We start from the raw sequence: 52,456 nt of genomic DNA, 5'->3' as shown, positions 1-52,456 counted from the left end.
TTCTGGATTAACAAGCCTAGATATTCTTTTCGAAATCTTTTCCTCAAGTCCTCTCGTAATTTTTGTTGATACTGATATCGTTTGGAGATATTTACTTTATCCAAAGTATCCAAATCGGGAACTCCTACCTTTGTAGTCTCTTGAATGAACATTGAGGGAGTCAGTGGAATTAAATCATTCGGATCTTCCGATAGATAATTCAGAGGTCTAGAATTGATGTTGGCTTCTACGTCACAAAGAATGGTGAACATTTCTTCGTAATGAAGCGATGCCTTTCCTAAAACTCTTCTTAAAAGCTTCTTCACCATCTTAATCATGCTCTCAAAAAATCCGCCCCACCAAGCAGCTGTTGGGGGGTTAAATTTCCACTGAATTCTTAAGACGGAGGCGTCATTGACAATCTTGTCCCAATCAAGAGAACCCATCAAATTATTTGTTCCCGTAAAATTTGTTCCGTTATCGCTGTATATAGTCCTAGGTCGCCCTCGTCTTGCGACGAATCTTCTAAAACCTAGAAGGAATCCATTAGTTGAAAGACTCTGTATTAATTCCAAATGAATGGCCCTATATACAGCGCAAGTAAAAAGCAAGATCCAGGCCTTTTTCCCATCCTTTAAATGAAGCGGCCCTGCTAAATCCACTCCAGTGACTTCGAATATCAAGGCTTCCCGTACACGATCTTCCGGTAGTGGCGCAGGAATTGATTCAATTTTCTTGCTCGTATATCTTTTGCATCTTATACACCTTGAGAGCACTTTCTGGACAGTTTTTCGTCCCTGCAGAATCCAAAATTTTTGACGGATATCTGTTAGGACAACTTGAACTCCAGCATGGGAAGAGATCAAATGATGTTCGAAAATCAATCTCTCCACTAATGGGTGCTTACAAGGCAATACTAGAGGGTATCTAAAATTTTCTTCATCATCTCGTCTTGTAATTTTAGTTTTCAATCTAATTAGTCCATCAGAATCATTAAACACACAGAGTGATTTAAGTTTTGATCTTGCATCTTCGTTATTAAAGGTTTCTTGTTGCACGATTTGTATCACCTTTCTTTCGGCGGCATCTAGTTCTGCAACAGTTAAAAGATCTTTCATCTTGTTAATTGGACTTCGGCAATTTTGTACAAATCGTAGCATCCATGCTATCATTCGCACAATTTTGGAATATCTTGAGAACTTGTACAAATACCAGGATTTATTCAGATCTGTAGAGTTGACTAAAGTTACGACCCTCTTTTTCCTTTCCCGGAAAACCTCTTCAAAATTGTATTCAGAGTCTGTCGCTGGCCATTCTTCTTCTGGAAGTTTCAACCACTGTGGACCCTCCCACCATCTCTATTTCAAAAATCCTTGGATTGAGCAACCACGGGAAGGGAGATCAGCAGGATTGCAAGTGCCTGGGAGATGCTTCCAAGCATCCTTTGAAGAAAGACTTCTTATTTCTTCTACTCTGTTATTCACGAACGTACCCCAATGATCTTCTTTTTGAATCCAATGAAGAGCAACAGAAGAATCTGTCCAATAAAAAGTAGGTACGTCTCTCAAAGACATAGAATTTTTAATGTCTGAAGTTAACCTAGCTCCAATGCAGCATGCCAATAATTCTACACGAGGTATTGTAATAACCTTTAAAGGTGCTACTCTACTTTTTGCTTCTATAAAATATATTTTGACTTCCTCTCCCAAGGTATTTCTCAAAAATACGACAGAACTGTATGCAACTTTGCTGGCATCACAAAAGGTATGAAGACTTAGTCCTTCTGTGCAGCCATTGATCTTTACACATCTAGGGATCTTAACTTCAGACAGCAATTTCAAATCAACAATCAAAGTTTTGAATTTTTTCTGAATGTCATCTGGTAGAATTTCATCCCACTCTAAGTTTCTTTTCCAAATATTTTGCACTAAGAGTTTTAAACATATTGTCACAGGACATAAAAATCCAAGTGGATCAAATATCTTTTGAGACGTTGACAGAATATTTCTTTTACTGCAAACATCAAAATTAAATTCTGTATTTTGTAAATCACAGAAAAGGAAATCTTCATTTGTATTCCATAACAGTACTGAGGTTGGAACGGTTGGCTCGTCCCGACTTAGGTCCGTTGTATATTCCCAACCTTGAAGATCAAAACAAGCCTTGGAAAGCAACAGCTTTGCTTCTTGAATGAATCGGGTAAGATCATCTTCATTGCGCACGGATGTCACACAGTTATCTACATAAAAGGAATTCTTCAATATTTCGGAGGTTTCAGGAAAGCACTCTTTACTTTCCTCTAGATGATTCATCAAAACCGCTGCCAAGAGGAAAGGACTACAAGTGAGGCCAAAAACAAGACGGCGGTGACGAAGTATCTCAAATTTTCTTGTTTCGTAATCTTTCCATCAAAGAAATCGCAAAACATCTTGATCCTCTTTTGCAATTGAGATTTGAAGAAAGGCTTTTTTAATATCAGAAATTACTCCAATGTTATTTTGTCTGAATTTTTTTAAAATGGGTGGAATTTGCTCTATTAAATTTGGTCCCTTTTCCAGACAGTCATTTAAGGACGGAACTTTCTTAACTCGACAAGAAGCATCAAACACTGGACGTACTTTGGTTGATGAGTTTTCCTTAAAAACACCTCGGTGCGGCAAATAATAACTTGGATTTCCTTCCTCTATTTTGGGCACTTTCTCTATTATATTTTCCTCAAGCCATTCTTCAAAAACAGCTTCATATTCTGCATATTTCTTTTCACCTTTTAACTTTTGTGAAGTACGGATACAACGTTGTTCAGCTGTTGATGTATTGTCTTGTAGAATTTCTTTTGCTTCTATCCAAGGTAGCTTAACTATGTATCTGCCATTTTCATCTCTATCCACTGTTTTCATAAAATGATCCATTGCGTTTCTTTTCATTTCTTCTTTAGATTTAGTTTCAACTGGATCCATAATACCTAAAGTTTCTAATTTCCAAAGATCAGCGATAGAGCTATTTTGTATTAGCATTGAAGTCACCAGTTGAGCGGAAGTATTTTCCTCTTTTCCTCCAAAAACTTTACCCATGATCAGCCAGCCTAATTTTGTTTCATATGCTACTAATCCACATTTCAGAGCATATATATTTCCTGAGAATAGCTGTCCGCAAAAGTCAGCCCCTATCAGCAATTCAATGTCCGGACAATCTTTGCCTTGATCAGAGAATATTATATTCTTTTTCTTCAACTCCTTTTGCCAATTTTCTTTGTGGATCCGAGGTATTTTTCCGCAAATATTTGGCTGATCGAGGACTTGCATATCGTAAGTGAATCCCGTATTCAAATTCTGAAGGGTTATTTCATATAGTCCATGATCTTGTTTTTCTAACGTAGATCCACCAAATACCGAATGTATGATATTTTTAACTTCAATGGGCCTCAGATTCATTTCTTTAATTGTTTTCTTTAATAAATATGATCGCTGCGAACCACTGTCAATAAGAGCTCGTACTCTGCGTGTTTTGCCTTCTGCTTTAATATTAACTTGCAATGTTTGAAGGAGAACTTCTTCAGCAGCACACTGATTGGATAAATTGACATTTAGATTCTCTTTCACCTCAGGTGTTTTGACTTTTGGCTTGTTTGTTGGCAGTTCTGGACACATCAAAGTCCAATGCCTCTTATTACAAAGCAGGCACTGTAGATTTGACTTGCAAATTCTTGATCTATGGCCAGGCTTTAAACAAGTGAAGCAGCATTTTTTATTTTTCAAAATCTTTTGTTTCTTTTCAAAATCAAATTTTTTGGCATAGTAACATTCTTTGCTTTCGTGAGGTTTTTCACAAAAAACGCAGATGGTATTATGTTTTCTTTTTTCTGTACCTCCTGAAAACAAATCTGTAGCAGTAGCCACAGAATCAGAATTCCTCTCATTACGCACCTTAGGTGCAAATCCTGATTTCGCTAAGCGAATTCTTTCCTCACCTTCTATTTCTGTTTTCAGAAAGAGTAATAAGTTTTTCAGTTTTTCTGAATAAGCATTGCTTTCCGGGTCATGATTTGCTATTATAATTGGATTACGCAGCCATACCCTGAAAATATCTTCAGGTATGCAGGATTCCACCAGGGGGAAAAGCATTGCTGAATACTTGTCTGATGTTAAACCAATTGATTCTAGAGCTCTTAAGTAAGTTTCTAATTTATCATAAATTTGCGACGTGCTTAATTTCCTTTTAGCTTCTGAAGCATTTATTATAACTAATTTTAGTAGCTCACGAACGTAGTATTCAATAAGCAACTCATTCTTTCCGAAACGCGATTTTAAACTTTCTATTGCCTTGCAATAATTCGCATTTGTTGGAGGATAACTGTCTATAATTTCCCGAGCTCTAGTTCCTTCACTTACACATTGGATCAAATATTGAAATTTGTCTTCATTTTCTAATTTATCTTCATCATGAATACGCTTAAATTGACTCCAGAAAGCCAGCCAATTCTTAATTTCACCGTTAAATTTAACGAGTTCTATTTTAGGTAACTTAAGTTTTCGTTTAATTCTAGGAGAAACAGAACCAACGCTTTCCTTTTCAGCGTAAGAAAGTTTAGTCAAATATATGTCCACATTTACTTTCGCATCAATCATTTTTGTGCTGTATTCTTCGATTTTCATATACTCATCTTCATACTTTTCGGTATCCGAATTTTTCAGAAGAAAACTACATATTTCATTATCTAATTTGGCCATATCCGAATAAATTCGTTCCAAATTGCCGAAAAGTGATTTAATTTCTTTTTCCTTAGGTTCATCGACTTTTAATTTTTCAATTAGCACATTATACGTTTTCGTAAAGTTAGATCTAATAGGTGATCGCTTCTTAACGGACATCTCCATTTTTATTTCACTACTTAATTCTTATTGCAAATAAAAACAGACGTACCGTATTTTTAGCAATCACGTCCGGGTTCACCACAATGTTGAGACTCTACCTGAATTTCATTTCATTCAGTCGTTTCTCCGCTAATAAGATTCAAAGATGTGGGATCGTAATGTGAAATAATCCACTCGTTATTAATCTGACTCCATTTTATTATCTATCTATCTTACAATTCTATTTTCATGCTATATATAATTTTAAAAATGCTTGCTTTTTTAGTTGCCATATACAAAAACATACATTGGTTTCGCGCGCAGTTAATTCTGATTTTAGAGTTGTAAAAGCAAGTTATAACTCTAGTATGATTAAAGTTAAAATTAGTTTTTTAACCAAAGGCGCTCGTAACACCTCTGTTCCGAAGCCGAAACTTTACCAATATTTCACCAATATAATAAAGGTTCTAATATATATCACTGGTAAAGCCATCTTTTTCAAACACTATAAGACAACAGAATTTTTCAACTATCAAACAATACATTAATAAGACTTTATTTTAAAATCTTATTAATTTCAGGTATAAATACTTTGTATGAAATGACTTCAGGCAATTAAAAAGAAAAGGAAATAAATTATTGCAAAATGCAGAACGTGACGTACATTTCTACGTACTGACAGAAATGATGCAAATCAGTGGAACATCTTTCCTTCAACATTAGAATCAAGGAACGTTAAAATAAAAGAAACAGCGATAGAAAAAAAAAAGATAATAAGAAAGTTAAATGAAATGCTTGAAAGCTACTTGGTAACTGAATAATGATACAGATGCTTTTCCACTAGTAAATAGGGTCTGAAACACTGTCAAATTATTTTTATGGTCTGTGATTGTAGCAAAGAACTTCCCTAAGAGATGAAATTATTAGATTGAAAAATTCTGATGTCAAATTGGCTCACATCATTGCTGCCATAACATAGGGTGTCTTGAGAGACCTCAAAAATGGGAATGAGAAGCTTCAACATGGTGACTTGTTCTCACCTCCCTGGAGGGTACAGAAATGACATAGGGTTTATTATTCACTTCCAATAAAAGAACGTGCGCCCTAAAAGCTTTATCAGACAAACAAATGCCGTCTACATTTTCGCTCAGAGGAAACTCATCACGCAAGATTTTCGTCATCGTAACGAAAACAAGATTTCTTTCGCACTCAAGTCTCCACAGAAAAATATTTATTTGTTTTTAAAAAAAACAAGTTTCTGCAGATATTCAATGTTCCAAACAAATTTCATATATGATATCCTTAAATAGATATAAACAGCATATTTCTATTTTTCCATTATTGAAACGATTTGATATTCGCGTAATGGGGTCAATTCATGTGACGTAAAAGTCACATGTCATGTACCTCTTGCGCATGGCATTTAAGTTTCATCCGCGCCGCTCTCGTCGATCAGTCTGCCATTAACGTTCTCCGCCAAGTATGAAGCGGATTTTTTGTTTACATTTGAAGTTATAATTTTTGAGTCATTTTCTTTCCTCTTATTATGTGTTAACAGAGGAAATACTGGTGTGCTGATGGATGCATGCTTTAATGCGAAATACAAGAGTGACTGTCATGATAAAGTGTTTTTTTATTTTCCTTTCAACAAACCTGACTTGGGTTGATAGCTTTGGTATAGATTTTTTCAAGCCTTCGAAGTCAATGATATGCTCCGATCATTTTGAAGAATTCCTTCAGTTTGTGTCCATTTATTAAATATAGCTGTTCCAGTAATTTGTTAGAAAAACTCTTCGAAGAAAAAGAAATCGGTAAGCGATTTGCCACCAAAAACAATCAAACAAAATCATGAGTGCATTTCTAATTTACTTCATTCACATTTGATGAAATTTCTGATAATTTTGAATATGCTTAGAAGGTTTTAAAATGTTTACATGAGTATTACATTGCATTTTTTTACAAAATCTTATCTAAATTTAATTAACGTAAGTAAACAAACTCCTATTGCAGAAATAACAACTGCTATAATGCTAAACTTAGGTGGAAGTGAATATTACTAGCTTTCTAATTACATTTGCAGATTTGTGATGGATTCAAAGTGAATTTATATCAAACATCTTTTCTATTGTTCAAAATGAAATGTCAATAGTTTATTGTATTTAAACTGAAATTCACTGTTATCATAATATCCTGTTATAACACTGTGCACCTCAGTGATTTCTGTTTTAATAAATAAAGGTCTTTTCATTGAAAATCAATTTCCATATCAGCATTTATTATATAATTTTTATTCCCAACTTCATTGCTACATGCGTGTTTCACTTTTTTTTTTCTATTTCTTTAACATATCAATTTTGAATTATAAAATTCTGTGAAAGCATAAAAGTGTTTCTTTCAACTCCTCTTTATATCCTATTTAACTTCTCTCTCTATATATATATGTATATATATCATGACCTTATTGTTGTTTATTAAATTTACTCTATTATATGTTTTTGTTTTATTTTATGATATTCATTCAATTTAATTTTTATCAATGTAACTTTAGCATTTTAAAAAATTTCATAAATGTTCTGCTTTAAAAGTGTACTGTTCAACATTATGTTTTTATTAGTGATAAAAAAAACTGTTCTTTAGTATCTAGAATGTTTCTGTTGAATAAAATTGATTTCATCATTTACATTGACATTCTTGTCATACTGTGTTTATATTATTTCTAAGTGTCTAGAAAAATAAATGTTGATAAATAGTTCATGGTTTTTTTTTTTTTTTAGTTTTTTGTATTAGTGAGTACATTGAAACATACATTGGATCATATTTTTTCAAATAATTATCACATATATTTTATATATATATCTCTCTTTCTATATATATATATATATTTGTAATGTGTAAATAAAAATTATGAAAGCGTGATTTTGTTTGTTTTCCTTTAATGATTTCTACAAATTAAAATGAAATTATTTATTCATAAGTTGCATAGATTTAAAAAAAGGTATCCATACCTTTTATATTTCATAATTTGAAATTGTAAACATAATTTATTCAATATATACTAATTTGAATTTCATGTTCTTTCTTTTAAGCAAACTGAAAACATCAAATAACTAACTCTCAATATTTATAAAAGTAATTACATAAGAAAAAAAATACAATAATTTCATTAGTAAGCTTTAAAATATTAACTTATCTAAGAGTAATAATTATTTTTAAAAAGAACTAACTGGGGGAACTATGTTCATAAAATTCAACATTCAATACTATTTAAATAATATGTAAAAAAGAACATATGTAATTTTTCAAAAACACTGCCATAGTCATTTGTCAAAATGTATCCTTCGGATGAAAAAATGGGGGTGGGGGGATATGGGAAAGGAAAGAATAAAGCGGCACCAGACGAATTAAAAAGCGATGTTAGTTAATTTTGCATAAACAATAATTCTATTGAAAATATTAATTAAAATTTTAATATAAGAAATAAAAATATATAACTAAGAAAATTTGGAGAAAATAATTCAAAATAATATCTTTAAAAAAAAATCAGAAGTTTTTAATAATTGATCGGCTAGCTTAATAGTTACTAAACAATGTCAACAACAATGTAAACAGTGTCAACGTTATCGGCAGACATCACGACATGCGCAGAACGGTTGAAAATTGAAAAGAAGCGGTTTGTTTGGTACGTGACCGTGAATTGACCCCATTGAATTTTCCATGCCTGGTTAGCAAAAGAATTCCGCTGCTGAATGATAGCCCAATTTTTTTAAAAAAAATTATAGCTTATTTTTAAACTTTTTTAAAAATAAAAGGGATACTTTAAATAAATTGCTAATGATAAATTTCCCTTCATGGAATATCAAAAACATCTTGAGTGATACACAGAAATTCATCCAAATGTTTTTTTTAATGTATAACAGAAAATCTAAATGCTAATACTTTTATATTGATTATAATTATTAATACTTTTATATTGACAACAGACAGATGGTTGCTAATGGGCTAATGTTAAATCGAAGTAAGATAATCCCTTAATGTTTTACGTTTAATAAGACTACAAAATTTGAAAAATAATCCTTATAATATTTTATTTTATTTATGATAAAAACAGACATGTTCACTTCGTAGTCGGTAGGATGCGAACATACGCGGGAGAATCCCAATGGATTTCTAGTCCATCGCCTTAACCACTCGGCCACGACTACACGCACAAATGCTTCTATCTACGTATTCAAATATCGTCGCCATGCTATAGTATCGCTACTTTCGTGGGGTGACAAAATTAATACTTTTATATTTAGAACAGATAGATGGTCGCTTAATGGGCTAGCGTTAAATAAATGCGCAATAAGATAATCCATTAATATTTTACGTTCAATAACACTACAAAATTTGAAAAATATTCCTTATGACATTTTATTTCATTTATGATAAAAACAGGCATGTTCATTTCGTAGTTGGTAGGATTCGAACCTACGCGGAAAAATCCCAATGGATTTCTAGTCCATCGCCTTAACCACTCGGCCACGACTACACGCACAAATGCGTCTTTCTACGTATTCAAATATCGTCGCCATGCTATAGTGTCGTTTACTTTCGTGGGCTGACTAAATTAATACCTTTATATTGAGAACAGACATATGGTCGCTTAATGGACTAATGGTAAATCGAAGTACGATAATCCCTGAATGTTTTACATTTAATAAGACTACAAAATTTGAAAAATATTCCTTATAACATTTTATTTCATTTATGATAAAAACAGACATGTTTACTTCGTAGTTGGTAGGATTCGAACCTACGCGGAAAAATCCCAATGGATTTCTAGTCCATCGCCTTAACCACTCGGCCACGACTACACGCACAAATGCGTCTTTCTACGTATTCAAATATCGTCGCCATGCTATAGTGTCGTTTACTTTCGTGGGCTGACTAAATTAATACCTTTATATTGAGAACAGACATATGGTCGCTTAATGGACTAATGGTAAATCGAAGTACGATAATCCCTGAATGTTTTACATTTAATAAGACTACAAAATTTGAAAAATATTCCTTATGACATTTTATTTCATTTATGATAAAAACAGGCATGTTTACTTCGTAGTCGGTAGGATTCGAACCTACGCGGGAAAATCCCAATAGATATCTAGTCCATCGCCTTAAGCACTCGGTCACGACTACACGCACAAATGTTTCTTTCTACGTCTTCAAATATCGTCGCCATGCTCTAGTATCGTTTAATTTTGTGAGGTGATTAAATTAGTACTTTAATATTGCGAAATGCCCTTTAGAACTACGTTAATTTAAATGTTCAAGAAAAGAAAAAATAACTTTGGGGGCAACTGAATCGCAGTTTAAAATATTCAAGAATATTCAAATAAATTAAAAATGCACTATTAATATCTGATACATAATATAATGTAATATTTTTAATAATTTTTCAAAGAAATTTTGCAATTTAAAATTACCTAAAAGAAGAATTCCTAATATTCCAGCAGCACTTTTTAAGTTTCACCTTATATTTTATAAGGTAGTTGTTAATTATTTATTTTGTTTTCATATGCAGACTAAAATTTGAATCTCGGTAGCTTTTATACATACATGGGGATTTAATCTTAAGCACATGCAGGGAACTTAGGAAAGTCATGAATTCCGAAATCAGTGAAAATAAAACTTGTATTAGTAAAGCATGAGTTTTCTCAAAGGACCTCTCTCTGGGTTACGAGCCCAGCACGCTTCTATTTCGCCACTCTGCTTCATAGGTTGCATCTTCTTATCAGTATTACTTCCATTAGTTTATATTAAAAAATATTATTATTATTTTAATTTAAATGGCATTTGTGTAGTTAAAAGATTTAAATGTTAGTGGAATAGTTTATATATTTTTAAAAATTTTATTATATTATTTTAATTTAAACATGTAATTGGCGTCATATTTTTTATAAGATTTAAATGTCAGTGGACAGTAAGTCATATTGTTCGCTTTGCTTTATTTGACCCTATAAATATTTATAATTATAAATAATCGATATTTCGATATAAATAATATAAAAACCAGTTTAAGGGATCAATTAAATGTGGATCTTTACTATTGGCAGTCTTAACAATATCCGACGAAAATATGATAACATATTTCAGTGACGATACATAGTTTAGCCTGAACTGATTATTTAATTCTATTTTATTAACTTCTATGCTACTAATCCACTATCTGTTGCTGCACTTTAAGAATAAAATCTGAACTTCTCTTTGCCCTTTTTCATGTTCATATTCTTATATCCCCAACCTCCATCATATTGTCCTTCATACTTATCTAAAACAGCGGAAACGATCTACTTTTGTTTATCACCAGTATTATAATTACATTTCTGTATTGAAATCCAAAAGTCTAACCTTCTTATAATTATTTTAATCCCTGTGCCTTTTGGGCGATTTCTTTACTGAAAATATTTCGAAGACGAACGATGGTTTAGTAAAGTCTATCTGCTTATGAGTTGATTCATTTCCATTAGTCAGATTTCATTTTGCAGTTTTGTGCGTTTCTTTTGAAATTTTCGTTAAGACATTACGAATGACATTCTTTTATTGAAGTACTCCGTTTTCTAATTCGCTTTATTTACCCATTTCATTTCAACGCATGTTAGTTATTCTATGGTGACTTAAAAATAGTTTTGCCTTCTTTGGAACCTCATATTTTAGTAGATATTGAAAACTAATTGGCATTTGAACGTCGGATATGATGAAGTAAGTTTGTTTTTCCTCTTGTTTTGTGTTTTTATTTATAAGTCTGACGTTTAATTAAAGAATCAATTTTCATTTATTATTTTGATTAGAGATTTGATTGGAAATTCTCTTCATAATAAAATAATTCTAATCGTGAAATTTTGTTGGTAATCTGCAACATTTTAAAGTTTCTTAAAAAGCAAAAGTGCCTCCTTATTTATGTTTTGTTTAGAATCAATTAAAATCTCTGATAAAGAAATTGCTTATTTGGTGGACAACTGAAGGAGTTATTTTCAAATTTTAATTTTAATTCGTGCTCTTTATCTTTCTGAAATTTTGGTAACTGCAAAAAAAGAAAAAGAAAAAAAAATGAAGCTTATAAAAAATGGACTAATGCATGTAGCAAGAAATTACTTATTATGGAAATTGTAATTATTAACAACGTTAGCCAAAATGACAAAATTGTAATAATTAAAACCTTGGCCGAATTTTTATAATAAAAGAAAATTAATTTGATTTAAAAAAAAACTATTCTACTTAATAATTAAATTGAATAATTGAAAGTTTATTTTTCAAGTGAAAAAATATCTACAAGTCTTACTTTCTGTGTAAATTGCTATTTTAGAAAATATCTCAATTACTTATATCCCAAATATTTAAAAAAATATATATTACAAAAAATATTTCCGAAAATATTTTTCGCTAAATTTTGGCTATTACTCGATTCTGGCAGTGCAGTTAGTGTTAATCTCTTCTGCATTCTAATAACTGGAGTTAAATTTAGCATTAAAACTCGCGAAAACAATTAAAATTAGACGAAATTTTGTATAAGATTGGTGGTTGAGAGGGGGCCAGATTTAAAAATTTGCTATCAATGCGTGCAATCATGTTTTCACGAGATGCTTAACAATAAAGATGCCAAAGAGAAATTTCACCCAATTCTATTATGGAATTTGTCAAATGTTGCCCCAGTTAGAAACAACTCATCACTTGAGTTTTCGAAGTTTTACACCAGTTGGAAACTGGTTTATTTTCCGCTGAATCCTTGGAGTTCAACCAAGTTGCGTATTTCGCTTTTTAGCACTGAATTCCATGCAGCTGTCGCGACTAAAAAAATTAGTTTATTTTCAGAAGTATGCGAATATATATTTAAACATTGTATCGAAACAGAAGTCTAAAAAATTTATAAATTTGAGGGCGACATTCAGAAATGGACATCGTCTTGACTGAATAAGATTAAAGGGATGTTGCTTTGGTATAGAGCAGAAATTTTCAGTATGGAATATCTGCTTAGATGCCGTTCTCGACATCGGATTATAGTTTTAAACTTACGAGGGCAGTTCTAAAAAAAAATTCCCTCAGTAATTTCAAAATGAAATATTCCTTTTAATACTTTCATCTTCCTTGACACCGAGGTTGTGCCATTGGTCATTGGCAAATTGGTCATTCGTAGGTCACCACAGCCGATACAAAACATATAATTCTTAAAACATTTATAGTTAATCGATTTATGCAGCTTATCATTAACTAGCCGAAACAGTAAATACCTGATAAATGATTTAATTTCGGATAAAGCGAAATTTTGGAACTTTCCCTTTGCTTTTGAATAGTTTTATTCAAATACTGCCATTTTTTCAGAGTATTAAGCCAGCTAGAATAGCGCATCGTTACTGCACTGATTTTGTCCATCAATAAATGCACAGCATTTTTTTTTACTGTGCATCTTGGCAATTCCATGTATACTTCGATGAGCAAGCGCAGGTGAAAACTAGTTTGTTTTTGAAACCAAATATTGCTCCGTTCTGTCTTGAATACAATTAAACTGTCATGATAAAGTTTCTGTACATTTTTAAAGAACAAAATTATAATATAGCATCTTAGATAAGGCTTAAAGATTTTATCAATCGAATGATCGGTTTTTATTAAGAACCAGGGCTGGTCTGTTAAAGTTTTAGCTTAAATCTAAAATTTTATCAAAAGGATTTGTCATAGATTTCACATTTTATTGCAAACAGAGCAGTAATAGGAAATGCCAGTTTGCATCTTTCGTCAAATATATGCAGCTATTTGTGAAAAAGCAAAATGTTAACTATTTTTTATCCTGTAACGTATAAAAACAATGTTTTATAAAAGTATATTTGCCCTCCATTAAATAGTTTTTAAACATACTATACCAAAAATATTACAGAATGTCATATTGAATGAAGTTTTTAATAAAATATTATATTTTTGAATTTTCTTTATCATACAAATTTTTAGAGAAATCGGGGATTAAAATCCTAATCTTTTCATAGTATATCCTCACCAAAATGTTAAAGCTTGTTTCTCCTCAATTGACTTTTAATGCTACATGCGCAGTTAACCTTATAGTATAGAAGTTTTAATGACGTATTGGATGCTAGATCAATGGGCTTTAACTTTAATGGCAAAAATAAAGCTTGTTCAAAATATGCGAATGGCGTTATTTGTATTAAGAATCGGCATTTCTTGGAGAACATTAGATAATTTCAGACTATAGAAGTGCAAGAGTTAAAGCAAGTCATTCGAATTATTTTTTGGGAAAGCTAATCGGTAGTGAATTCAAGCTGCACTGATGCTTTATTTAGTAACGATTTACTGGTTATGTGTGTATCATTGTTACCTGCAGTTCTGTGTTTGTATATACAGCGACTGCTTTATTACCCATTTCCCGATTCTCCAGTGGAATAACTTATTAAACTTTTCTGCACTAATCGGAGGACAAAGCGTTCGTTGTTCTTTTAAATTTGTGAACTTCCAATTTCTGTGAGAAAATTTATGAAAAATTTTAATTTCTGTTTAACTGTTTTGCCCGAGTGCCATATGTGCATCGATTTATCAAATTTTAATAGTTTTAAGCAAAAAATAGACCATTCATACCGATTATAATTCAATATTAAAAGGACTTCAAATACATAGATAAATCAAGTGTTCAATGGATTTCCATTTGAATGAAAATAAGAAAATATTCCCAAAATAGGTGTCATCTTATGAGATAGTAAAGAAATTAAAACATTTAAGGGGTTAATCTATTTATTGAAACTTTATTCCAGGAAAATTTTTTATTGATTCTTTTGCTTAGAGTGAACGAATACTTCTCGAAATATAGAATAATTGATAATGAAAGCTTCAATTTCTTAAAGTTAAAGCTAAAGTTAAAATTTCTTAGTTTCATAAAGCTTTAATTTGTTAATAAAAGCTTTGAAATTATGTGAGCACAGACATACTAGTTAATTTTGTTCTCATATGGATGTAATTGCCAATTACACAAAACAGAAAAAGTATTAACTTCGTAGTATAATAAAAAAGCCAAATGCCAATCAAGAAGCAGCGATATATCTATTTCAATGAAAGAGAAAATGTTAATTAAATATTTTAAAGAAAAGCTTGTTAGTTACTAAGATATCGGCATTTTATTTCCTGCAGTCTTGATTCACTGTGCGCTAGTTTCTAGATTAATATTTTAACGGATTAAGACATCTTATGAATTTTTTTGCAGTAAATATTCAGATGACAGCTTTTATTGCTATATATATTATGCAAATATAATCTCAACTTTAGAAATGCTGTCTTCAGTTGAAATTTAACTCAGGGTGGAGACATTTAAAATCTATACTTCATTTATCTTTAATGTGTTATTCGTAATATTTTTTGCAACATAGTTTCTTCAAAATTTATCTTATATAAAAAAGATGTTTGAGTTCCCGACGATTGATAATATTTCTTTTTCCAGGTTCTATATGCCGTAGAATATTATTGAAATGCTGAATTGGAAAAGACATCTAAACTCTACATAGGCACAGTGGAAAATAGTACGGATTAAAGTTTATGCCTCACAGACCAATAGAGGACACCATTAAAACAAGGACATGTTATTTTTTGCCATGGCCTGCCTATATAACAGTCAAAGCACATGGGATTTTTTTTTGGAATCGGCTCAATCGCATTTAACTTCACCCAGGTAAGACCATATAATTTTGGAATCTTCGCCGCTCAGAGCTAATAATGTAACATTAGGAAAATTCTACTTAACTTATTCAAACTATCTCATGTTGCCACCCAAAGCTTAATAAAAACTTTCGCCAAAAGATTAAAATATTTAATGAAGTAACAATGAGTTATGTCAGAAATTGAGAGAAAATTAGTTGAATTATTTAAAATGTCGTTCTTGGAGTAAGAAATGCGTTGCCCTGAATTTTAATAAATTCAAATATTTCTCTAAGTATGTAATGAAGACACTTTAGTGAATTCTTCAGATTTCATTAAACTTAAAACCTTTAATTCCTATAAATATTGTTTTTAAAATGTTTGTGATGCGTTTACTAATACTTTAATCCCGTTCTTCGAATGAATATCTGTATATACATTTTGTCTAATTCGTTTCGATTAAGTTTAGCTCGATTCTATCTGAGGATATTTATAGTTAATGAAATGCTTTATCCTATTAACTGAAAAGTCTATGAAACTTTCCCCCAAGCTTCTGTTGAATTTATTAATTCAATTAATTCTAATTCAAACGAAATATCCAATATCATATTCGATATATGTAACCATTTAAATTATTGTGCAAGATGCGGTATTAAAATTTACCAATTATACGTATGAAATCGAAAATATTTCAAAACTCGAACTATGATATTGATTCGTGTTGATTCAATCTAAAATCTATTTAAATACTTTCTAAAATAATAACTGGAGTTAATAAACATGTAAACATTCCTACGGTACGTTGATATTTGGGGTTATGTAAAATCAGTTTTTTTGTAATAAGCAAACTGTTTTCTAGTCATACAGCACACATTTTAAGATTATGAAAAGTTAAAAGAACGATATCTATTAGACTTAACTAATATTTAAAATTTAAACAGGGTAATAAAAGTTAACTCTTAAAAAATATATGGTATATGTGAGATTTCAGAACATTCTGGGCAGATAATCAGAAATTTCATTCTGTGTTTAAAGAATAATCGCAGTTTCAAACAAAGAGAATGGAAAAAATCAAGTATCTTTACTAGGATTTTAAAGATAATGAATTTATCCGAAATGCGATTAAATGATTTCGATATCTTAGGAGAGAATGCATACAATATTAAAAAATCACGGAAGTTTTTCCAAGAACTAGGTATTTTAAGGGATTCCGTGGAATGAACATGTTTTTACCAACAAGCAAAATGTCGAATATTTTGTAATTTATTATCTAAATTCTGTAGTTAATGGATTTCTATTTTTAGCAGCAGTTAATATAGCGTCTATTATTATAGATAAACATTTTATTTTGACAATCCTTCTCTTATTGAATTCATTCCATTAACTTTATCTTTATGGCCGCTATCTGTTCCATTTTATCCCTTACTCTATAGCGTAAAAATAAAAGGAATGTAATAACTTGTGTAATTATATTCTCTTTGAACCGTTTGATGAAGTCAACTCGTTGAATAAACTTATATTAAAAGCATAATCTTAATAACAAATTAATATGGTTGGTCCAATTTCTCAAAATTTTATAAGCGCCATTTGCAGATTTCTCTTCGATCATTAAAAATTTTATTAATTTTTTGTTTTAGAAATCCCGAACTGTAAATTAAAAACGATTTGGCTCGGATATTTATTTTTAAATTGCTTTCTCTTGATATTACTAATCTTTTAAGTTCTAATCGTTTAAAAATTATACTTAAAAACTCTTTTTTTTCACATGACATAGTATATTGTTACAAAATTTTTCTTCTACAAATACCGCTAATTAATCGTAATGACGCAGCACATTTAATTGCTATAGTTCAGCAGCTTTCTTGCTGTCTAATCCCACAGTTTCTCTACGTGTCGGCGACTCCGACTACTGTCACACACCACTTCTGACGATATACACGACTTCCTCCCAGCTTCAGTGCTCGTTTTTTATAGTTACGGGAGGCGGGGCTAGAATCTTCAGACCAATCAGGGCGTACCTCGGTGTATCTCGGTTCTTAGTGGATGGATCGTGAAAGTTCTCGAACTTTCCAGTAGTATTTAGTCGCCAAATTCGTCGCCAAATCGCCAAATGGTCGCCAAGCTCTCAGGTCATTACTGCTCAGCACAGATCTTACAACGGTCTTTCTCACGATGACACTATTCATGCCGGGTAGCAAAATTACAGATTTGTAACAATATCTAGCTAGATTCAAGAGGGAACACTAAAATATTTTCATGTATAAGCTAAACACTAGCACTGTTTAATTGGATTCTTTAGAATAATAAAATGAACCTCTGAACAGACTGAATATATAGACTATAATTTAGAAATATGTTTTCGGTATTGGGACACTTCCGTTATCAGGACAATTCCATACGGGTCATAAAAGTAAAATAAGTCATTCGTAGCTTATTAAAAAGAGGGGTTAGTAAGTAATTAGCTTAGGGTTGCTGAAGTATCGAATTTTCTTACTTATAAAAAAAAATTAGACGAAAGGAGCCGTAGGTATTAATGATTAATTTGCCTCCTTGAGCAAGACGTTAAAGGTTTATTTAAAAAATAAAGTAAATGTATTTGAACAAAAATTAATTTTTTGCTCCCCTTGTCCTATTTCTTTAAAATATAATTACTTTTTATTTTTGTAACAATGCTCTCTGCTTAAATAGAAATTGTATGGTCGGGGAATTTCTAATTACAATATCCGTAGAAATTTGTTGCAAAATATGACGTTTGGTCTGAAGACTGGATAACGACTTCGGGTTATATAAGGAATGTAATAATTGAGAAATAATATAGATGAGTATGAATTTACGTGACGATATGCTAGTAATGTAACGGCACCATTGCATGGGATGTGATGACTGAGAGCGTGGCAACAGGTATTATTTGGAGTTTGAACTATTTTAGAACTAACTTCCCAAGTGTCAAAAATGAACAAGATTTAAACTGAGGATCGTGGGTTATATTCGAGATTTATGTAAAAAAAATATTGACATTGAGAGCGTTTTGAGCTATGCCTCATGGACACCACATATACACGTCTGTGTATGTGGTGTCAGCTATGCGCCACGTTTGTGAATGGTATATGAATTCCGAATTTCGGATCTCGGCAGTAAACAGAGTGCGAATTATTATAATTGACCTGAATATGTATAGTACGAAAATTGCTGGTCATAGCAATGAATGACAGGAAATGGGTTGTGTGAAGGCGCTTGGAACGGGGTAGTATGTAGACTGAAGTGTAGGGAATAGGGCTGTAAGATGTGTGAGGACAGTGAGGTGTGGGGAATGGGGCTGCAGGGTGTGTGAGGTGTGGGGAATGGGGCTGCAGGGTGTGTGAGGTGTGGGGAATGGGGCTGCAGGGTGTGTGAGGTGTGGGGAATGGGGCTGCAGGGTGTGTGAGGTGTGGGGAATGGGGCTGCAGGGTGTGTGAGGTGTGGGGAATGGGGCTGCAGGGTGTGTGAGGTGTGGGGAATGGGGCTGCAGGGTGTGTGAGGTGTGCGGAATGGGGCTGCAGGGTGTGTGAGGACAGTGAGGTGTGAAGTGCGTAGAACGAGAATACGAGTTTATTAGGTGGAGGTAGATCGATTGTGTGTTGAGGTTGGTTTTTAAATTGTGTGGATTGTAGCTGTGGGTAATGTCTGGAGAGCAGTAACTGTGGATCTTGGCAGTGTGTGGGTAAGGCGTGGAGTGTGGTGATTGCGGGTCATGGCTGTGTGTGAGTAATGCGTGGAGGGTGGTGATTGCGGGTCTTGGCTGAGTGTGGGTAATGCGTGGAGGCTGGCAGTTTCGGGTCTTGGCTGTGTGTGGGTAATGCGTGGAGGCTGGCAGTTTCGGGTCTTGACTGTGTGTGGGTAATGCGTGGAGGCTGGCAGTTTCGGGTCTTGGCTGTGTGTGGGCAATGTGTGGAGTGTGGCAGTTGCGGATGTTGGCTGCGTGTGGGCAATGTGTGGAGTGTGGCAGTTGCGGATGTTGGCTGCGTGTGGGCAATGTGTGGAGTGTGGCAGTTGCGGATGTTGGCTGCGTGTGGGCAATGTGTGGAGTGTGGCAGTTGCGGATGTTGGCTGCGTGTGGGCAATGTGTGGAGTGTGGCAGTTGCGGATGTTGGCTGTGTGTGGGCAATGCGTGGAGGCTGGCAGTTTCGGGTCTTGGCTGTGTGTGGGTAATGTGTGGAGGCTGGCAGTTTCGGGTCTTGGCTGTGTGTGGGTAATGTGTGGAGACTGGCAGTTTCGGGTCTTGGCTGTGTGTGGGTAATGCGTGGAGGCTGGCAGTTTCGGGTCTTGGCTGCGTGTGGGTAATGCGTGGAGGCTTTCAGTTTCGGATCTTGGCTGTGTGTGGGTAATGCGTGGAGGCTGGCAGTTTCGGGTCTTGGCTGTGTGTGGGTAATGCGTGGAGGCTGGCAGTTTCGGGTCTTGGCTGTGTGTGGGTAATGCGTGGAGGCTGGTAGTTTCGGGTCTTGGCTGTGTGTGGGCAATGTGTGGAGTGTGGCAGTTGTGGATGTTGGCTGTGTGTGGGCAATGTGTGGAGTGTGGCAGTTGCGGATGTTGGCTGTGTGTGGGCAATGTGTGGAGTGTGGCAGTTGCGGATGTTGGATGTGTGTGGGCAATGTGTGGAGTGTGGCAGTTGCGGATGTTGGCTGTGTGTGGGCAATGTGTGGAGTGTGACAGTTGAGGATGAGGTATGTGAAAAGTGTATGAATCGATGACTGCAGTATGGAGATAGTTAAATTTTGTGAAGATGCTAATTGTATCAATGTTTAAAGAAATGTGCGATAATAGTGTTTTTAGACGTGTTAGTGGTAATGTGTGAATTGTGATCCTGGAAATGGGTAATATTTTGAGTTTTAAAAAGAAGTAAAATGATGGAAGAAATTTTCGCTTTGAGTATCAGTATAATGTAAGCAAAGGAAGCTTTCAGTATGTTGTATTCCAAGGTTGAAATTTTGTGGAGATAGTTCCATAGATGTATTAATGACTGAAATAAAATTCTTTGGCCACGGAATTGAGTTTTTATCCAGTCATACTTCAAAGGCCACATTTTTTGCTTATGCGTGGTGTGTCAATTTTTAAGTTAAAGCATTTAATAAAATTCAGAGTTTTCCCCTCTTAAAAGCTTTCGACTTTTTATAAAATTTTATCGACGTTTATATTAGATTTTTGTAATCACGAGTCTGACTGATTCAAAACGTATCTGGGTTCACTATTGGTGAAAACACTGAAAGCCGCATAGCATGACAGATATTTTAAAATGTCAACTATCAAAATAAGTTTTTTAGATTTTGTAATAAAACTTCTGGATGAAAAATTTATTTTCATATGCATTATCAGTGAGGTTCGATTATTCGCTTTCATAATAAAATGAATTACTTTTTAAGAACCAAGTACTACAAAGAGTGTTGATCTTTAGTAGATTTCAGATATTACAAAGAATTCAATAAATATTGTTCGGTGCCAAGGTCCATAAAATATTTTCTAAATATTAGATTTTTAGATTAGACTAACAACTCAATTTACAGGATTCAATACCAGGTTCCTTAAAAAAAATTTCTAAATATTCTAATGTTCTCCCTACAGAACTTCACCCATGAAGCTTGTTCTTATTGAAAATCAAATATCCGAAAATGTCACATGTGTATTAAATCACAGGCATATAAAAAAAATTCAGAAGCCTTTAACTTATCTTTGTGAATATTACTTATAATCAATTTTAGCACATTACAGCTTATTCAAATACCAAGATGATGTAAATTAGTCTTATCACACCTTTTAAGGTACTTACGCTAAAGATATACAAAAAGTAAAGCTTCCTTGTCAGTTGAATGTTTCATATATTAGTAGACATTTAAAAGGAAAATTTAATCTTTTTGGTATGATGGTTCAGCGATGCATTATTCATTTATTGGTCATGGAGATATGTACACTAAATGCAACATTGGCGCATTAATTTAATGTCATTTTCGAGAATTTCCCTTAAAAAATTCGTTAAAATACTAATAAATCTGATTTGAATTTGAAGTGCTTAAAATGTTAAATCCTATATTTCGATTAACTGAATCGTTCGACACGTTAAATTTAAAATGGAATAAAATAAGAGGCATTGTTGACAATAAAGTCATCCTTTGAGATTTCATGACTTAACAAAAATCAATCGCCATCAATTTTGATAAATTTTTGTTTGAATTTAGGTATTCTTACAAATGAAAGAATTAGTTAAAAAAAATTCGGGAAAATCTATAAAAATGAATTTCGCCAGCCATTTATACAACCAGGATTTTTAATTTCCTTGATATAGCAGTTAGATGAAAGATGGAAGGAAATGTTTAAATTAAAATTATGTTTCAGTTAAACAATGTTAGACATCGGCAGTTAACTTCAATCTACAATAAATATTTCAACCGAGAATTTTGCTTAAGAATTTGCTTGTGATCTCAATCTGATTTCAGCTATACTTATGCTATCAATCGATGTAATTTATGATAATGAATAAGTGCTTGAAATTCATAAGACTATCGAAAGATTCAATACTTTGATCAAATATTATTTCATTTTATAGCATCTTTTGATTTCTTTTAAAAGCTGACTCATCTTTTAATGAAATCAATTGCCCCAACTGAGTTAAATTAGAATAATCTAATATTTTAATAATGAAGTCAACCGCCCCAACAGAGTTAAATTAAAATAATCTAATCGCATCTTTGGATAATGCCATAAACACAGAAATTTCTGAAATGGTTTTACATTCGTTTGAATTATTTTCAAGATATGGGATTGTGTGTTATTCCTCATTCACAGAATAAAATTTATCTAATTCTTCCCAAAATGCTCTGAAATCTCACGTTTATCATACATTTTCAAATAACAGCTAGTAGAATGATGTATAGGTTTAAGGACAATATTCGTTAGCTGCTTGTCTGATTATAATTCGCAGTTTCCCTTGATTTGGCGATTTTGGAACTTCACTAAATGTCGGGAAGATGTCAGACTAGAGGTGCAGTTTTAATTTTTTTGTTATCAGTTACAAATAAAAAATTGTCGGTAGATGATTTTCAAACCTCAAATAATAATTTAAAAAATCTGCCCTGGGAGGTTAGTTTTTGATAAAGTATCAGAAAACTACACAAGCCAAAACTTGATCAAGATATATTAATTGAAATGAATACATGCGTTAAACCTGTGCTATCGAAAGAACCAATGTTTTATCAAATTGTGAAGATATTAAATACTTGCTTAAAAGAATTCATGGAAAAGGTTTCCTAATCATTTCATTCCGTGTAAAAGCAATTGGAAAGTTGGAGACCGTTCACATCTTTAAAACTTCAACAAAGACTTTTTGACTTGATTATTTATCAATTCCTAGTTAATTTTAAGATCTGGAACAGTAATAATTCTTCAAAGATTAAAATTCATCTGAATACCTAGTTAAAATTTTCCTGAAACATTTTGTATTTATCGTTTGATATTTATCTTTCTCGTTTATTATCAAAAGTTTCATGCACTTTTAAATTAATAGGATAAAGCATTCAAGAAACTAAGAATATTTTGTGATAAAATTAAACCAAACTTAAACGAAACGAACCAGATAAACTGTACATACGGATATTGGTTTGATTGATAGTTTAAATCAGGATTAAATTAATATCAAAAATCTAAATTATAAACAATGTATCTGCGAAGCGAAAAGCTTTTTATTAAATTTAAAGCATTTAAATGCCTTAAAATTTTTAATTTCGAGGCATTTCCACAAACCTGTGAGAAATATTCGTTTTTTTTCTTATACAGGAAAATTTATTTTTTTATTCAACTGGCATTCTTTAATACAGTAATTGTCTTCCTTTTGGTATCGATTTTGAATTGATTCATTTCCGTTTCATTCAATATTTCTAATCTTTAGAAAGTTTTTTGCAAGCTGAATTATGGCATCATGCGATAGTTGTAAAATTAAGATATAAATTTTTAAGGGCGATGAAACCAATTCTAAGCGGCAAGAATTCCAGAATTATTTGGTCTTAAGCTAGTGAAATCGCATTAAACAAAGGCTACCTTTATATGATCGTTAATAAGTGAACTGGGAAGAATGAAAAAGTTGACTTTATTATGAACTCAATGTAAAAGAACCTCATAGATATTTCTCCTGAAGATAAGTTGCTTTCATTATTACATTCTAAAGCTTCAACAGCCTGCAAGTGGAAAAATGTCCTGCTGGGTTCTGTAACTGATTGCAGCTTAAAATGCATTTGTCTGCGTCCCTGAAATAAAAATCTGCAGAAATATCCTTCTGTGATGAAGATAAAGCAATCTTGCACGTACAAATGAAGTAGCATCTGCATTGAATGTCATGAAAATCACAGTGAAGTCACAAGTCTTCAAATTTCAATTAACAGTAACTACTTAAGAAGCGGAATTGGAATAATGGAAAGTAAATCTTTGGAATCTGTTTATGCTAATTCCGGTTTATTTTAGAATTTGAATGCAATCGAAGTTGGAGATAAAAAATTATTTACTAAACCGCTTCGAAGTTTAACATTTAATTTGAACGCTATTTATGAATTGCTTTTAATGGTCTATTCATCTAAAGTTTTAGAAAAATTTGGGAAATTTGAGAATACACATCTATAGATTACTTCAGAAATAGTTTTTATTCTAGATTATAGAAAATAATCTTCTCAAATCTAATTAGTATAGACAGGACAAGCTGAAATGCAGTTACTGATATTGAAGTAGCATGGTGAAGAGTTTGTGGAATTGAACGACACTTTTTCACTGCTTGTGGAGCGTTTATTTTCTAAATTCCAAAAACATTTCACTGGCGAAGGACTTAACTGTTAATTTAGCCATGTGAAGATATCTTTCCTCATCTGCAGAGCGTCTTCTCTCTGAAGATTACGCCCATCTTCATCCGAGGACAACGATTGCGATGAAGATCAAGATTAATTGTTGAGGTTGCCAGGAAGAGGATGTCATTCTTCATTTGCAGAATGTAGAAACTTCAATTCCAGACCTATTCTTGTTAAGTGGGAAGATGAGCATTCAAAACGGAGATCGACTATCAACTTGCCAAACAATATGACCATGACAACAATGACAGAGACTGGATAATTAGGTAAGCATTAATTTATTAAGAAATTCATAATTTATTTTTAAATTCTTAATTAAAAAAAAATATTCTTAATTTTTCCTATCCAAATTCAATAAATTGTATCCAAGTTGTATGCTTGTAACGACATGTCAGGGAAATGCAAATAGTTACACATTTCGTATGTTTTTGCATTATAATGACAATAGTCAAAACGGAGATTCCAATCAGAATCGATGAGTTTTTAAAAACAATGCCAATGAATTTTTTAAACAATTTTTAAAGTTTTTCTTCAGAAGTATTAACTTTATGTAGTACAAATGTACTTGGTGTCACCGGAAGATTTCAAGGGGAAAACTCTAAGTCTATACTTGATGCTTAGAATTAAATATTCAAATTATTTTACGTCATACAGTTTAGATTAATTTGATACTAATTTAATTTTCAGATAAATATGATCCAAAAACTGAATTAGTATCGATAAAAATGTTATGAATTTGATGAACATATCAATGGACTAATATATCTTAAATGCTGTTTATTTTGATTAAAAATGTTCAAATTAAAAAAAAACCGCACTATTATACCTGATCTGTATTATTGTTACTCTGTATTCTTTGTGCTAATCTATATTAAAATTTTGTTTTAATTGTACTAAATTGTGTCATACAATTTTTTCAGATTTTTCTTCATAAATATAAGATATTTAAACATAGTTGGATTATTTTGAACATGCTTCAACGGAACCTGGAGCAATTATGTTTATCTCGGGATTATGTTTATCTAGAGAATTCCTTGCTTGCAGAAGAATAATATGGAGGAGGATATGCAGAAACGCTGATTCCTGACGGTTTAAGACTTGCAAGTACTTCACTTGATGTATTTTAATTAAAAATTTGATATTGAGAATTCATATAAAATCCAACAGAATAGAAAAACGATCTGTTCCATGTCATCGGCAATCTTTATACAACAATGTTCTTCTCGAAAATTATATCTTGAGAGCCTTTACTGATCGTAATCCAAGGTCAATGAATGTAAAATATCTTTGCAATTTTTTTCTGTAATTCACTTTTTAAATATTTGTGGGGTTCTTGTGTGGGCCATTAGTTGAGATTTTTTTTTTCTTTTGGGCAAACAAAATATGGATGGCAACTTAAAGAACTACATGGATACTCCAGACTGTCATAACTGTTAGTAGACCATTTTGTATGCCTATTTGCATTCATTTGGTTTTCAAAAGATAAATTTTTCGTACCTCACAACTTCGTTTAAAATTGTAGCGCAAATTTTGATTTGAAATATTATCAGCTTTGGTGGAAATAATTTTGATTCTGATGATAAATTATATATTTCAATTCTGTAATGTATTGTTTCAACAGATTTATTTAGTTTTACATCTATTATTAAGCTTTCGAGTTAAGTTTACTAGAAGTTTCGAAGCCTGAAATGCTTATTTTCTGCAATGTATAGACAAAATACACCTTTCGTCCTTCCAGACTTAATTTCTTATTTGTATGTGCGTGAGAATTTTATTGCTTATGAAATAAAGTCCTTGCATATATATGTCCGTGACTACTTATAATAGCAACATGGGCTGCAGTTAGAACATCTACAAGAATTTTAATTATAGTAAATATATAATAAACACTTCTTCTCTTTCCTCTACTATCCATTCATATATTTGTTGTTGCTAATCCCAGATCTGGATAAGTCCCAGATGAGTTTAAGAAACTTCCAAAACTCCGATGAATAAAATCGGGAACATTTAACATGCTGTCTTTGGTAAATACCAACAATCAATGCGAGAGGGGAATCCTGGTCAGTTTTACAGTAATGGCATTCCAAAAAGAGTTTCCATCGTTGCTGGAAGGTAAACAACATTGTGTCCTCTTATAAATTGCGAGTCGTCTGTTTTCTGATAGGCTTATTCTCGAAATGTAGAGCCTCTTGAGACCTTATCGAAGCATCATAATTAGGTGGCGCGTTCAAAAACCTTTATTTCCATTTTTTTTAATTGAGAAGGTTTCACTATTAGTGATTGCTTTATCTCCATACCTGGCTTCAGCGTAAACAATCTTACCAAAGCATTAAGTAGCTCATTGCCATGTTGCTCGACTTGGAAAGGGGACCCGTTGAAAGTGAATGGAATGTCACAAGAATAGCCGAAAAATAAGAAATAAAATATTCAGAGAATATCTTGTTCTCACATTCGTCCACTCAGAAGGGTACCGAATACAGATATGGTTCTCTATTAAACTCCAGTCCAGTAGCAGTGTCGTCATAATGCCGGACTTGCATTGCAGTAAAGTGTAGCCTGAATATAGAACAGTGGTCAAAAATGTCAATAATACCAGCCGAAATTTCTATGTGCACATCGCTACCAAAAATTTCTCTATCGGTTTTGCTACCATCGGCATACATCATAAGGGCAGATTGAGAGATGCATTGAATGGTCTCTTGAGCCATTTCTTTGACTTTTTACCTTTGGAAAGCTCTAAATGGAAGTTTATTTCATAAACTTCTAACCTATAGTCAAAAAGTTTCAAGGAAGGCAGCATCACATTATTAGAGGCCATGTCTAATTCTTTCGCCAAAGAAAATAGGCTTGTGTCCTCTTCAAACGCTGGCTGTTGCGCCAGGAATGAAGAGATGCAGTAGGTTTGTTGATCATGGTAAATAGAAAGCTTATTGTAGTAGTGTGCAAGGCAGTAACGTCCTTTTTAAGAGAAGGAATGAACATCACTTTCATTAAATGCAAGATCAATTAGGCAGCCGCGGCAAAAACTTGTAAAAATTTCTTATTTAATTGCCCCATTTCAAGTTTAAATTGATACCTTATGCACAAGAGTAAGCGGGAAAAACTTGTTCTAGACCTGATCTTATTACAGATGTAGGTTGAAGTTCTCGGCATCATAATCTGGAAACGGATGAATTTAAGCAAGTTAAGCCTTGTCTTACATTTAATCATATGAGCTTTAGTGCATTTGTTATCTAATATTTTTTGATCTAGGATGCATCCCAGGTTTTTATCATTTTTAGCAAATATTAAATGGCTAGTTCTTCAAGCTGCTCTGTTGGATTGTAGTGATAAAGATCTTAGTTGTAAAAAATCCAGTGTGAATATCCCCACCCTCAAAATCTCCTAGATGAATGCTTTCAAGTTCATTGCTAAGATGGGCGGAGAGGAAGAGGGAGATTGGCAATAGAAATTCGTTGAGTTTCTCAGCGGAGTGGATAGAGGGAATTTTTGAGTCTTTGTGAAAGATGCACTAGAAGTTTCAAAAGCTTGTTTCCTTAAAAGATGCATGAATGGATATGCCAACAATGTGCTTATGCCACTAATTTAAGTTTGCTTCCTCTAAAGTGACTTGATTGGTTCTAGTTTTGTCGATTAACACTGTATCCTGAACTTTTCAAACATTTTACAGCCATCTGAATTTATATTTGTAGAATTTTGTATTTACTAATATTTTCTCTTCTCTACATATTAATTTTCAGACACTCATTTGACAACGAAATCAGAAGGATGGGCGTTGTTTTTTCATGCATTTTTTTAAACGAATGGCATGGAATTTGTTAAAAGAATTTTATGTATTTGCTTAGTTGTTGAATAAGTGGTTTTATTTTTTTCAATATCATTTTGTATTTTTATGTGGGAAGTGTTGATTTTATAGACTTCAAATCTGAAACTAAATCTGTTTTGCTTTCTTCAGTTAATATTTTAAAGAATCTTCTAAACATTTATTTACTGATAAAACTGAAGATGTGATATTTATCGTTTGAAGTAATCAACATTGAAATGATGGCGAAAATTGTCCTCTATGTATAAAGTGAAAAATAATGAACAGAATTAAAGAAGTATCAACAAAATGATTGAATATTTTGTTGGAAGAAATTGGTTTGAAATCATTGACTTCAGATTTGCAATTGATTTGTGAATCGGTTATTAAAGCTCTGAAAATTTAAATATTGGTTCTCACAAAATAAAACTGAATGTTGTGTATTAAGAATCGATCGACTAAATTGAAGTTTTTTTGTAACATAATTTGCAATCTTGCTTTTAATTTTTGTTTAAAATTTAATGATCTATTGTTTTCTTAATTTTTCACTGTCATCATTTATATAATTTTATTCAATGTATTTATAACTTTTAAATGAAATTAAAGTTATTTTTTTTATTCACAATTATTTTATGTATAAAATGTATATTTCTATGCTCTAACTTTCAAAATCGAAAATAATGCCTGAATTGTTTCCAATATTTAATTCTTATTATAAATCTTATATTTCTTAAATTGAGATTTGTGGTGCATTTTTAAAACTTATTTATGAATAAAAATTTGCTTTAAAAAAGTCGTATATTACACTAAACCCTTTCAATTTTTTTAATATATCTTTTTTATTCACATGCAAGCATATATAAGAACGTTAAAAAGAATTTTATTTTTGGTAACTTTTTTTAAGTTTTAAGTCATTAAATAAATTTTTTATAGAGGTTTAGCATTAAAAGTAAAATAATTTATCTAATTTACTGTAAGAATGTTTCCAATATTTTAATTTTTCATAAAATTGTATATCTAAAGATCAATTATAATGCCTTTTTTGTTATTCTACTAGTAAGTTTAAAATGCTGTTTGTCATCTTCAATAACTCATTCACAGCTTAAATATCAGACCTTTAATTTAAATCTATATTCAAAATCATTTTTTAATCTGTACAAATAACTTCCCATTTGTTGCATCCATTTCAAAATATTTTGGACTTGTTTTTAAAGACTTTTAAAAATCTTGTATCTGGTGCATTTTAACTTTAATTTTTTTACAGAATAATTTCTGGTTAAATGAATTAAAGATAAGATAAAAGGAGTTATTTATTTTTTTTTTTTCTCAAAGATTCCTGTTGGCTGAGCGCGCCAGCCAATTGGGAATCTTTCAAAATTTTTATATTTGATCATCATGCCTGATCACCATGGTGATCAAATATGCTTTGTGAGATGTGACGTTTAATTTACGTAGAAAATAGTTTATGAATGAATCGCGTTCGTTTATTTTAGGGAAAAAACAAAACTGTTGAATGGATGCGATGAATGCTAAAACTAGTCTATTAAATACTAAATTCTATTAAGAACTTTACTACTTAATATAACTTTAAAAAACTTTTTAATTCTGAATCGTAAATCTCTTATAATAATATTTATAGAAATATCCACAATTTTACTATAATCTTCCCAAATTACTGAATATTTCACATTGTTTTCTTGTTTCTTAAATTTAATTCCTTGCTTAGAAAATCATACTGTTAAATAAAGTGATATCTTAAATAGGTATTCTGCCTTTTCAATTGTTTAAATAATTTTTATAGAATATGAAAGGAGTAAAATTTCCTTTTTAAATATTTTAATTATTGTATCGAATAATCGTTTCATATTGTATTTATTTTATTTTCGATGTTTTATAAAGTTTAGAAATTGTATTTTTGTGTCTGTATAATAACTTGTAAATAAAATTTATTTTTTGTATTCCAGTCTTTAGTTTTTATTAATTTCTAAGCTTCATAATTTAGATAAAACCTGACGTATTTTTAAATTCCCTAATATAAATATTGATCATGGATAATGTAGGAATGTAGATTTTTATTTAAAGAAAATAGAATAAAATCAGGAATAAAAATTAATTTTAAATGAAAAATTATTTGTAATTTATACTTTATTATTTTATTGATTTGAGCAATATAACAATAGGGTTTATCCTCTTGGGTTAATATATCGATTTCAGAAATTTATTACAAATATTTAAATCTCTTGCCTAAAATATCACCATAAAATTCTAAATTTAATTTGTATATCTTGTCTTCATCTGGTTTAATTGTATCAATTGTTTGAACTAAAAATAAACCGAAATGTGGCTTTAACTTCGATAACTTCACAAAGTATGGCAGCACAAAAATGATTTTTACATCGTAGAATTAAAAAAAAAATGAATTTCAATTAAACCAATTTTTTTTGACGTATAATTTTTCAATTCTTAATTAACTTAAAATTTTTAAACATTATTTTGCGTTTACAATATATTTCATTGTTGAAATGAAATTCAAATCTTATCATTGTTTCTATTAATGTTTTATCTTAGTTTTTTTTTTTTTTTGTGTGTGTGTGTGTGTGTGTGTGTGTGTGTGTGTGTGTGTGTGTGTGTGTGTGTGTGTGTGTGTGTGTGTGTGTTTTGATTAAGATACGAAGATTCGCTTTATTTTTCATTTTGTATTAAAGTACAAGACCAGCTTTTGATGAAAACTTGAGATTTCATTTGTTCATAATTGTTTAAACTTAGAATCGAGCAATTGTGAAAGGTTGTTAAGCAATGCTGTCCTTTCTATCATATAATAGCATATATAATGATGCATAGAAAATTTTAAAAAAATGCAATGATTTTTAAATTTAAAAAAATTAAGTGCTTCGTTCTTATTTAGGTTTGAAATTTAAAAGATATAGTTCAATAAAATATTTGAAATTATTTTATTATTTATGAAATCATTAATATGAAATTATTTTATAACGATTACAGGAAACCAACTGGTCGCCGAAGGCAGCTAGTAGTTAATAAAAGAGAAAGTGAAAATTCTGCTTTAAAATCAATGCCCAATGAGAGCCTTTTTTAAGAAATCGTACTTTTTACTCTTGTAATATTTATTCTATCCCGTTATTAGGATTAACTATCTAAATTGACTTTCTTTGTTATTACTTAACTTTAGTTAAGAAAGAGTTGCATGATTAGAAAATAGACGTGTATCACAAATGATTCATGTTGCAATCAGCTTGTTAACAATGGCAAAAATATACGAGTGAAAGATTTGACGAAGCAATAAAATGTGGTGGAATTTTTTTTGTAATGATGAAAAACATTTTCACATTTTAAGAGTAGTCTTGAAAAAGTTTATTAAATTGGAAAGAAAACTAGTCAAAATGAATTTAGCATTTCACTGAATATAAGAAAGCCAATTTTTAAGATTTAAATTGGTGTAAAGCTCGTTTTAAAGTACGTATCAAAGTCATCGAGGAAAAAAAATATTCGATAATTTTCCAATTAAAAAGATTTGAATTTTCGCCCCTCTAATATTTTACTGTGCACCTTCTAAGGAAAAGGAAGTATGCCAAATTTTGTAGCTATAATTCCAAAGGTTTGACATGTAGAGCATTACATTCTGCATGTTAAGATTCTATATCGTGCATTTTTATATCTATATTAATGAAAGTTGGCAAGTTTTATCTAGACAAGGAGAGTTATGAGATAATACAAAAAGAAAACCTACTCGCAAGCACTCATCTCGATCTTTGTATGGTTGGAATGCGATATAAAAGTTCAAAACTCATACACATTCATAACTTTATATCATGGAGCTCTTTTATTTGATAAAAGTTTGTAATTATTTGCGTGAAGCTTTAGAATATATTAGGTACTTAAGAATTACAATTAGAATACACTAAATTTCATTGTCATTTTTTTAACTCTACGAATCGGGAGCAATAGTTCCACTAGCAAACCTTCGATTAAATTCTGCTTTTATTTCTTCACTTGAATACCTACAACACAAACTTAAATAAAACGGAAAAAAAATTAAATAATTATTTAAAGAATAAAATTTCTTTTAGTTAAAATAACTCCGAGAAATAATAATAAAAAAAGCTTAAATGATATTTTTACAGATAATCTCGATTTACTTGTTGATTTATTTTCTCTTTGCAAAAGCAAACGATTTTCATTTGTTTTTCATCGTAAAACAAGATGGAAAAAAATCGTTTGCTGGAACGTTTCTAGAATTCGCTTGGTTTTTAAAATTAGCCTATAGAGTACACCTTTCATTTGCCTAGCAGAGTTAAATTTATTATTTGGAGAATGGATAAAGGTAAGTGGAATGCGATATTTTTTATGGAATTAAAATAATTTTTGAAAGAAAAATCTTTGTTTTTGCCACTTTTAATTTCTTATTTGTGAAGTGAACAAAATGAAAATATTGTAATCGTCAAAAATTCGAAATTGAAATTTTCACAAATTCGTACATATTATAGATCTGTCCGAGACAGACATAATTTCAGAAAATGCGTTTCTCAATCATTGTTTAAAACATTGAGAAGGACAGATGAAAATTGCCTTGTGGTCTTTACAACATATTGGTAGATTTCTATCAACTTTTGAACGAAATCCATTCATAGTAGGTTTTCTGTGTTAACGCTGCGTGCAAGTGAACGCGATAAATACAATTTAAAAAAGCTAGATAAACAAAATTTCATACTCAGTTTTAAAATTTTAAGTTCAGCTCTATATCAAATTTTAAACCAAATTCATCAAAGATTAACCATCTGTTTGTAAGTACATTTGAATGTAGTTTGTAAATGCGTTAATGTGGAAACACAACAATTTAGATAAGTGAAATTTGTTGTGTAATTTCGTTATTAAAATTATAGTTCAATCAGAGGAGGGAAAAAAAATGCATCAAAAATACATATTCGATTTTCTGTACACTAAGAAGTACAAAAAAGTCTTGTACGCGGGATAGGAATAGTATGATCTAATTAAATTTGTCAGAGATACTTTACAAAGTTTTCGGAGATATCCCTCTTGTTGGATTTTAGATTTGCATTCAAATTTGCAAGCACCGTTTAGCAGTGTAAAAATGCTCCATTAGAAAAAGGTGATAGTGCTATGGAGATCTAATGTTTAAAAGGGTTCGAAAATAAGACAAGAGAGTGCAATCGCAAACCATCATTGCAAAGAATTCAAAACCATTTTCCTGCTGGAAATGGAGTTTGTAGCAGTTGCATTACTCTGTCTTCTCTTTTGGATAATAGATGGCGATGCCTGATTAGGTACTTACATCCCATAGTGCATTGCGATTGTAATGAAAATGAGATGTGATGCTCTGCTGTTAAAATGTGGCGCGTTGATGCTTGTGTGTTTGAAGTGTGATGTTTAAAGAAATGTTCCCGGAAACATACGTCTTCTTGCTTCCATTGCACGGATCATAATGATCTTCATTCCACCACAAAGTTTAAATTGAACTTTAAGCAGTTTAATTCTCTTTCTTGGTAGCTGCATTTTAATAGTCGCATTAAGAAACATCTTACTTAGTCAACATGAAGCTATTTTAAGACGATTAGATTTCAACCATAGGTAACTACGTTAAGAAGTTGATTTTTGGCAAAAATCCGGTTAATTAATTCAGTATTTTTAATATTTTAAATAGTTTTCTTTTTATTAATTTTATTTTTGCATTCATATTTATAAAGTTACACTAAAATGTATTATTATATATCGATTTTTTTAAATTCAATATCAGTAATTTTTAAACAGCTTTCTTCATAAAACTTTTTTTTTTTTTGCTTCCATTCTCGGGAAGTTATATTTTTGTATTATTATATACATTTCAATACTAATTTTGATCTTTAATGCTGTTTTCCCAACTTCCAAATTTTGATAATTCTTTTACGAAGAACCTCTTAAATTAAAATCCATTGCACAATTTTTGTTCAAAGCAAGTATAAAGATTTTTTTTTTTTTTATTAAATACATTTTGTGGTTTCTGAGCGAAGAATAAACAATCTGATAGTTTAAAAAAGATTTTATATTTTGATTTTGCTTTATAATAAGGGAAAAAAATTATAAAACTCCATATTATTTGTCAGGAGATTCCCAGTATTTACTAGCCTGGATAGAGATATACAGTACTGTGCAAATTAATTGGGACAAACACAAAAATTTTCACAAATGTTGTTTAATTAGTATAGGTTAACTTACATGCACGGAATAGCAATCTAGTACAAAATATGTCCTCCTCTAGCTTGAATGAGATCCTGTACACGGTTTGATATGGATTCCACTAAATTAGAACATAAATTTTTGATCTCGTCATCACGAAATCAAATTTTTATAGCATTCTCAATCATTGTTTTCTTTGTTGAGCAGTCCATTTTACTCAAACGTCTCTTTACAATGCTCCATAAATTTTAGATGGGATTTACATCAGGAGAATCACCAGGCCAATCCAAAACCGTTATTTTCTGTTTTTGAAAAAAATTCGTTGTTAGCTGAGAAGTATGGCATGGAGCAAGATATTGTTGAAAGCAACCAACACCACCAGTGAACGTTTGCATCAAAGGCACAATTTTACTTTCTATTATAGAAATGTATTGTTTAGAGTTTATCATCCCTTCAACTGGTACTAAGCTGCCAGGTCCTCCAGAAGTAAAATAACCCCAAAACATCTGTTTCTGAGAGTGCTTAACTGTTTGAATAAGATGTTGTTCCCCACTGTTTCGCCTGATAAATCTTGGTCGAAATCCTTGTACAAGAAAATGCGTTTCATCGCTGAATACAACCTTCTTCCAATCTTGTGCAGTCCAGGATTGATATTTCCTGGCCCAATCCAAACGTTTATTCTTCATTGCAGGTGTTAATAACTGTTTTCCGATTGGTTTTCTTGCAAATCTCCCAGCTTCAATAAGCCTTCGTCGAACGGTCGATGAATCCACGCTCACACCAGTAGCTAATAATTCACTCTGAAGATCTCTACTTATTTTGCAAGGATTAGGGATTGCAATACCGGGATACCGAATACCGGTATTTTGAGCCATTTGTACAATTTTGTAATACCGGTATTCACATGTTTAAATACCGGTTTTTCGGTATTTACTAGAAATATTTAAAATTGTCTCCACTATATGTTCAGGGATCGCGAACATAGCAAAATAGTATACGTTTTTGTTTTTATGTCTCCCTAACGGGCGAAATTAATTAGCTAATTTATGGTTTAATTAATTGCTTAAATCTAAATTAAGAAAACATGGATTGTATATTATGACTGATATTGTATCCATAATGACTGATGGAACAATAGTTATGAAAAAAGTTGGAAAGTTGATTGCTGCAAATCAGCAATTGTGCTATGCTCATGGAATTCAATTAGGAGTAATAGATGTATTATACCAGAAAAATAAAGAACAGAAGAATCCAAATACTGTGGATATAGAAACTTCGGATTCCAACTTTGAAGAGAGTAAGAGTGTGAGTGAAATTGACAATGAAGATAATGACAATGTAGTTGTTGAAGAAGATATTGCTAATGAGGATGAAATATTAACCCATAAAGAATTGCTTCCTTTAATTTATAAAGTTAGAAAAATTATTAAGACATTTAAACGTTTCCCTATAAAAAATAACATATTACTAAAATATATACTAACTGAAAATAAAACAGAATATTTGTTAATATTAGATTCTAAAACACGTTGGAACAGTTTACTCCTAATGATGGAACGATTTTTGAAAGTGAGAAATCCAATGCAAAAAGCAATAATCGACTTAAACCGGCAAATTAATTTTTCAGATAGTGAATTTGACTTAATATCCAGAACTGTATCAGCTTTACTTCCAACAAAACTGGCTGTTGAGGCATTATGTCGCAGAAATTCTAATTTATTAACAGCTAATGCAACAATAAATTTCATATTGCGGTCACTGAAAGAACAGTACGCATCACTATCTGAAGAACTATATATTGCATTGAAAAATCGCACAGAAGAAAGGCATACCGAAATAGAAAATGCCTTACAATATTAACATAATTATAATGCTTTTAAATATGAAAATGAAAAAGTAGAAAAGAGACTAACCAATTCAAATCGGTTCAAGTTTATAGAAAATTTTCTTAAAAGTTTTTACCAACAAACCTATCCACATTCAGAAGAATTCGGTACAATTATCGCAGATTATGATGACATTAATGTCGATTGTGAAAGGAATTGTCTCTTAAACAAAAATTAGAATTAGCGATAAATAAAAAAAAAATTCAACAAACCAAAATACAATACAGAAATCAGCTATATCCAAAACTATCCAAAGAGAAATCGATTTATTTGTTAATGAGGGATTTAGAGGTAAATTCTTGGAAAAAGTATATCGCGCATAGCTAACAGTACTACCAACTAGCGTTGATGCCGAAAGAGTGTTTTCGACAGCTGGTAATTTTTGCACAAAATTACGTTCCTGGCTTTATGACAGTACAATTGATGCATTATGTTTTTTTAAGATCACTTTTCAAAAATTTGTAATAGTACCACAGACGGAATAGTGATATTTACACTTTTTTGTGATTTAAATAAATAAGATGTTCCTTTACTTTTTTTGTGATTCTTTATATACTGTTATAATTTATAGGTTACAAATTATTTTTGTGATATTTACACTCTCTATTAAAACTGGCAAATAAAACAAAAAAACAACTGTGTTTTCTTTCTTTTTCTAAATTTTTCTAATACCGGTATTAAAACCGGTATCCCGGTATTAAGATCTAAAAAATACCGAATACCGGTATTGAAATTTTGGTCCGGTATTGCAATCCCTAGCAAGGATGCATTGTACTATTTCTTACAAGAAATTTGTCTGTTCGAGGTGTGATCTTGCGTTCCCGTCCACATTTACTCTTTCGTTTTGGAGACACTGTCCCAAAATTCTTTTGCTGATTAATAATCCTAGAAACATTAGATTTTCCAACTGCTGCAGCAATATCCATCACAGTCATAGAAGTATGCTGTCTAAGGATAACAATTGTAGTTCTTTTCCTGGGAGTGATATGCATTTTTTAAATACACGTCAGAAGGAGACAATTCACACAAGCGATCACTTCTTACAGCAACTGAAGGAAAAAAATTTCGACACGTCCTGATCAAGTGGTCAAACCGGTTTAGACTAGTCAAGGGCAGTCGCACACTGTAAGAAAATGCAGTCAAAACCAGTTTGAGGCAGAAATTCCCCGAGAAAGGAACAATTTTCTTAAAAAATATGCTTGTCCCGATTAATTTGCACAGTACTGTAGGTTATTTCTTAATTCAGGAACTAGGTAATATATTTCTTAAATTCATCTCTAAAATTTTAGGCGAACAATTTAATAAATTTCTGAATTAGAAGAATTTTACTTTACTTCTTTTTAGCCTTTCTGACCTTGAGTTGATATATTTTTGTTTCATAGCTGTCTTTTTAATCTGCTTTATGCGGAAATTCAAAAACATAAGCATTTTTATATTATTTTGCAAAAATTTATATGTTACCACTTTTTTTATATTTAATGTCATTATCTCTGCTGAACGAATGCTCTCATTCTTTTACACAAATAAATTAACTCTTTGTTTAATTGGAGAGAGAGAGAGAGAGAGCAGGAGAGACAAATGTATTTATGCATTTGGTGAGAAATTTTCAAATTTCGCTTATAAAGCATTCAGGTAAAACTTGAATCTTCACTAACTAAAATTATAATTAAATTTACAATAAAGGTGGGTTTACACTCCACCAGTTATAAGAAGGGGCAGTAAGACAACGCATGCGCAGAAAAGGACTGATTTATGTTTGCCATACTTTCATAAGATAGAAAGATTCCATGTTTGGCTGTAAATTGTCATCTGAATTTTTCTATTTCACCTCGTATCGTATTAAAACGATGGATACTTGCACAAAGAAACATAACAAAAAAAAAATGGCCAACATACCTAAATTTGAAAAGCTACAGAAAAAAAAATGGCAAATAAAAAGACACAAACACACACACAACCTCGCATCAGAAAGGACAAAGAGCAAAAAGTGTCGGAATTAATCTATGATAAGTCATCAGTTTTTTATGCCAAAAAACCTCCGCCAAATTCTACAAACTCATGCGCAGTAAGAAGAAAATACAACACAGCAGCGTGTTGTTGTCCCTTCTTATAACTGGCTTAAATTACTTGCCATCATTCCGAACAGCAATTTTCAGTCTTTCTACGCATACACTGTATACTGGCCATCTTTTAACTGGCGAAGTGTAAACCCATCTTAACAACTTTAGGTGTGCAGATTATTGTCAAAATTATTGTGAGATTAAACATTTAATGATCGAAACTTGTGTATATGGAAGTTTTGTTATTTATTTATCGAAATATATATAAATATATATATATCGAAATATATATATATATGTATATATTTTCAAAAACCATAATTATTTTTCAACTTTTAAATAGAATTGAAGTTCAGTCGGTAGACCAGTTAGTTCAATACCTTCTGGAAGCCACTTGTTTCTCCACAGTCGCCACCATATTGTTCTACAATAATGCTTCAGCTAGCTCAATTCAGCAATGTAATGAAATTCACCAACAGCTTTATAATAAAATTGATGTCAGTAACCCTATTGGGAAGAAGATTCCTTTTAAAATGTAAAGTGAGTTCTTAGGGCCGCGGTGGCCTGGTGGTAAGGTCTCGGGTTTCGGAAAGGGAGGATTTCAGGTTCGATACCTGATTCCGCAGAAGAACCATCGTGTAAGCGGGTCTGGTGCACGTTAAATCCGTCAGGTCCAAACGTCCTCCCCTAGTGTGGTGGGGAAGTTTGGAGAAGGGGTGCCAGCTAAGGTGTTGATCCTCGCCATCTAATCGTGATTGAAAATTGCGAGGTCAGTTCCAAAATTGTCCTAGTGTTGCTTTAAAATGGGACGTTAATATAACTAAACTAAAGTGATTTCTTATGATAGCATATATAATAAATTTATGATAACAATTCCTTTTATTCTTTTTATTTGAATAAGGAATTATTTTGAAGCATGTATATAAAAGTGGAAAACAAAAAGTTAGGAATTTTCAAAGATGTATTTTTAATTTTCTTTTTCAAATGTAAACTATGTGTAAAATATAGACTTTCTCAGTCTCCCAATATTTTTTCACCGGATAAAACTACTTACATTAAAAATAGTAAGTCTTATCGGAATAGAATAGGAAAAAAAGGAATGAAAGCAAAAAAAGTATGGAAGAAAGGAGTTAAATTCACTTTTTAAAAATTAAAAATCGGATTTGTATCTTAAATAAGAATATATATTTGCATGAAAAAACATTTATGCACTTTGTGGTGAATTGCATATAAGCCAGTAACAGCGCTTCTACCCGAACAGCTGTTTTGGTAAAATCGGATCGTTACTGGACTGCTAACCTAAAGGTCCCAGGTTCTATCCTAGTGCGTCCCTCGCCTCTTCATTGGTGACCTCGGACGCAGAACCTTCATACAGCTGTTGTGGCGCCATCTATCCGCAACTAAAGTCGCCAGACTCTTTATTTTTATACAAATAGCCCATATGATAAGGGTTAAGTGCCTTATAATTTGGTGCCAAAATGATACTGCGCGTGTGCTGAAGGGTTAAACTTTCTGTCTGAAGCCTATTTCTTAACTTCTTTAATCTGAATAAATACAATTTTTGGTAGCAGCAGCAAACCCTCCTGAGAATATTTCCAATAATATTTTGCAGTTCCATTAATTAACTGGCGAAGTGCTGCGATGCGACGAATTCAAAGCAACTGTACAAACGTTCAATTCAGTTTAAAATGAATAGAATTATTTGTTTACATTTGTAATAAGTAATTATTATTTAATAGTACATTAAAATAAGCAATAATTTCCTCACTACGAATGCTAGTATTTTATATGTATAAATTGTTCTGACTATAAAATATTTGAACAAAAGAACGAAACTAGAACAGATGAAACGATTATTACCCCGAAGCAGAGTGGCGCAGTGGAAGCGTGCTGGGCCCATAACCCAGAGGTCCGTGGATCGAAACCACGCTCTGCTAGTTATTGTTTTGTTTTCGTCTGTTTGCCATTTCAGCACTTATCAAAGTTGATTTGACTTATCTTTTGTGCATAAATAAGCTGACGTTTAATCAAAAACTTAATTCTTCGTAGCATGATCGCTTTTTCTGACGATCTTTATCAGCTCAATGTTATAGTTCAGACATTAGGAAGGAAATGGCAATCGAGTGAAGATTTTTAAAAAAATAATCATCGAATTAAATAAAAAGACATTTAATAATTAATTTTAATTAAATAATTAAAAAGACATTCTCTTTTTTTCTTAATGTTTTTCTGTAGCAAAACTTATTTAATGATTCTAAAAAAAAAGTGTGACAAATAGTTGTTGATAAATGAATTGAAGGTATAGAATTAAAATCCTTTCTTTAAATACAAAAAAAAATATTTTAAACACTTTGATATATTAATTGTGATACAAAAAAAAATAAAAAGGAAAGAAAGAGGAAAGAGGGAAAGGAATTATTTAATCTTTTATATAATCGCCATAAAAAAAGACAAATAATGAAACTATAAAAGGATTATTGATAAAAATATCTGTCTGTTTCCGCCCGGGATCGAACCGGGGACCTTGCGCGTGTGAAGCGCACGTGATAACCACTACACTACGGAAACTCTTGCTTAGGAGTGCATTAATAGTCATTTTATTTATTCTTTTTAATAATAAGACCGAATTTATGTGTATAAAAACCTTTTTTAGAGCTCTACAAGCAGACCAGGTAAATTAGAGCTATTAAATTTGGCAAAATTATACTTTGGAGGGAAACAAATATGTATCTCGAATTGTTTTTTAAATATTGATTTGTAATTAAAATTAATAAATTAGAAAGTATCTATTATTTTGCCATTTCTTCCCTTGCCCGATAACTTCGGAGTGAAACGTTTTATTATTATTGTTTAAAATTTCAGAAATAAATTTTTAAATGTTCCAATTTTAAAACTCTTTTTTTTTTTTTTTTTTTTGTGTGTGTGTGTGTGTGTAATGCTGACAATTTTTTTTAAAAAAATATTTTCTTGTATAGTTTACAAATGTAATTCCCATTGTTATAAATAAAATGAAAAAATCATTTTCATTTCTTTCTATCAATATTTAACTTTGTTTTTTTGTTGTTGTTGTTGTTTTTTTCTCTTCACTTTTTAAAATCTAAGAAATGAACATTTTGTTTAATTTTTTTATGTCTTTTGACAATGTTGTAATGAATTATTATTCTCTTATTTTATTTCGTTAACATTTTGGAGGAGTTTGGAAGCAAAGCTATCTTTGTAAATATTAGGTAACTTAAGGATTGTAATAACTATGTTGTATGATTACATTTAGTTATTTATTGCTTTTTTTATCCGTATGTTTCAATCCTGTTAACAAGCTCACAAAGGTGCTTATATTATTTATAGAAAAAATGCACTTATTTAGGGTTTATGGAATCATTTCCTTGTATTTAAATCTAATGAAAATAATTAAATCTCTGTACTGTTAGACCCATAAAGTATGTTTCGTTTTAAATAATTTTTTTCTGAAATGTTACTATTATTACTTGATCTAACTAATATCGTTTAAACAATTTTTAAAGAGATGAAATTTGATTATTAAAAGAAAAAGAAATTTGTTGAACTACAGAAAAAAAAAATTCTTGTACTAATTCTTTAAGAATTTTTTTTGTTAGGAATGGTAATAAAATTATATATATATATATATATTATTTCTCAGATTTATTACATTTAGACTGTTTATTACTGACTTCCAGATCGAGTAAATAATTTTTTAATATAGATTACTTTTCGATTTATTTGTACTGAGTTTATTCGTATATTTAATACAAGTAAAATTGTGACAACTGAAAACAATAAACGATTTTCATTTATATTCCAAAAATTTTCTTTCCAATAATAAGATTTCCAAAAGCATTATTAACATTTCAAAAGTCATAACATAAAATTTAAAAAAGATATAAATTCGTAAGCAATGAGTGCTACTTAAGAAGCCAGGATATATTTTAAATGATGACATTTAAATTTTGTAATTTTTTATGCCTTTTCATATATACAAACACATTCTTTTTACCTCTACCACATTTATTATCTATTAAAATGAAGAAAATTTTAGATGACAGACAAAAATGTAGCATTTTTTTTCAAAATTTTCTTCTTAGTAAACTCTGTGATTAAATCTAAAATTTTAAAAGACTCACATCTCCTGAACACGATAAGAATCTCAACTTCTGGGTTATTTTGTGGATGAAAATAACAATAAATGTCTCAAATAATAAATTAGAAATTCAAAGGATGAAATAAGTTGTTGTTAAACCTGTATCAAATGCGACAAATTTTAAAGCTCTCGAACAGAGACTCGAACCCTGGACCGTTAGGTTAAAAGCCTAACGTTCTACCTTCTGAAGTAACCGGGCTTTGATAGACGATACGTACTTTACCATTGCAATAAAGCAAACAGTTATAAGTACGAAACTTCATTTTTTTTCTACTTGCTGGTATATGAAATATACAAAACAAAAAGTATTGAAATTGAAAAAAAAATTCTAACTCAGAAGTTTTGCCAATCTTTAAATTTCCGATCTCACTGAGTTCGAAAAACAAACTTTTGGAATTATTTCTGTCTGTCTTCTTGCACTAAAACTGAAAAACGTTTTGAAATTGATGGATGAAAACTGGTTCGTTGTGTACTTTGAACCACATTTCTAGATTTATGTAGAATTTTAAATGTAATCCGTTCGAAGGATGTCTGTCTCTACTTTTGTCGGAATACAAATGAACACAATTATTAAAAAGAAGAATGAAGAAAAATATCGGACTAAAGTCAGTGAGAGGCAGCTTGGGCAAATCTTTTAGGGTGCAAAGTCACCTTTGTATCACATAAAGTGAAACGCAGATATCCCATGTTGCAAATTTTTGGACGAAGTTAGGACAAAATGAGTAAGTACATACTGCATTTTCAAAACCAAATATAAAGAATGGTATGAACAAATTCTACCTAACTCTACCAATGGATCCATTGCCTCATCTCACTGTTATTCAATAATTTATTATATAAACAGCAGCCTAAAATTAACTTCTACTTCTCTGAATAAGAATCACTTTAACTACGCCAAACGCCTTGAAATCCTTCTGTCATAAAAATCGGAGAATCTTTTCTCTCCATCTGCACAGCAATATGAAAAGTAACGGGTTTCATTTTATGTGCGGAGTAGTTAACAAGGCCATCATAGCTCAATGGTTAGAGCACTGGTCTTGTAAACCAGGGAACAAGAGTTCAATACTCACTGGTGGTTGAAATAAGTGATATCTTTTTTCTTGTTCTGTGTTTCGATACTTATCGTGTGAAGAAAGTTTTCACTTGAAGGGCGAGTCAAAACACAGAGCCGTCATAGGTCAGTGCTTAGAGCACTGGTCTCGTAAACCCGGGGCCATGAGTTCAATCCTCACTGGTCGCTTGATATAAGTGATATCTTTTTTCTTGTTCTGTGTTTCGATACCTATCGTATGAAGAAAGTTTTCACTTAAAGGACGAGCCAAAACACACAGATATTATAGCTGAGTGGTTAGAGCACTGGTATCATAAACCAGGGGTCGTGAGTTCAATCCTCACTGTTGTCTTTATGAAAGTCATATTTTTTTTTCTTGTTCTGTGTTTCGATACATATGGTATAAAGAAAGTTTTCACTTCAAGGACGAGTCAAAAAGATGAGCCATCATAGCTCAGTGGTTAGAGCACTGGTCTTGTAAACCAGGGGTCATGAGTTCAATCCTCACAGGTGGTTTAATGATAGTGATTTTTTTTCTTGCCCTGTGTTTAGACACCTAACGTATAAAAATTTTTCACTTCAAGGGCGATTTAGAAGGCAGAGCCCTCATAGCTCAGTGGTTAGAACACTGTTGTTGTAAACCAAGGTTCGTGAGTTAAATACTTGCTGTTGGCTTGATGAAAGTGATTTTTTTCGTGTTCTGTGTTTCGATACCTATCGTATAAAAAAGTTTTCACTTCAAGGGCGATTTAAAACCCGGAGCCATCATAGCTCAGTGGTTAGAACACGGGTTTTGTAAACCAGGAGTCGTGAGTTCAATACTCAATGGTGGCTTGATGAAAGTGAATTTTCTTCTTGTTCTGTATTTAGATACCTATCGTATATAGAAAGTTTTTACTTCAAGGGCGACTCAAAACACAGAATCATTATTGCTCAGTGGTTGAAGCACGGGTCTTGTAAACCAGGGGTCGTGGGTTCAATCCCCACTGGTGGCTTGATGAAACAGATTTTTTTCTTGTACTTTGTTTAAGATACCTATAGTATAAAGAAAGTTTTCACTTCAAGGGCGAGTCAAACCACAGAGCCATCATAGCTCAGTGGTTAGAGCACTGTTCTTGTAAGCCAGGGGTCGTAAGTTCAATCCTCACTGGTGGCTTAATGTAAGTGATTTTCTTTTCTTGCCCTGTGTTTCAATACCTGTCGTTTAAAGAACGTTTTAACTTCAAGGGTTAGTCAAAGCACAGAGCCGTAATAGCTCAGTGGTTAGAGCACCGGTCTTGTAAACCAGGGAATTTGACTTCAATTCTCACTGGTGGCTTGATGAAAATGAATTTTTTTTCTTGCCCTGTGTTCAGATACCTCTCGTATATAAATAGTTTTCACTTCAAGGGCGATTCAAAACACAGAACTGTCATTGCTCAGTGGTTGGAGCACTGGTATTCTAAACAAGCGGTCGTAGGTTCAATTCCCACTGGTGGCTTGATAAAACTGAATTTTTTTTTTCTTGTGCTATGTTTCTATACCTATCGTATAGAGAAAGTTTTCACTTAAAGGACGAGCCAAAAAACAAAGATATTATAGCTGAATGATTAGAGAGCTGGTATGGTAATCCAGGGGTCGTGAATTCAATCATCACTGGTGGTTTGATGAAAGTCATATTTTTTTTTCTTGTTATGCGTTTCGATACTTATCGTATGAAAATTTTTCGCTTCAAGGGCGATTTAAAACGCTGAGCCCTCATAGCTCAGTGGCTAGAACACGGTTCTTGTAAACCAAGGTTCGTGAGTTAAATCCTTGCTGGTGGCTTGATGAAAGTGATTGGTTCCTTATTCTCTGTTTCGATACCTATAGTATAAAAACACTTTTCACTTCAAGGGCGATTCAAAACCTGGAGCCATCATAGCTGAGTGGTTTCGGTACTGGTCTTGTAAACCAGGGGACGCGGGTTCAATCCCCAAGGTCGCTTGATGAAACAAATTTTTTTTCTTGTTCTATGTTTCGATACCTATCGTATGAAGAAAGTTTACACTTGAAGGTCGTGTCGAAACACAGAGCCATCACAGCACAGTGGTTAGAGCACTGGTCTAGTAAACCCGGGGTCGTGAGTTCAATCTTCTATGCTGGCTTGATGAAAGTGATATTTTTTCTAGCCCAGTCTTTAGATCCCTATCGTATGAAGAAAGTTTTCACTTGAAGGACGAGTCAAAGAGCAGAGTCTTCATAGCTCAGTGGTTAGAGCACTGGTCTCGTAAACCATGGGTTGTGAGTTCGATCCGCACCGGTGGCTTGATGAAAGTGATATTTTTTTCTTGTTCTGTGTTTCGATACCTATCGTATAAAGAAAGTTTTCACTTCAAGGGCGAGTCGAAATACAGAGCCATCATAGCTGAGTGGTTAGAGCACTTGTCTCGTAAACACGCGGTCGTGAATTCAATTCTCCCAGGTGGCTTGATATGTGATATCTTGTTTTGTGTTTCGACACCTATCGTATAAAGAAAGTTTTCACTTCAAGGACGTGTCAAAACACAAAGCCATCAAACCTCAGTGATTAGAGCATTGGTCTTGTAAATCAGGGGTCGAGAGTTCAACCCTCGCTGGTGGCTTAATGAAAGGGATTTCAAGGGTGAGTCAAAACGCAGAGATATTATAGCTCAGTAGAGATGCATAATCCGCGATTTTTTGAATAACAAATAATATTGCTATTGTTATTTTTAAATATGCGTTCCAATTATCTGTTATTTCAATCATATTATTAATTAAAAAATATTACTTAATATTAAATATAAAATTTATTAATTGTAATTAATACTTAATTTACTAATTTAATTAATGTGTGATTGAATTAATTTTTCTGTTTCAGCTCACTTCTTAACTTTTATTTTTTTTCTCAAAACTATTTATTTATTAGAGTGAACAATTTTCTAGAAAAGATGAGTTAAAAATATATGTCATTTCTTTAAAATGTTTACTTTAGTCCTATATTCTACCAATAGATGGCGCCAGCAGTAAACAGAGTACATGTAATCAAAGTCAATCATGTCTCGAGCAATTAAAAATTATCTGTATGGAATAGGGCATCATCAAATACGAATATCGGTCACTCCCGTAAAGTGGAGCGGTGACTTAGCACTTTCCAGTGAAGCCTCGCACTTTCCGGTGAAATCACCACTCCGAAAAATTTCAGTGACATGCAATTCAATGATACGATACGATAATTCCAATAACCGGTCCGTTCACTTTTCAATCCAATCACAGATTTCTTTCGAGAGCTTCCATTGGCCAGATCGTAACGATTGTTACTTTCCAGTGAAGTCACCGCTCCGGCAAATTTCAGTGATATGGTATCGATTGTTAATTTCTATCGTGATCCAAAACCTGTAATCGAAATATCATCAGTAAGATCGTATCAAAGATTTGAATCACACCCCTCTTTGAAAAGTATTGATCACTTGTATTTGTAACTTTTTGATATTGGTTACGTAATAACCGCTCTGAAAATATTCGTTATCCCTATAGCTCAGTGGTTAAAGCACTGGTTTTGTAAATCAGGAGAAGTGTGTTCAATTCTCACTGGTGGCTTGATATAAGTGATAACTTTTTTCTTGTTCTGTGTGTTCGATACCTATGGTAAGAAGAAAGTTTTCAATTGAAGAACGAGTCTGAACACAGAGCCATCATAGCTCAGTGGTAAGAGCACTGGCCTCGTACACCAGGGGTAGTGAGTTCAGTCCTTACTAGTGGCTTGATCAAATTGAAATTTTTTCTTCTTGTTTTGTGTTTCGATACCTATCGTATAAAGAAAGTTTTCATTTCATGGGCGAAGCAAAACTCAGAGCCGTCATTGCTCAGTGGTTAGAGCACTGGTCTTGTAAACCAGGGGTGGTGAGTTCAATCCTCACTGGTGGCTTGATATAAGTGATATCTTTCTTCTTGTTCTGTGTTTCGATACCTTTCGTATGAAGAAAGTTTTCACTTCAAGGACGAGTCAAAACGTGGAACCTTTATAGCTCAGTGGTTAGAGCACTGGTCTTGTAAACCAGGAGTCGTGAGTTCAAACCTCACTGGTGGCTTAATGAAAGTGATTATTTTTCTTGCCCTTTGTTTCGATACCAATCGTATAAAAAAAGTTTTCACTTGAAGGGCGAGTTAAAACATAGAGCGATCATAGCACAGTGGTTAGAGCACTGGTTTTGCAAACCATTGGTCGTGAGTTCAATCCTCAAAGGTGACTTGATGAAAGTGATTCTTTTTTCTTCTTCTGTGTTTCGATACCTATCGTATGAAGAAAGTTTTCACTTCAAGGGTGAGTCAAAAACCAGAGCCATCATAGCTCAGTGGATAGAGCACTGGTCTTGTGAACCAGGGGTCGAGAGTTCAATACTCACTGGTGGCTTATTGAAAGTTTTTTTTTCTTGCCCTGTGTTTAGACACCTAGCGTATAGAGAAAGTTTTCACTTAAAGGACGAGCCAAAACACAGACATATTATAGCTGAGTGGTTAGAGAACTGGTATCGTAATCCTGGGGTCGTGAGTTCAATCATCACTGGTGGCTTGATGAAAGTCATATTTTCTTTCTTGTTCTCTGTTTCGATACATATCGTATAAAGAAAGTTTTCACTTCAAGGACGAATCAAAACCCAGAGACATCATAGTTCGGTGGTCAGAGTACTGGTCTTGTAAAGCTGGGGTCGTGAGTTCAATCCTCACTGGTGGCTTAATGAAAGTGATTTTTTTTTTCCTTGCCTTTGTTTAGACACCTAACGTATAGAGAAAGTTTTCACTTCAAGGGCGAATCAAAACACAGAATCATCATTGCTGAGTGGTTGGAGCACTAGCCTTATAAATCAGGAGACATGATTTCAATCCTCACTGGTGGCCTGATGAAAGTGATTTTTTTTTTCCTTGCCCTGTGTTTAGATACCTATCGTATTAAAATTTTTCACTTCAAGGGCGATTTAAAAGGCATAGCCCTCATAGCTCAGTGGTTAGAACACGGTTATTGTAAACCAAGGTTCGTGAGTTAAATCCTTGCTGGTGGCTTGGTGAAAGTGATTGTTTTCTTGTTCTGTGTTTCGATACCTATCGTATAAAAAAAGTTTTCACTTCAGGGGTGATTTAAAGACCGGGGCCATTATTGCTCAGAGGTTGGAGCACTGGTCTTGTAAACCAGGGGTCGTGGGTTCAATCCCCACTGGTTGCTTGATGAAACAGATTTTTTTTCTTGTTCTATGTTTCGATACCTATCGTATGAAGAAAGTTTTGACTTGAAGGGCGAGTCGAAAACATAGAGCCATCATAGCACAGTCGTTAGAGCACTGGTCTCGTAAACTAAGAGTCGTGAGTTCAGTCCTCGCTGGTGGCTTAATGAAAGTGTTTTTTTTTTTTCTTGCCCTGAGTTTATATACCTATCGTATAAAGAAAGTTTTAACTTCAAGGTCGAGTCAAAACGCAGAGATATTATAGCTCAGTGGTTAGAGCACTGGTCTCGTAAACTAAGAGTCGTAAGTTCAGTCCTCACTCTTGGCTTGATATAAGTGATATTTTTTTCTTGTTCTGTGTTTCGACACCTATCGTATAAAGAAATACTTTTATTTATATATAATCAATATTATGGTTGACAATGGAAAAAATGCTTCGTTTATTAAAATTTCGTGGATTTCGGAATTTAACTGGAAAATATTACAATATTCGCATTAAAAATATTTGTTTTTTTCTTTTTGCAATAAATTAATTTTCTTTAAAATATTTTAATTTTAAATGAGGTTAAATAAATTACCGATTTAACATAAAGGTTCTACTTTCCCCACCCCTTCTACAAAGTGTTCTAGAGGTATATAAAAGAGAACTGAAATTATTAGACTTGAAAATATAATCTGATACTTTTGCAAAAAAGTCATTTCAAGAAAATATCAGCAATGTTTACTGTGTCTCAATCAATTTAAACTAAGGATTTAAAAAAATCGAATCGAAATTTCTGAAAGTAAAAGAAAAATTGCTGAAAAAAAAGCTTCAACCAGCCTTTCGATTGTCAGTCATGTATATTCTATATTGTATTGTCTACACATTATTTTTATTCAAATTGTATTTTATTTTTCAGCGAAAGTTTTAATAAAAGAAACGCATGTAAACTATATTAAAAAATCATAAAACTTCATTAATTATAAAATATTTATTATCAAAACAAAAATACTTTCAAATTAACATTCTTTTATTTTAAATAATTTCTGCATTTTTTAGATTGTCTACTGTAAAATTTTTAGCTATGTTTCATAAAAAATGTTTTAAAAATCGGTGTCGTAAAAGACAGGGCTAAATGCGGTGTTTGTGTCTCGCAATACCATACACTTTTAGGAATTAAAAAAAAATAACAGTAAAATTAATACATTATTTCGCTAACATAAATATTATAATTATAAAGTTTTTAAAGATTGTGATTTATAAAAGTCTCTTCTTATCTTTATGTATTTTACCCTTTAAAAAGGTAATCCAATTGAGATCCCCATGAATCTCAGTGCATCTACATAATTTTCAAAAAAAAAAAAAAAAAACTGTTTTTGCGGGATTTTTTCCCTGATTCAAACATAATTTTATAGCGGTATTCATAAAAATGATACTATCTATGGCTTATCTTTTTCATTAAGAGTGTAAAAATCTAGCTTAGCTTATAAGATACTCTTAAATGCTTCGCATAGCACATAAAATTACCTTAATTTAATATATAAATTAAATAATTAAATATTTCCCAGACTTGGTTCTTGTAGAGTATTAAGAAAACTTTAAAAAATACGATACGTTGATATTGTCTATATTTATTGTTCCTATGCAGATTATTAAAAATTGAAAGCTATTCAAACAAAAATAATAAATTAGTCAATAATTAAATTTAATTTAACTGAGCAATAGAAAAAGAGTATCATCTGAAGTATTACTACTCCACAAATATCCGATTTAGTCAGTGTCAATAAATGATTAATAAAAAAAATTAATAGGGGGAAAAAAAGTTTTTTTTTTTTTTTTCGTTTACTAAAAAAAGCTAAAGAAATTTTTTTATATATCTTAAGCACAAAATAAATTAAATCATTCCTCATGGCAATCATAAAAAGCATATATATCGAGATATTTGTTTATAACTGGCATATGTTCTATCTGATTGGCTGGATGTTTTCCAACGAGCTCAACCCATCTGAGTTCCGACAGAATAAGTTGTCGAAAAGGCATGCCAATGATTGATAATTAATCACATTCAAGAGACATGGAAGCGCAGAGAACATCTGTTAAAAACCTGAAATCATCTCAGACCAATGATATGAGTAAAGGCGCTGTTGCTATAAAATTTACGCGTTCTATCACTTTTGGTTCCGTATATTTAAACTATGAGCCCTGCAAGCGTGAGAATTCCAGTGCCTCTAAGCTCTGACCTGTTTTTCGTGGACGAAAGCAAAATGGAATCTCTTTTCCTTCAGTGCTGGCTCATCGGCTGGAAAATAAAAGTCAACCCAAGTAAATGCGAGTGCCTCCTGTTTACTAAAAAACTGGTAATGCCTGACTTAGCCCCTATCCAAATTTTCGGCTAACCCGTCCTCTTCGTAAATGAATATAAATACCTAGGGTTAATTTTAGACGCCAAATTGAGCTTTAATAGTCATATTAAAGCAGCCCTCACCAAAGCTACTAGAATGAGTGTTAAACACAACAGCTTCATTTCTCCTAGGAGCAAGCTATCGATTAGGCTCAAGCTTCTGCTCTACAAAGCTATTTTAAGACCAATATTAATGTATGGCTCCCAAATTTGGGGGGCGACTTCCGCCACTAACATTAAGAGGTTGAAAGTTTTCCAAAATAGGCACCTGATCAAGATTGTAAACGCCCCCCCCCCTGGTATATCAGAAGAAAAATCTTACATGACGATCTCAAAATTGAACCTGTTTCGGAATTTATTAGAAGAACATCAATCAATTTCTTCGAAAAACTGCCCCAGATTCGTAACAAGTTGCTTAACCTTCCTGCTTATGATCCAGCAGTATCCAGCTCGAGGAAGAGACCGAGAGCTGCGATAGACAATGTCTATGTCAACTTCCCCTCAGTCAAAAAACTGAGAACTAATTAACTCTGCTACCAATCTGGTGGATTAAATTTATCAAAATTATTTGTTTTGGCCTCAGATAGCTACGATGAGCTACACGCGTGAAATTTCTTGAAATTTTTTCCTTCAGAAAATTTATTCCTTAAAAAGTCCCAATAGTTATGGCACGTGCAACGTAATTCCACTCAAGTTCTGTTTTATCCCATAAATAATATAAATATTATTTTCAAATTAATTAATTGTATCATAAATATTAATAACATGAATTAAATACCAAATTTTATGACGTTAGAGCTTTATTGCGCTCGTCCAAACTAGTTTCAATTAAATTTAACTTTTCCCTAAACTAACAAATTAAAGTAACTATTCCAAATTATGATGTGGAGGTGCTCGTGACCACTTTGTCACATCGCGGAACTCCGAAACATCACAACGTTGCCGTTGCCGCTTTCCTTCAGAGAGATGGCAGGAGGGGGACACCTACTGAGCTATAATTGAATTGCTTCGTGGTCAGATTTTACCTCCATGGGGTTATCGTTTGCGGTTTGAAGGAATGGTATTCTTAATTTGTTGTTTCTGAATTTGAACTCACACGTGTTTCGAAATTTTAGGTACATTTTTTGTTTGCATTTTGTCGTTGCTATAGAATTATTAAGGCAAAATTTAAAAAATAAAATAAGGATAAAGTAATTAAACATAAAACATTATTATCTCCGAGATATTTTTTTCAAAAGTGCATTTTCTTACTTATGAAGTATGAAAATATATAATAATAAAAATAAAGTTGGGATTTTAAGTTCTTAGTTTAGAATTACTGTTTATTATTATTATTATTATGAACCTTTATATAAAGCATATGAAAATTATCCTGAAGTCT

The 52,456-nt window shown here is 32.0% G+C and overlaps 9 non-coding genes across 9 annotated transcripts; 5 read left to right on the top strand and 4 right to left on the bottom strand.

Annotated features, from left to right (window-relative positions):
* Nucleotides 1-8,949: 8,949 nt before the first annotated feature.
* Nucleotides 8,950-9,031, bottom strand: Trnas-aga (transfer RNA serine (anticodon AGA)). Its single transcript has one exon. It is a non-coding gene; the product is annotated as a tRNA-Ser (tRNA).
* Nucleotides 9,032-9,278: 247 nt separating this feature from the next.
* Trnas-aga (transfer RNA serine (anticodon AGA)) lies at nucleotides 9,279-9,360 on the bottom strand. The gene has a single exon. It is a non-coding gene; the product is annotated as a tRNA-Ser (tRNA).
* Nucleotides 9,361-9,603: 243 nt separating this feature from the next.
* Trnas-aga (transfer RNA serine (anticodon AGA)) lies at nucleotides 9,604-9,685 on the bottom strand. Its single transcript has one exon. It is a non-coding gene; the product is annotated as a tRNA-Ser (tRNA).
* A 31,099-nt stretch (nucleotides 9,686-40,784) lies between these two features.
* Trnav-cac (transfer RNA valine (anticodon CAC)) lies at nucleotides 40,785-40,857 on the bottom strand. Its single transcript has one exon. It is a non-coding gene; the product is annotated as a tRNA-Val (tRNA).
* A 3,082-nt stretch (nucleotides 40,858-43,939) lies between these two features.
* Nucleotides 43,940-44,012, top strand: Trnat-ugu (transfer RNA threonine (anticodon UGU)). The gene has a single exon. It is a non-coding gene; the product is annotated as a tRNA-Thr (tRNA).
* Nucleotides 44,013-44,579: 567 nt separating this feature from the next.
* Trnat-ugu (transfer RNA threonine (anticodon UGU)) lies at nucleotides 44,580-44,652 on the top strand. The gene has a single exon. It is a non-coding gene; the product is annotated as a tRNA-Thr (tRNA).
* Nucleotides 44,653-47,330: 2,678 nt separating this feature from the next.
* On the top strand, nucleotides 47,331-47,403 carry Trnat-ugu (transfer RNA threonine (anticodon UGU)). Its single transcript has one exon. It is a non-coding gene; the product is annotated as a tRNA-Thr (tRNA).
* A 90-nt stretch (nucleotides 47,404-47,493) lies between these two features.
* On the top strand, nucleotides 47,494-47,566 carry Trnat-ugu (transfer RNA threonine (anticodon UGU)). Its single transcript has one exon. It is a non-coding gene; the product is annotated as a tRNA-Thr (tRNA).
* Nucleotides 47,567-47,816: 250 nt separating this feature from the next.
* On the top strand, nucleotides 47,817-47,889 carry Trnat-ugu (transfer RNA threonine (anticodon UGU)). Its single transcript has one exon. It is a non-coding gene; the product is annotated as a tRNA-Thr (tRNA).
* Nucleotides 47,890-52,456: the final 4,567 nt, after the last annotated feature.

This window comes from Argiope bruennichi, chromosome 10 (assembly GCF_947563725.1).
Source record: "Argiope bruennichi chromosome 10, qqArgBrue1.1, whole genome shotgun sequence".
In the NCBI taxonomy this organism is placed as follows: Eukaryota; Metazoa; Arthropoda; class Arachnida; order Araneae; family Araneidae; genus Argiope; species Argiope bruennichi.
This window is presented reverse-complemented; position numbering and strand designations above follow the sequence as displayed.